Source organism: Amborella trichopoda, chromosome 2 (genome assembly GCF_054954075.1).
Source record: "Amborella trichopoda isolate Santa Cruz 75 chromosome 2, AtrichopodaSantaCruz75HAP2 v2.0, whole genome shotgun sequence".
Taxonomy (NCBI): domain Eukaryota; kingdom Viridiplantae; phylum Streptophyta; class Magnoliopsida; order Amborellales; family Amborellaceae; genus Amborella; species Amborella trichopoda.
This window is the reverse complement of record NC_142337.1, coordinates 68,968,926-69,041,014: the sequence shown is the minus strand read 5'-3', so window position 1 is coordinate 69,041,014 and position 72,089 is coordinate 68,968,926. Positions and strand designations below refer to the sequence as shown.

Sequence of the window (72,089 nt, the reverse complement as noted above, 5' to 3'; positions counted from 1 at the left end):
ATCATAAATCATTGAGGGGACATGAACAACCAAACAGACACACATGAGTTCATCATTATTCCTTTTTCGATGACTATTTAACTCATGATTATGATTAGGTGTAATGACATATCAAACAATAGATAATATCAAAGGTTGTAACATAAAGAACTGTCAAAACATACAAACATTTTAATCGAATTACATGAAAACAGATATTCTAACTGCTGTGTGTCTTTTTTGTTTTGGCGAGGTCCACAGTTGTGCATTATGAACATGGGCAACCCATCTTAAAAGGAGACTAAATTACACTCCAACTAAATATATATAAAACGTAACAGTTTAGATTCACTACTCATGAAGAATTGTGAGAATTTAATTGATCCAGACATTTACTGATCACATATTCGTCGTGCACTACTGATGATGAAACCATGATACATCCAACAAAAGATTCAAGTATATGGGAAGTTTCAAATTCAGAACAAAAACATCAGAAGAAAGCTCACAGAGTATATGAATCCAATTCTGCATTGATAGAGAGGAACTGAACTTTTAGCAATTCACAGTCAACATCATATATGGATCTAAAACAATTCTCGTTAAATGGGAAAACTCAAAGTGGGTGACAGAGTCCCTTCCATAGACTTTAGTGACCTTGCAAAACTCCCTAAAGGAAACCTTTGAGCATAAGTTAGCAATAAAATTTCAAATCCCAACCAAAACACACTAAAGAACATAAGAAACAAGACTCAACTCCCAAACTTCTTCTCAATGATAATTACAAAAGGGATAATTGTGAACAATCTCATATCAATGGCAGAAGCCCAGCAGAGACTACCGTAAATGCATTAAGCAGCAAACAAAACCAATAAAAAATGTATCCAACCTGGGACACTGACCTACAACTGTTAGATAATGGTATCCGACATGGACAAGAATGACAAATTAAACTGTGAATTTTTTGAATATGAACTATCAATCTGTTAGAGGCATGATCCAAGCAAAAGGGAGAAAACAAAAAATCACATACTAGTAGATGTTTTTAAAAAGTAACTATGACCTCAGGGGAGGGAATTTAAATGAAAACCATAATCAATATAAAAGGAAAGGCTAGCAACCATACTTATAAACTGCTTTACATACTTGAGGTCAACTCCCATAATTTGTGGATTTAATGGATTATAAACTGCTTTACATACTTGAGGTCAACTCCCATAATTTGTGGATTCAATGGATACCCAGTCACCTAAAACACACTAAAGAACATAAGAAACAAGACTCAACTCCGAAACTTCCTCTCAATGATAATTACAAAAGGGATAATTGTGAACAATCTCATATCAATGGCAGAAGCCCAGCAGGCACTACCGTAAATGCATTAAGCATCAAACAAAACCAATAAAAAATGTATCCAACATGGACAAGAATGACAAATTAAACTGTGAATTTTTTGAATATGAACTATCAAGCTGTTAGAGACATGATCCAAGCAAAAGGGAGAAAACAAAAAATCACATACTAGTTGATATTTTTAAAAAGTAACTATGACCTCAAAGGAGGGAATTTAAATGAAAACCATAACCAATATAAAAGGAAAGGCCAGCAACAAAACTTATAAACTGCTTTACATACTTGAGGTCAACTCCCATAATTTGTGGATTCAATGGATACCCAGTCACCTAAAACACACTAAAGAACATAAGAAACAAGACTCAACTCCCAAACTTCCTCTCAATGATAATTACAAAAGGGATAATTGTGAACAATCTCATATCAATGGCAGAAGCCCAGCAGACACTATCGTAAATGAGTTAAGCAGCAAACAAAACCAATAAAAAATGTATCCAACCTGGGACACTGACCTACAACTGTTAGATAATGGTACCCAACATGGACAAGAATGACAAATTCAACTGTGAATTTTTTAAATATGAACTATCAATCTGTTAGAGGCATGATCCAATCAAAAGGGAGAAAACAAAAAATCACATACTAGTTGATATTTGTAAAAAGTAACTATGACCTCAGGGGAGGGAATTTAAATGAAAACCATAATCAATATAGATGGAAAGGCCAGCAACCAAACTTATAAACTGCTTTACATACTTGAGGTCAACTCCCACAGTTTGCGGATTCAATGGATACCCAGTCACCTATAGAATGAATCAATGACAACATCAAAATCAAAATCAAAATTTTCTCTTTAACAAAAAATAACTAATAAGTAAAACTCAAGCAACAAAAGGACTGTTTCCATGTATGTAACTCCGAAACAGCAACCATCATTAACAAATCAAAGAATTTGGACAGAATATATATGGAACAGAGGCGAAGTTACTCCATCATATCAATCCAAGAATCCCAAACATAAATATTGATGATTATTCTGGTAGCTTACGTAAGGCCACCAGCCTGCAAATACAGACTGTTGACGGAGAGAGGTTAGGTTTTCGGGCTTACGTGACGGATCCATCTTGGTAGTGAAGGACTTGACGGAGAAAACAAGACCAAACATGAGCTTGTGAACCTGTTGTGGACTAAGGGTTTTGAGGGGACAAAGCCATTCCCTATAAAAGAGGCAAAGCCCATTCCGATTTTGATTTAGAAGGATACAAGAACATGCTAAAATACAAGAATTAAATTCTCGATAGTTTTAAATTTATATTTCAAATATATTGGACGAATTACCTTTCAACATCATCACAAAAAAAAAATCAACACCACACTTCATACATATTAAAAAAATGGGGAGCGTAGAGAGAGAAGCAAACACAATTATCAGACTAAGATCAAGCAGAGACTAATGACAATTAAGGATTATGTTTAAGTTTTCAAGTTTCTAAGAAAGTTGAGAAGATTGCTTCCCTGCTTGTGTTAGAGTGAGAATTGGGACCATCTTGCTCTCGATGAGCTCTTCTCCTGTAAAGGCCACCAAAATAGTTTCTCCTTTTTGGGTGGCTCTCGTTGTTGAGCTCGTCATCTTCGCTTGAAGTACCCTTCGCCATTTTCTTGATTGTAAAAGTAGAAGAAAAAGTTTAATGGATTTTTTATCAATGACTAATGAAGCCTTATGGTCAAAACTAGAGGAAGATATTTGAAAAGATTCATGCCGGCTGGCTCTGTGATCAAGAAATGCATTGAGAGAGATGGATCGGTTTCTGATCAAGGTACGCAGAGAGAGAAAAGAGAGTAGATCAGTAGATTATGGGAACGTGAATCAATGAAATATGGATTGGCCCTCACCGAGAACTTGAGTAAGGAGTAGTTTTGGGATTTATCTAGAGTAAAATTTGAGAGTGAGAACCCGTAACAGTATATATATAAGACTATGGCTACATATATATAATTATGTATGAATTAGATTATTTCAAATCAAAAATATCTATTTCTAAAAAATATCTATTTCTATTTCAATATTTGTATTTTATCACATATACATGTGTCTCTTCCATAATGTAAACCATCCTCATCTTAGTCATGTGTTTATTTTTCTCTCAATTTTTATGTGGTTTTCTCATTTTTGGGCTTTGGAACTAGCCGATTGTGAGCTCAGCTAGGCTTATTTTGGTTTGACTCGGCTTTTTTTTGCTATAATTAACTTGGCTCAACTTAGTCGGCTCAGCTCAGCTCCCATCCGATCGGTTCATAATAAATTCTCTTGAGATGAGCTGAGCCGATATAAGTTGAGCCTAACCAAAATAAGCCGAGCCGAGCTAGCCAACTCTAGCCAAAATCGAGACCGACCAAAAAAACCCAAGGAAAAACAGAAAAATTTTAAAAAATCAAATAAAAAAAAAACAATTTGTAAAATAAAATAAACAATATTAAATAAAAAATCAAATAAAAAAAACAACCAATCAGCCAATTTACCGGTCAGGAGTCAAACTGCTTCGGGGCCATGTCCAATTAACCATTCCGGAACACAAGAAAGAGGAACAGTCTATTTGAGAGAGTGAAATGAAGGGAAGAGAGATGACTCGTATCAGTTCACATTATAAAGCAAAGAATTGGGATATAGAAATCTTAATTAACTTCTAAAAATTTGAAGATTGTCTGTTTGTAATTTTTAGACAACCATTTGTAGCTGAAACGAAAAAAGATAGTTTAATTTGGGAATAAAAAATGATGTCTAAAATTTGCCTATGTTATAAAATTCCACAATTTTGCTATATTAAAATTTCACTGAATTTCGTTAAAATTTCACTGAAATTCTACAAATTTCAGTGAAATTTGTAATAGGTTTTTTTTTTTTTTTTTCATATTTTCACTATTTTATTTTTTCTCAATACCTAGGCTCGGCTTATATAGGCTTGGCTCGGCTGGTATCGGCTCGGCTCGACTTACATCGGTCATTCTTCTGTTGTCATTCGATACCTGAAGACTTTCCAATCCCCATATGTTTTCATTTATTATGTGTCAAATTGTGTCTAAGTGTTTAATTATTTCAGGTGGTACCTGATGATCAACACAAGGCTCTCTATCCAACTCATTCTTTCAAGATTCTATTATTCTGTTGTCATTCTATTTTATTCTTCTGTTGTAATTCTTCTGTTGTCAGGCTCAACAGAAGAATAAAATAATTCGAGCCTGGCAATAGAAGAATGACAACAGAAGAATATATTCACATAGAATGACAACAAAAGAATATATTCACATAGAATGATATATATTCACATAGAATGACATATATTCACATAGAATGACATATATTCACAATATATTCACATAGAAGAATGTATTCACAATATATTCTATGTGAATATATTCACATAGAATGACAACAGAAGAATATATTCACATAATGACAACAGAAGAATATATTCACATGTCTTAACTATTTTATTCTTTTGTTGTCATTCTTCAGCTGTCAGGTTCGACTTACAGGCTCAACAAAACCTGCTATGTTATTGCAGAAGAATATAGGCTGATTAAATTTTTCATCATGCACATAAAGCTACAAAAGGTGACACATCATAAATCATTGAGGGGACATGAACAACCAAACAGACACACATGAGTTCATCATTATTCCTTTTTCAATGACTATTTAACTCATGATTATGATTAGGTATAATGACATATCAAACAATAGATAATATCAAAGGTTGTAACATAAGGCATTATCAAAACATACAAACATTTTAATGGAATTACATGAAAACAGATATTCTAACTGCTGTGTGTCTTTTTTGTTTTGGCGAGGTCCACAGTTGTGCATTATGAACATGGGCAACCCATCTTAAAAGGAAACTGAGTTACACTCCAACTAAATATATATAAAACTTAACAGTTCAGATTCACTACTCATGAAGAATTGTGAGAATTTAATTGATCCAAACATTTACTGATCACATATTCGTCATGCACTACTGATGATGAAACCATGATCCATCCAAAAAAAGATTCAAGTATATAGGAAGTTGCATATCCAGAACAAGAACTTCAGAAGAAAGCTCACAGAGTATATGAATCCAATTCTGCATTGATAGAGAGGAACTGGACTTTTAGCAATTCACAGTCAACATCATATACGGATCTAAAACAATTCTCGTTAAATGGGAAAACTCAAAGTGGGTGACAGAGTCCCTTCCCCAGACTTTAGTGACCTTGCAAAATTCCCTAAAGGAAACCTTTGAGCATAAGTTAGCAATAACAATTCAAATCCCAACCAAAACACACTAAAGAACATAAGAAACAAGACTCAACTCCCGAACTTCCTTTCAATGATAATTACAAAAGGGATAATTGTGAACGATCTCATATCAATGGCAGAAGCCCAGACACTACCGTAAACGCATTAAGCAGCAAACAAAACCAATAAAAAATGTATCCAACCTGGGACACTGACCTACAACTGTTAGATAATGGTATCCAACATGGACAAGAATGACAAATTCAACTGTAAATTTTTTGAATATGAACTATCAATCTGTTAGAGGCATGATCCAAGCAAAAGGGGGAAAACAAAAAATCACATACTAGTTAATATTTTTAAAAAGTAACTATGACCTCAGGGGAAGGAATTTATATGAAAACCATAATGAATATAAAAGGAAAGGCCAGCAACCATACTTATAAACTGCTTTACATACTTGAGGTCAACTCCCATAATTTGTGGATTCAATGGATACCCAGTCACCTATAGAATGAATCAATGACAACATCAAAATCAAAATCAAAATTTTCTCTTTAACCAAATATAACTAATAAGTAAAACTCAAGCAACAAAAGGACTTTTTCCATGTATGTAACTCAAAAACAGCAACCATCATTAACAAATCACAGAATTTGGACAGAATATATACGGATCAGAGGAGAAGTTACTCCATCTTATCAATCCAAGAATCCCAAAAGTAAATATTGATGATTATTCTGGAAGCTTACGTAAGGCCACCAGCTTGCAAATGCAACTGTTGTGGCCACATAACCATGGCACCTGTTGGAACATCCATATGCATATAGAAATACAACTGTAACAATCAGAGGACCACAAAAGCTTTAACTTAGACAAAGCAAAATCCATCATGGGATGAATTGGGCTGCAACTTCGGGAGTCCACACAAAATGATTTATGATGCTCTGGCAAGAAGAAATACTCAATATGAAGTCCAAGAAAATATCACTTTTCTTCACAAGTATCTACTATCTTATACAGGGATCAATATTCCCATAGAATTTAGCAGCCAATATAAGATGAATTAATCTCCCTCAAAATATATTAGCGGCCAATATAAGATGAATTAATCTGCCTCAAAATATACAAGTCATCTAATGCTTAAGTGGCTCACCAAATATAAGTGTTCCCTTGCCATATGTTCCATCAATCCCTAAGTTGATCCCTTGCCATATGTTCCGTCAAGAAAAGGGGAATCAGTGCCATTGCGAGGGCACCAACTCTGGAGCTATGGAAAGTTTATGGGTAGAACTTTTACCAAGGGAAGTGATGAGGTCCATTATTTCACCTAGACAAAGTACATCCGTCAGCACAAGGGAGATTCTTGAAATTTGACTTCTCGCTAGTACCTATTTTCTAGGCATACATATAGTTGACCTGAAAACTTTTGCAAGTTAGACCCAGAGAATGCAGCCATCAAGTGGATTTTGCATGGCAAGACCATGAAGGATCAAAGTGGCGAAGATGGATTAGGTGTCCAAGTGTTTTGATGGCTGCTATTTCAAAAAATGGTGCATGGAACCCCCTAAACAAGCGCTCAATTAGCAAAAAAGAACAAAAAAATAGTTAAACAACTTCTCCAAATAACCTTCCCATTATAATGTGCAGAAATTTTGTGAAATAAGCTATAAAGCATAGAATTGTCATGATGGTAGATACCATGCCCTGATTTTTACCATATTTGCAGTATCATTTGACATTGTAGAGATGAAAAACTAAGGCAGTTATACTAGCAAAGTAGCAACAGGAGATTAATTTTTCTTTCCATCCCTCCTGCATCTCCGCACAAGAATATGATTTTCAAAAGCCAATGGATTTCAACATGAAGTTGTACCTTAGTGAGCAGTGAACTTAATTTCTGAATGACATCAATTATGTGATCGGACTTCACAGCCTAAAAAGAAGAAAAGGCACAAAAGAAATTTAGTGAATAACCTATAACCTAAAACCTAAACAATTCAAATCTTTTGAGCCTATGCCCAATCTACCTAAAAATCTGCAATTCACCAAATACAAAACAAAAAAGACAATACCCATGTCTGGTTCTTAACTCGATCAGAGACCGATGGATCCAATCCATGGAATCTAGCATTCTGAAACACCACGCATGCACATCAAATTAAAGTGCTATTCCATCCAGAAAATGCAACCAGATCAAAGCACGCACTAAATCACCCTCTATCTTTCAATTATAATACGAGTATGAAATAAACATCCCACTAAGGAATTGAACTTACCAGAGGAGAATTTCTATCTTCACCAATATAACCTGAAGATGATTAAAAGAATAATCAGAGATTGCTCATCAGCCACTCATAAATCACAGAAGTTAAATGACCGTATGCTTGAACATTTCACCTGTCAGAAAAACCAAAACCTAATGCAACAGAGATCCAGATGAGTACACTCCTTTTTGGGTGGCTCTCATTGTTGAGCTCGTCATCTTCGCTTGAAGTACCCTTCACCATTTTCTTGATTGCAAAAGAGGAAGAAGAAAAAGATTAATGGATTTCTGATCAATAACGAATGAAGCCTTATGGTTCAAACTGGAGGAAGAAATTTGACAAGATGCATGTTGGCTGGCTCTGTGATCAAGAAATGCAGAGAGAGATGGATCGGTTTTTGATCAAGATACAGAGAGAGAGAAGAGAGTAGATCAGTAGATTGTTAATGGGGACGTCTACTTAGAGAGAGAGTAACCTCTGAGTGAGAGAGAGAAAGAGTTGCAGCCAGGCCTTTGGTGTTTCACTTGAGCATGTCAAAGCAAAGGGAATGAATAGAGAGAAAGAGAGAGCCGTTGCCTCAGAGGGAGAGAGCCGTTGCCTTAGAGAGAGAAATAGCCCCTGCCATATAAAGAGAGAGAGCCGTTGCCTCGGAGAGAGAGAGCCGTTGCATTAGAGAGAGTTGCCTTATACAGAGAAAGAGTCGTTGCCATATATAGGGAAAATTGCATAAAACCCTTAAAAATAGACGGCATTTTACCCACGTTAATTTTTTTTAGCATATTTCTCCCAAAAATTAAATTTTAAAATAAATTTCTTTTTTTTCACAATTTTTATTTTAATAATTTATATATAATCTTATCGATTTTCTCATTTTTGGGATTTTAGGCAACCTTTTTATTGAACTCGCCTCGGCTTTTTTCGCGCTAAAATGTCCCAACTTGGCTCAGCTAACGCCGGCTCGATTTGGCTAACATCGGCTCGACTGGCTAATATCAACTCGTTGCGGCTAACATCGGCTCGGCTCGGCTCAGGTCAATGAAACTCAAAGTTAGATTTAGCTATTATGCAAATATTATAGTTGCTAAGTCTCCATTCAAAGCATGATTTTTTAAATGAATAATTGATTTTTTTAAATCTGTTAATAATCCTGAGTTTTTTAAAAGATCTTCAAAAAATTGTTATTTTAATAGTATTGATATAAATTCGTATTTTATCTTTTCTAAAAAATACTTATTCCTTATAACTTTATTATTTATTTATTTAATATTATTCAAAATTGGCTTAAAGAAAAGTAAAGTTACAATAGGAGTAAATTTAAAATCTTGATTTAACAAAAAATACCATTAAAAGTTCTCTATCTCTATTTAGTTTTTCTTTCTAAGATTTGTTTTCTGGTTTCTGGCTTTTTCAAACATTTGTTCCAATAATCTTTGGGTCGAAAGGGAGATATTGGAGAAAAACCAATTTATTCGTTGCCTCAGGATGTCGTCACACGCTAACTTACCCCGTAAACAAAATGGTTCAATCGCCTTTGTTTCTAAATGAAAAATTCCACTAGAGGGAATTTTTTTCTTTCTCTCCCCGCCCCCCGCCCCAAGTGGAACGCTTAGCTGTCAGAGACGATTTCGGATCTCAAATGCTTAAATTTTTAATTGATTATCTTGCTCATTTATGCTTTTAAGTGCTTATGATTAGCATTTTTTTTGTTTTGCAGGGAGGGACGCTATATCCTACAAAAGTCAGACTCAAGCTTATGGGAATTCAAAAGAGTTGAAAGGAGGAAGAAGAATCTCAAGACTTGCTACGATTTGAAACTCGAGATCTTGATGACCAAGGTGGATGCAAAAACTTTATATGCGTTTTTTTTTGCTTTCATTCTTTTATTAAAAATTTGGTTTTGGAAGATAAGTTCCTTTTGCTTGTAGTTGCCCTTTTTCTATCTAAGCTATCCTTTCGTTGCACTCTCTCTCTCTCTCATCACCAGTAAGATGCCCCTAATTACCCTTTTTCTTTCTAATCTATCATTTGTTTGCTCTCACTCTTTCTCTCTCTCTGAATCTTGTATTTTGTATGCTCTCAGCCTTATTTACCGAGATCGTAATAGTCTCTTTCTCTCTCTCAGAATACCCAATAGGCCATAACTTGTTTTGTTTATTCTCGTATCTTTTACGATCTGTTTCAGTCTTGCGCGCCCATATACAAAATGGATACATATATTTACAAATGTCAAAGCATGGTGTTGCTCCATTTAGATGGAAAGGTATGGGATTCTACTAACCTTTGTTAATCTATTTGTTGAAGCGATTTATTGGTGGTGATGAATCTTTTAGATTTTTTTTTTTTTGAGAGAGTGAGCGAGCGCTCAGCTTCAATCTCCACCTCGATCTCTCTCTGAGAGCTAGACTTCAATCTCTATTTCCATCTAGACTCCAACTATGATGAGCCCGAGAAAGTTCAATCTAAGGCTTGAACGAACCAAAGAGAGACAGAGATTGTTGTGAAGGGGAAATATATGATGGTTGAGCTAGAGACAAAACCAACAGTCATATATTTGTTGAGGCCCATTAGTTTGAATTTTGAAGTACTATTTTCCCCTTCTTCTCCTCCTCTTTGTTCTTCTCATCTCTTTGTGCTTTCTTTCTACTTCAAAACCCTAGGAGCAAGTTAGATTTCTCTCTCTCTCTCTCTCTCTCTCTCTCTCTACAAGATTCTTTCATTTGCTTTGTTTTCTGTTTTATCCTCCTGTTAAACGAAAGATTGAATCAATCAGTGTCTGTAAACTTTTGGAACCCATTTCCAAATTATAGTGTAAACGGACTTAGGGAGTTATTTTGATTTTACGGTGTTAGCATTTTAAACACTTGGTAAAATAAAAATCTGTATCACTATAAAAGCTATCCACCCTCATTTTTCTAATGTACTGGTTAGTTTTTTTTTGTTATAGAGAAAAACTCTTTACTGCAATTCTCTTGTTGTTCTACTCTTGCTTTGCAAACTAGTATTAGGCTTTCTTCTACACTAGTTTTCATAGTTTCATTTTGAAGGTTTATGCTACTGATTTGTTGCCATACGCTTGGATTTTGGAATTCAATGGTTTGGGGGTTTGTGGTGATTCATCTAGATAATTTAGGTTTATCTAAGCGGCTTTTTTTTTACTATTTATTGGTCTTGGGGTTTATTTGCCCACAATATACATTGGACTGGACAACTGGTCCAATATCTACAGAAGCGATTTTGAAGGTACTATAGATCTTGCTGTCTAGTATGAAAATGGCAGCCATTGTTGCATCAGCTACCATTTCCCTGAATCTGAGTACATTTTTCTTTTGAAGTAGCATTTTTCTTAGTATATAATTGGTAGTTGAATTTTTCTTAGTTTGAATGTTGATTATGATTTTTTTTTTTATCTTCTTAATTATTTTCTTTATAGTGGAAATTTACGGGTATTATGTTTAGGATGTAATTTGATTTTACATGTTGTTCCTATAAAATGATTTAATTTAGTCTATCTTTTCATGGATTTGGGTTTAGTCGTTACTCCTCTCACTTAAAGTAGAACATACGTAGCTTCATTAAAATTTAGTTATAGGTTCAGATCGTGCGTTTGGCGTAGACAATCTGGTGAGGATCACCAAGCATGTCATTTTTTGGTGTCAAACATCGAGGCATTTGCCTATTCACATCTCAAAGTTTCACACATGGATACCTATGATTTGACATTTTGCCTCCATAAGTTTTGACATGTGTCTAGAAGTTGAACAGCGATATTCATACATGGGATGCATGTATTTACTTTTTTATGTTAGTTTTTCTTATTTATCTATTACTTTAATTATGTATAGGTACTTTGGTAAAAGAATAATATTTATAATTTTAAAATTCATGTTTTATTAATTTAAGGTGTTTTAAGATATTAAGAACTTTTTGTGGTAATAGTACTAAACTGGAGAGTAATTTTTTGTATGTACCACCAATGATTGAGAGGAAAAATGTTGGTTTACCGTATTAAAGATAATTAAAAATACATAGAGAGGGTGATTCAAAGAACTTGGGTCCGTCTTGGAGTGCTTTCCCTCCTCTCCCTAGCCTGGGCCCCCCTCGACCACCACCTTCCTCCGCCCAAGCCCTGACTCGTACTCGACCGCCTCCTTCCTCGCCCAACCCTCTTCCTCTCTAGGCTCTTCCCTCCCCCCCTCCTTACCATAGCTACACCCACCTCATCCATAATGGAGCTCCCTCGCCCCTCTCACCATTCTAATTGGGGAGCCACACTCTTCCCATATTGTGAAGGCTTTGAGGTCCTTTTCGGTAGGTCTATACACCCCCTCAGGCACGACATCAAAGGTATAGAGAAATGGAAATGGGAAGTTTGGGCTTTCTCTGACCTAACCTGCTAGAGAATTTCTTTTCTCTTTCCCATCTGAAGTCAGTTGTAATAGTAACTAGCAAGGACACCATTCTCGGTTCAATGGGTCATCTCTCACCCTTTCTGTTTGGAATTAGCACCTGGGAGCCGTTTTGTAAACAATTTGGTTTCAGGCCACCAACATCCCCATGCAGGTGTGGCACATCGACACTTTCAAAAAAATTGGGGACTCTTGCGACGAGTTTAGCTTGGTCCATTAGAGGTCCTCAAGCACCCTTCCTCTTGGATCAATCCAACTTCTCATAGAATCGTCGGCCCCTTCCCTCATCCCACCCTCCATCTGGCTGAAGTTGATGGCCTCTTCTTGAACATTCCCATGGCATGGTCCTTCACCTCTCCCCTATCATCCCGCCATCTCAGAGACCACGATCCTCCTTGGTTTGGATCACGTTCCTTGATACACGAGGATGGATGGACCGAGGACGATCGAGAAATGACCATCAGCGTCCAAGTTTCGATTGTGCGGCTAACAGAGTTGGTACTAAGCAAACTGCTGCCCCAAGAGCTTTACCACCTCTCAAGCTTCCCATCATTAAGGCTGATGGGACGACAAGTGGCTTCATAAACCCCATTTCCCAAGGCAAGTCATCCTTGGCCTTAGAGCAGGCGGCTCTTTCTCCTCATCTGGAACAGCCACGTGGCTCTTTCTCGATTGTCTTGCCATTGATCCTCCCCTACTGTGCATCTCAACGATCTCTTGATCGTAATTTCCTCTTTTCAGGATATGCCACGTGGCTCCACATCCCTTGTCCTTCGTCGAACCCTCCTGGTGAGCATGTGATCGTTGCTTCCCTTTCCAATCCCGTGACACTAGGTGTCCTCCCTCCATGTCTCCCTCCGGTCTTAGGAAACTAGCAAGCAACTCTCCTCCCTTTCCCTCTTTTCACTCGTTGACCCTATTGTTTCCTCAGTTACCTTTTCTGAGCCCTTCCTCTACACGGATGGTGGACACTTGCCCTCTTTTGTCGTGCCCCTTTCCCCCCCCTTTTCACCCATCCAATCGTGTTTCACATGCAAACTGCTCCTTCATCTCGTTTTTCCCAAGCTCCTATACCCTCGCTTTCTTTTCCCTCTCTCTCTCCACCCTCTCTCAACTCCATCCCAAGCTTGCAACCCTTCCTCCTACACCCCCTCTTGATATGCCCTCCCCAAGCCTCATTATTTCACCTCAGCGTTTTCCTCCTAATTCATGTCCTGCTCTTCTCTTCCCCCAAATAACCAACATCATACGACGCTGTTTTTAGACATGAATTTTGTTTTGGTCATTTATGACCTGCATGTTAGATTTATTCATAAACTGATGAGCAATTGGTAAGATGCATAATAGCTTTATTTTAGTTGGAATTCTTATTTCCTCCTCCCAAATCTATCTTGATAAATATTGAATTTTCATTCGGCCCATTCGATCATTGGATCTAGAGGCATTCTGTTTTAGACATGTCGTGGTGCGTGGCTCTACCACTATATCCGATTAATATGTTGCTTTCGACATACCAGTAGACAATCTGATGAGCCTCACCAAGCATGTGTCATTTTTTGGTGTCAAACATGAAGGCATTTTCGTGTCCACATCTTGAAATTTCAGACATGGACACCTATGGTTTGAAATGTTTGCCCCCGTAAGTTTTGACATAGGTCTAGAATTTGAACAACCATATTCATGTATGGGATGCATGTATTTGATTTTATGTTAATTTTTCTTATTTACTTTTGACAATTTTTATTATTTATATTTCTTTTTATAGCTTTTGAATTTGTCTTCCATCTTATATCTCATCTGTGTGATTCATCACATAGGAATATTTGTTGAGGAGCATTTCCACATTCAACCAAATGCATATTTGAATTGGGTCCCCCACTTCACTAATAAGAATTAACATGTCACTTCATGTGAATTGTTGTTTTGCATAAACGAAATCTCAGTTTAAGATTAATTTTTTCTTGAGTCACCTTCCAAATAAACACTTAGCAGCATTTGTACTTGCATCAAATAAAACTCACATGACATGAAAATTCTGCTAGCTCCCCAAAACAAAGGAACACAGTAATTAGGTCCAAACTATTCCAGAATTCATGCAGGTTGAACTGGACAAGATATTGTCTCATTTTTGTCTAAGATGCCCTTTTGTAGGGATTGTAGTTTCTTCAAATTTAGTTATCTCGTGCATTATTTTTGAAATTCATTTATGTTTAGAGCTCTTAAACTTGTACCTATATTGAGGTCTGCTCTTCAAACTAGCATACTTTTTGGGAGAGGTGCAACTATGCAGTGGAAGACCCTAACAGCCTCACTATTCTTCAAGCTACTATCAAACCATTCCAGTTTTATGTTCTATGATGTGACTCAATGTTTCTAATGGGCAATCTCAATACGGATTGTGACATACATGACCAGATTGATTTCAAATTAATTAAATCCTGCTAATGCAAATTCCATAATATTGTCTTATAGCATGTTAATCATATTTCTATCTCGAACTCTAATTTACATGGGGAACATAATGCCTTTAGATTTAGGAAATGGGATGAAGGGGCTTTGTTCAAGTGTAAAGAGGAGGGTAGGTAGTTATAGTTGAGTTGACTGCTTGGTCGCTTGAAAACTTTCAAGCCTAGTTAGGGAGTGAGGTACTGCTTGCTTGGATCACCATGATTTGACTTTCATTCGGGGAAGTCTAAAATAGGTGGACGGATGATTTGTGGGAATGGAAAGATGCTTTTTTCATTTTGGTGGTGGAAGTTGGTGAAAGCGGAAGGGACAATAAGCTTGCAAGGCTAGTGAACCAAAAGGCTAGGTTGTGGATGGTAACGTTGGGGAATGCTGCAGGTTGGGTCAAAGGAAAGGCTAGGTTGTGGTTGGGGAGATTTTGGCAATTTTTATTATTTATATTTCTTTTTATAGCTTTTGAATTTGTCTTCCATCTTATGTCTTATCCATGTGCTTTATCACATAGGAATATTTGTTGAGGTCGGTTTCAACATTCAACCAAATGCATATGGGAATTGGTTCCCTCACTTCACTAATAAGATTGAACATGTCACTTCATGTGAATTGTTTTTTTACGTGAACTTAATCTCAGTTTAAGATGAATCTTCTCTTGAGTCACCTTCCAAATCATTGTTAGCACTTACAACCTTTGTACTTGCATCAAATAATACTCACATGACATGACAATTCTGCTAGCTCCCAAAACAAAAGAGCACAGTAATTACGTCCGAATTGTTCCAGCATTCATGCAGGTTGAACTGGACAATATATTGCGTCTCATTTTTGTCTAAGATGCCCTTTTGTAGGGATTGTAGTTTCTTCAAATTTAGTTATCTCGTGCATTATTTGTAAAATTCATTTATGTTTGGAGCTCAATTTTATCGAACTTGTACCTGAATTGAGGTTTGCTCTTCAAACTAGCAAACGTTTTGGGAAAGGTGCAACTATGCAGTGGAAGACCCTAAACAACCTCACTATTCTTCAAGCTATTATCAAACCATTCCAGTTTTATGTTCTATGATGTGACTCAATGTTTCTAATGGGCAATCTCAATACGGATTGTGACATACATGACTAGATTGATTTCAAGTTAATTAAACCCTGGTAATGCAAATTCCATAATATTGTCTTATAGCATGTTAATCATATTTCTATCCCGAACTCTAATTTACGTGGGGAACATAATGTCTTCTGGTTTAGTAAATGGGATTAGTAAATGGGATGAAAGGGATGTGGTCTAGTGTAAAGAGGAGGGTAGGTAGTGATAGTTTAGTTGACTGCATGGTTGCTTGAGAATTTTCGAGCCTGGTCATGGAGTGAGGTACTGCTTTCTTGGATCACCATGATTTGACATTGGTTTAAAATAGGTGGACGGACGATCTGTGGGAATAGAAAGATGCTTTTTTCTTTTTGGTGGTGGAAGTTGTTGGAAGAGGAAGGGACAGTGAGGCTTCAAGGGTAGTGAACCAAAAGGCTAGGTTGTGGATGGTAAGGTTGGGGAATGCTGCAGGTTAGGTGGGAGGAAAGGCTAGGTTGTGGTTGGGGAGATTTTACAATTTTTATTATTTATATTTCTTTTTATAGCTTTTGAATTTGTCTTCCATCTCATGTCTCATCTGTGTGATTCATCACATAGGAATATCTGTTGAGGCGTGTTTCAACATTCAACCAAATGCATATGGGAATGGGGTCCGTCACTTCACTAATAAAAATTAACATGTCACTTCATGTGAATTGTTGTTTTATGTATACTTAATCTCAGTTTAAGATGAATCTTCTCTTGAATCACTTTCCAAATCATTGTTAGCACTTAGCAGCCTTTGTACTAGCATCAAATAAAACTCACATGACATGAAAATTCGGCTAGCTCCCCAAAATAAAGGAACACAGTAATTAGGTCCAAATTGTTCCAGCATTCATGCAGGTTGAACAGGATAAGATATCGTCTCTTTTTTGTCTAAGATGCCCTTTTGTAGGGATTGTAGTTTCTTCAAATTTAGTTATCTCGTGCATTATTTGTAAAATTCACTTTTGTTTGGAGCTCTATTTTACTGAACTTGTACCTGAATTGAGGTCCGCTCTTCAAACTAGCAAACCTTTTGGGAGAGGTGCAACTATGTAGTAGAAGACCCTAAACAGCCTCACTATTCTTCAAGCTACTATCAAATCATTCCAGTTTTATGTTCTATGATGTGACTCGATATTTCTAATGGGCAATCTCAATATGGTTTGTGACATACATGCCCAGATTGATTCCAAGTTAATTAAACCCTGGTAATGCAAATTCCATAATATTGTCTTATAGCATGTAAATCATATTTCTATCTCGAACTCTAATTTATGAGGGGAACAAAATATCTTTTGATTTAGGAAATTGGACGAAGGGGCTTTGGTCAAGAGTAAAGAGGAGGGTAGTTAGTGATAGTGGAGTTGACTGCATGGTTGCTTGAGAACTTTCAAGCCTGGTCATGGAGTGAGGTACTGCTTGCTTGGATCACCATTGGCAGTTAGTCGAACCAGTGGCCCAGGAAATAACGTTGTGAGAGTCCCCTGCTATGGTGAGAGCTTGGCCCCAAGAGTTGTCAAATTGTTTGAGGCCCACAAGAAATGATCTAGCTTCTGCCGATTGGAAATTTGACCAATGGACTTCGTGAAAAAGGTCAAAGTGGACCCTTTGTGGTCTCTAAAAAGACCTATACTTGATAGCCTTGGGTTGCCTATGGAACAACCATCAAAGTTGAGCTTTACGCATTCCAACTCTGGAGGAAGCCACAATAAGGCTCGTGAGTTACTCACGTGGTGGTAAGAAAAGGAGATTGTACCAGTGCTGGTGGAAGCCTGAAGGGGGGAAGCCTTTGAACCGCTTGTGATTAGTAGCCTTGAAGATAACTGCTGCTTTGATTATATCAAACAAGGATTCAATAGTAGAGAACTGTCCTCAGAAGATATGATTGTTACGTTCTATCGAACGAGGGCTGCCATTGAAGCCTTCCACAATATGATACCTGAAGAGGCTCAGGGGTAGAGGTGGAGAGAGGAAAAGAGATTGGGAATATTTTTTGGGGTCATCCATTGCCATTTGAAGAGCTGAAGAGAAGCTCCCCACAAGGAATGGGCCAAGGGACAATATATAAAGAGGTGAGGGTTAGTTTCCTCGGCTTCACGACACATGATACATCAATTAGGTAAAGCCAAGCCTCTCTTTGCAGTTGGTCAATCTCTGAAAGAGAGCAATCCAGTTGATTGGCATGTGGGTGCGTGGACAATGAAGGTTTCACTGTGTGGGTGTGTGGTTTGGCGTGTATTTCTACTCGTTCATTCTAGCTTGGTCTTTCATCTGACTCTGAGATATGAGTTTGGCTGCATTGTTTTGGGCTATGAAGATTCCTATATGTATCATTATATATACACACACACACGCACATCCTGTTCCTGAATGGTAACTTTAGAAACCTATTTTCCAATATTTTAAAATACATGTGTCTTTTCCTTTCTATAAAACTAGTGGTGGGCATTAAATATAATTGTGCCTACTCCAAATTTTCAAATTTCGAGACTTTTAATTTTTTTTTACTTATCAAATCCACCTGAACGTTGGAGGGCGTGTGCGCTTAGATAGATGCAGCCTAAGAACACTATGAAAATAATTCAAATAGTGAAAATGATCAAAATAGACCTACAACTAATTTTTGACAATTTTTATTATTTAAATTTTTGAGCGATTTATGTATGGACACCCTTTGGGAGCTCTTATCTGGCAATGACAATGCCGGACAGGAGGGCCCAGTCTTTCCACAAAGCACTAGCTCTGTCTGGCGTTTGTATTACCAGACAACTAGCTTATGTTGTCCAATGTTCATAGTACTGGATAGTGCTCGAGAATGCCCCAAAACCCCGTTTGACCTTTCTTTCTGTCATTTCTACTTTTCTCTCTCACTCTCTCTCTCTCTCTCTGCCCAGAGCTCTTTCTCTCCACAAAGTTGCGGTCTGAAGCTCTACAACCACAGACATTTGGCCATCCTAATTAGGTAGGTCTAATGGTCGTGTATTAATCTGGAGAAAATTAGATTTATGGTGGATTAGGGTTTTGCAATTCAAAAAACCCTAATCCACAATGAATTAGAGAGAGAAACTCGATCCTGATTGCAATAGGAATCCCAAGTTGCTCTTGTAAATCCTGTTGACTTTGATGTTGCAATCAATTCGATTCTTATGTCAACTCACAATCACTTTGATTCATTCATTTTAATTGCAATCTCTTGAAAAGAATTATGCAATGCCAACATTGACACTCTGCAAATGAAATCACAATATCCATGAGTTGGCTGACTTGGTTAATGGGTTTTTTCATTTGTTATATTTTGTTGTTGTGCTTTACGTCAATAGAAAGTTTTAAGAGTATCACATTTATGGGTTTTTTTAGGGTTTAGGTGGGCTTATTATGGAAATTTTTTATCTTTGTTTTGGGGTTCGAATGGTGTAATTATAGCAGTGGTAGTTCCCTTTCGGATTGTTGTCTTTCTTATTGGTACTCTCATGTGTGGGCCATGTTTTTATCTTATTTCAACCGGCTATCTTCACTAATCTTTCTTATTAACCACTAATTCTAGATAAAATATCAAAGTGTATATTTTCAGAGCTGCAAAAGCACCTACAATTATAAATGGCTATCTTGGTTCTTTTTGGAAATCTAACAAATATTGAGATTTGTCAATTGTACAAATTTCTCCATAGCGCTTCTAATTTCATGCTGATGTCATATCCTCATGGAGACCTATTTGTCATTACTTCTTTTGGTGGTATTGTGTTATAACATATTATTCATTTATTTAAAGTGTTATATATTGTTATGGCTTAAGTTTGATTTAAGTCACGTCTTTTTTTGCTCACATGTGCCATTTTTTGTCATGTGTGAAGTCATGGGATTTTGATAATTAATTTAATTTATATTATTATACACATATGATTTTGTGACATGTGGGTATACTATATGTGACACCACCTTATGGGCTTGACCCATGTGAAACTTTAGTGTTGTTGAAATCCATTAGTGGTGTCATAAGATATTTTATTCACATGTGTGGATGTCTCATATTATCTTTATGTTCATTTCCTTATCTTTTATTGACTCTCACACATTATTTAAAAATCATGGGCATAAGTGTAAACATGAATTTAGATTTAATGGGAAATAAAATGTGGAGCTAAGGGTTTTGAGGTAAAATGGCTATAACCTAGCTTTTAAGGAGTGAAAGGTGTCAAAAGCTCATCCAAGGCATCAAGGCTCAAGATCAAATCCATCTTTATGATCTAAGTACAAAAGTAACTTTTGGAATCATTTCAGAACCCTAACTTGAGTATTCTCTTCAAAAAGAGAGAGTCATAGCCCCCTTGACAAAAGCGTGGCTTCCATGGACTAGTCCCTCATGTGTGTGATCAAGCCCATCCTATTGCTTCACTAAGGTATTAATTTTTCTTCTTATATTTCAATTCTTACCTCATTTCCATTATCAAAGGTTGCAGTAATTTTTAATTTACGGTAGCTCTTTGCCTCTTTTCGTTATGAATACTTGGTTTTTGTAGAGTCTCCAAGCAATAGTATAGTCCTCGCACGTAGCATGTGTAGATTAACTTGTTTACTCCATAGTTTTGAATAGTTTCACTTTGAGTTTCTTGATCCAAATTTTTTGGAATTTTTATTGAGAATATACATTCGATCAAAGGTTTATGTTATTATATTTGAGCATATGAGATAATATCTTGACCCTCTTTTTGTATAATGAAAAGTTCGTTCCTTATTTTGTGTAGTATCTCTCTCAACCTTTCGAAGACTATTTTGATATATGTCTCTCTCATGATTTGATCCCCATTAAGTGAAATAAAAGTGATTATTTGCTTCACATTGGATTGATCTCCTTGAGTTATTATTATCACCTGGGCTTTAGACATTGGGATAAAATTAAGTCCTCAAAAGGCCCGTTCATGACCCGGGCACAAGGAGTTGGAATCCTGCCTTCCTCCATGTATGTTTGCATGTTAATTTGATATATTCACAATTATTTCAGGTTTGGTTGATAAAACAGAATATAAATATTATAATATTTAAAATTTTGAATAAAGTCATTGCCTTGCGTCTCATATATTCAGATTTTATATTATCGTAATATGTGTTTTTCCAAGTCTTTGATTATCACGGTCCATGAGTATGCATCTCCGATGAGCATGGCGTCGAAGAGAGAGAATGCCTCTCTGATATAGCCATGATGTATGTATGCTGATAACATGGCATTCCATGATATGATATTGCGTGATGGCATGAGATTGAGAAGGTGTGATTGTGTGGTCATTCATTAATAATGCGATTGCATCCTTAGCTTGCCGGCTATGGCATATTTGGTGATCTTGAGGATTTGAGAGAGGAGGAAACTCCCCACACCTGCTGCCACTCTGAGCATGAGGGGTTATTTTTCTGTTTAGGCTAGAACTTTGACTTTCTCTCTCTTAATTGGGCCTTCCCCAGGCACACAGGCAGCAGCTTTGGCTCATTGGTTTCTCTCTTTGTTCTTTACTATATCACTAAAATACTAAATATTAAGACTTCTTATTGTTTCTCTAATCCAGAGGAACCCAAATGACAACCTAAACTCCTAAATAACAAAGAGAGAGATAGAGAGAGAAGAGAGGTCATTTGCACTGCTCAGATGAGCAGAAGGTCAAATTGGGAACCTTTATGTTGGAAGGGGAGGCCGAACACTGGTGGAGTTCGGTAAAACAGTCCTGGATGGAGACAGGGACTGAGGCCACCTGGGAGAATTTACTAGTGGCATTTGAAAAATAACATTTTCGCGATTCTGTCCGGGAGAGGAAAGAAGTTGAATTTATTGAGCTGCAATAAGGGAGGCTGACAGTAGAACAATATGCAGCCAAGTTCGCAGAACTCTCTCGATACGCGCCTCACATCATCAATACAGAGGCGCACAAGGCAAGCAAGTTTGAAAGGGCCTCCGGCCAGATATCAGAGGAAGAGTAATATCAGCCAACCTTAAGTAGACCTCGCTATGAAGATTGAAAAAGATTGCGAGGAATTTCAGTTGAGGAAAGAAGGGAGAGTAAGGTCCGCATCGTCCAGGAATTTTGGGAGGAAGACTCGGCTGCCTCCGAGGAGAGATGTCAGGGGAAGGCCTAGTCAGGGGAACATGAAAGCTCAAAAGACCTTTTCGAGCGATGTGAGGGAGAATCGGTGCTCGGCCTGCTCATATTGTGGAGGGGGCAACCACTTTGCGGCAGAGTGCTTTAAGAAACAAAAAACATGTCTTAGGTGTGGAAAGCCTGACCACTAGATCAAGGACTGCCCCATGGTAAAGCCGGAGAGCCGACCGAAGACTCAAGGTCAGGTATTTGCACTTACGAAGCAAGAGGCCAAGGCGTCTACCTCGGTGATCAGAGGTACACTCTTTGTTTCTGGTAGGAAGCTAAAATCTTGATTAACCCTGGTTCCTCTCACTCTTTTGACGCACCTCATTCTGCATGTCATCTAAATATTGAACCTTCATGTCTTGAATATACTTTAGTAGTGTGCACACCTATGGGGGATTCTATGGAAACTGATAGGGTATACAAATAGTGTGAAGTTTTACTTGAGAAGTGTGACTTGCCCATAAACCTAATACGTTTAGATATTCAGGATTTTGATGTTATTCTGGGCATGGATTGGTTGTCCACACACTGTGCTACTGTTAACTGTTATGATAAGACTATGACCTTTAAATGCCCTAACTAGCCTGAACTGCACTTGTGGGTATCAGAGACGCTCCCCCTCTATGCTTAATTTCTGCCCTTCGGGCTTCCTGTCTTCTGACCAAAAGATGCGTTGGATACTTAGCTTATATAGTAGAGAATCGGGACGTCCAGTCCAAATTAGAAGAGATACTTGTAGTAAGAGAGTACCCAGAAGTTTTTCTTGAGGAATTGACCACTTTGCCTCTAGTCAGGGAGATAGAATTGACCTCATTTTCAAGAGAGGAAAAGAATGTGGGACCGTGATCTAGGGTAAGTGAATGCCACTCAGGTGGGAGTGCGCTCAACGCCTTAGAAAAACGGTAAACAAAGCAAACCACGAAAGAAAACAAAACGTTTACATCACACACACATAAACCAAGAGTTCTTAGTTAATTAACTGTACAAGAGTTCTGGTTTTACACTTGTTATAAGTAATCCAAAAGAGTAAATAAACAAAAAAAAGAAGTCTTTGCTTTCCTTGTGGATCTTGCATAATATCAACAGTTGACTTTATCATTTGTCTGTTGTTCATGAAAATGGGAAAGGATTTTGAAATAATATTAATTTCTGGAAGTATATCTTAGGTTTTGTAAAGAAATATTGATTTTACTTCTGGAAATAATCACGGAAAAAAAGAAGCAGAGCAAAGCCTTTTAACATAGTTTGGAAGTAAAAAGATGCATTTTATCAGTTAGCAAAATGACTCGAACTCCATGAATATTTTGATGCCCTCATTTCTATTAGACAAGCATTACAATAATTAGTTTATGTATTTCCTCTATCGGTGGATGGAGGCCAGAATCTATGCAGTGATTATCTATGTGGCTAATAATTTCGAAAATATGTATATATTTTTTTTCAAAACAGCTTTTCCTAGATATATTTGACACTCAAGTTATCCTTGATTCCGTTGTAAGTATCTATACTATCAAGACTCTTGTAGCTACTTTGTTAGCTGTTCAACTTCATATACCTCCTTATGAAGAGTATTTTTCGTTCGCTACATTTTGATATACCACAACATTTGTGTTGTTTTCTTGACTTTCGAATTATTTTTATTTGAAAATGATATTCTTCATGAGCAATGTATGCTAGAATCATGTCATGTTCATATTTTGTCTCTTTCTTTTCTGCAACCTTAATCAAAGTCCTTATGGTGTATCTGCAATGTCCTATTCAGGACCCTTTTTCGGCAATTTTCAGGGGAGTGAAAAGGCAAAAGGATTTAGGAATGAAGAATTATTTAGAGATGTGCTAGTTGGAGTGTACTCCAGGCACTGGTCCAGTGAAAGCATCCGCTAATGGTAAGTGTGATATTTTATGTTGTTAAGCATTGTTAAATTAGTAGAGCTGCATATTTCTTTTTTTTTAATTCTATTTTGTTAAAAATAATTGTGGATGTCATGGTGAAGACTCTCTCTCTCATGATTTTGGCCTCTGGGCATTTGGCCATTTGCTATGGTACTCATTTTGAAAGTCTTTTATATTGTGAAATACACATTTGCTAACTTGCAAAAAAAATGTAATCTGTATATGGTACCTAAAATTTTCCATTTTCTCTTCATTAATGGACGTTCGTGTCCTAAAAAATCTGATCTCATGTTGTAATGTGTAGTCATGTGAAATGGATTTCTTGGGCAATGTAGCTGAAATGCATGATATAGTTTTTCAGTTGGATTTCTTAGCTTGAATGCTCCTATTCCACCTGGTGCTAGCTTTGGTTATCATCCTAGAGGTTGGGGTAAGATTTATGTTGATGAAGTAAGCTGCCTATGATTCTTGCATTCATGCTGTCATAGTGTTTATAATACATTGTATGGATTCTTCTTTTGTGCGATTGCTTATTCTTTTGTGACCCCTTCTATGAAATTTTTATTCTGTAGTTCGAACGCCCACTCTAGTGACGTTTTTGGTGTCCAACAACAAGAACAACCTAATTATGAGGTATGGAGATGTGCATTTGAGATAGCTTTCTATGTAACCCCATCCACATATATAATATATGTGACCCCTAATCTCAGCCGTCAGATTTGAGTAGATGCCTTGAGCCACAATGTCACAAGTTGGCTCTTAACCTTCAGATCTTGATCAGACAACTCATAGTTTTATATTATTTCGAAGAAAAATTTGGGGCATACATAGATCTGATAGGGGCGCACGTGATAAAAATAATAATAAAATATTTTCGATGATGAAAAGTTACCATAATATTTCTGGTGACGGAATATTTGATTTTTATTTTATTTAGGTTCGCCCTAGTTTATGATGGGATGCTCAAAATTTCATCCAAAAATATTTTGTATAAAAAATGAAAAATAAAACAGCTTTTGGCGTGACGTTGTGGCATAAGCAATCGTAGCCATCAATTTTGAACCAAACAGCTAAACAATGGGGTCACGTATAACTTCTATGTTGTTTGGGTCACAGAGAAAGCTTTCCCTATCCATTTTCACTTAGTTTATTGAATTAATAGAATAAATCCTTTGTGTTATTATAATAAACTTCATGCGCGGGCAATTAAATCTTCCTTTGTTGGAAAATGACTTTCCATGTTACTATGACTTTCTTAGTTTTCTTAATGATGGTGATATCATTATTGTCTCATTATGCATTTTCCTTTGATTGCAAGAGGAACTTGTTGATAGGAGTAAGTATTGGGATGACTTGGAGGAAGGGGAGGAATAGATGGAAGAAGAGGAATTGGAGGTTGGTATTCAATCAGTTGCCAGCGTCTCCAGGTCTCTCTCTCTCTCTCTCTCTCTCTCTCTCTCTCTCTCTCTCTCTCTCTCTCTCTCTCTCTCTCTCTCTCTCTCTCTCTCTCTCTCTCTCTCTCTCTCTCTCTCTCTCTCTCTCTCTCTCTCTCTCTCTCTCTGTATTAATAAATTGAGTTTTTTAAGTTTCCCGTAGTACGCCAACTGGTGTGAAGGCACTTGACGTCATTGATCTTCGAAAACAATAAAGGAAAGAGCCAAGGAAGCCTCTTGACCAAATGAGTACATTGAAAGATTTTGGTCACAATCTTCTAGTGAGCTACATTATTAGTCACCTTTTGATTGCCATTTTATTCTCATGGAGTCCAATACTCTATTTCTCTTGTTCCAAATAACGTACTCGAAGGGAAGGAAGAAAGGATTGCACCAGGAACCTTACTTGGAACAACGCACTTGTATGTCTACACCTAACTAGCTGCTTATCTGACCATCATTTTCATGAATTGTAGGACTTCTTTTGTGAATTTTCTTATTTCTCATTGTATGAGTTTTTTTTTTTTTTTCCTTTTTGAGAGAGGGTTTAACACAGGGAGACTCTTGATTAGCATTTAAGATTTTTTTTCTTTGGTATGTGCTTGGGGCAATGGATAAAACTGGTGCTAAAAGGGTAAACACATTTATTCTTCTGTATGTTAGTGTTACTCCACAAGCACTTAATGATTTGTTGGCTAGATTTATATATGAAATTCTTTCGACCTCTTTTCAATTATCCTCCGCATTTTGTCATACTGATTCCACGTGATCCTTACCCAGGTTGAGCTACTAAGTGGATGTCACTCTTTGGTCGGAAGAATTAGAGGCTTTGGATGATGTTACTTTGGCAGCAACGTAAGGTATTTTTCTTTTTTTATAATAGGAGCCCAGATTCTTTATGTGTTGTTTGATGCATGCATGCAAAGTTTTATGCGTTTTATGGGAGTGAGTTATTCATTATTGGGTGACGTGCTTCATGTATGAGGAAGCAAGGGAAGAGGAGAAGCTATGAAATCAATGCAAAGGACTGCAGTGACATTGTGGCAGAGGTTTGTTCTGAGTGCATTCTAGAGTAGGTTGGAATTTTTGTTCGTGTTGTTCTATGGGTTTTCACTTTTTTTAAAAAAAAAAATTGAACTCTATGCAGGCTAAGAAAAAGAGGAATCACAAGATGTAGAAAAACGGAAGGGAAGGCAAATAAGAAGGTTTTCGAGTTTTAGGCACAAATCTATGCATCAAATTTGCATGCTCCCTCTCCCCCATTGGATATATTCTGTTTGGGGAATATACTATGAACTCTGAAATTTGAAATATCTGACACATTGAAAGTTCTTATTGATATATAAAATGTGAAGTTCTTTGGTTGATCTTGGGCTCATCTTGGTTCGATTAGTAAATGGATAGGGCAGCTAGCTACTATTGAGGTAGGAGTGATGTTTAAAGGGAATTTGATTAGTGAATCCATTATGAGATCGTCAATGAATCTTAACTGTGCCCGAAGTTGGTGGAAAGTTAGAAGTGGTTTTATTTTATTTAGAAGTTATTTTCACCGTTTAAAGGAGCTTTAGAAGTTATTTTCACCGTCTAAAGGAGCATTATTATCAGCATAAAGGAGCATTATTACCAGCATAAGATATATCCATTGTTGTCATGAAATAATGGGTAGCAAGCCAGGGAATAATAAAATATCAGCAGATCAAAATATCGGTAAGAAATTGATTTTATTTCAAGAGGTCGGAGTAAAAAAATCAGTTAAAAAATATGGATCACCAAAAAAAAACGGTAAGTTAAGAAGCATGAATACTTTGGATTTGGTTAAAAAAAAATAGTAAAAAAACCAGATATGCAAACATCATAGTTGCTAAGTCTCCGTTCAAAACATGATTTTTTAAAATAAATATCTGATTTTTTAAATCCGTTAAGAATCCTGTGCTTTTTAAAAGATCTTCAAAAAATTGCTTTTTTAATAGTCTTGATATAAATTTATATTTTATCTTTTCTAAAAAATACTTATTCCTCATAACTTTATTTATTTATTTATTTAATATTATGAAAATTGGTTTAAAGAAAAGTAAAGTTACAATAGGAGTAAATTTAAAATCTTGATTTAACAAAAAATACCATTAAAAGTTTTACCAATGAGTTCCCTAAAAAAATGTACAAATAAATGTAATATATTCCCAGAAAAAAGTGACTAAAACAATCATATATCTCAAAATAGTAGGTAGAACTCATATTTTTCCTTTCGTACATGTTTAAATAAATTTCTTATTTTTCACAATTTTTATTTTAATAATTTATTGATAATTTTATCGATTTTTTCATTTTTGGGATTTTAGGCCAGCTATTTATTGAACTTGGCTCAGCTTGTTTGTCTCAGCTTGGCTCAGATTATCTCGGCTTGGCTCAGGTAACGTCAGCTCGACTTGGCTAATATCGGCTCGGCTCGGCTCGATTCGGCTCAGGTCCATGAAATATTAAGATTTGGATATTTTTAGCTGAGTCGAGTTGAACCGAGCCCATTAAGCGAAACCGACCCGATATAAGCTGAGCCAAGCCGATATAAGCTGAGCCGAGCCGACTTAAGCTGAGCTGAGCCGTTTTAAGCCGAGCCAAGCTACTAGCCGAACTTTTATCAGCGCAAACCTAATATCCACGAAAAGAGGAAAATTTTAGCTAGAAAACGTGCTTCCATGGGCTTCTTTTGGTTTTCTGGGTTTTCAAATTGAGGGGAAGAATTGGAGAAGAGAGGGATGCCATGCATCCGTCGACTGCGAATCCTCATCTTCTTTCGGAAAGTGTGCCTGAGTCTCTTGCTACCCTAGTTTTACCCCATTCCATTATCACCCAAGACCCCTTTGCCATCCTTCACTCGTTGCCCCAATTCACGGCTCTGGTTTTGCTCGGGTACTCATATGTTGGTAAACGTCTAGCAAAATGCAGCGCAGACAGCTTCCCCAAGCTTCAAATTCTACTCCGAAGATGGAGGATTGGGGTCAGTTTTCGTCTCCTTGCTTTCCCCAAGCTTCAAATTCTACTCCGAAGATGGAGGATTGGGGGTCAGTTTTCATCTCCTTGCTTTCCCTGTGAACGAAGATGAACTGCAGTTGCAGTTAATATTAATGTTTGGACTGAATTGATAGTTTGCATGCTTCAATATTATAATGCACTAACCATGGTATTGTTGGACCAAACCATGTGAATTATGAACGTTTGTTGCCATTGGATGTGTAAGATTATGTGTGTGCTCATGAGTGTTCCATGCTGATAGACATCAATATTGTGTTAGAAGGCTTATCATCTTGAAATAGGGGGTTTAGAGTAAAAATAGTCTGTCCTTGGGAAGAAGATGAAACATAAAACTAGGTGATGAATGAAACTTTTCTCAATAATGCATATTTACCTTCGAAAATATTCCTTTCTATAAGTCTTTTGTGGCATGCAATGAGAAACAGAGCATCAACATATGAACTTATGCAAAAATAGGGCTCACTGGTTCTATGTGGATATGTTATTTGTTGATATGGGAGATGGAACCTTTATTCTTCCTTGTTGCTTCTCCAAATCAGACTTCATAAGGGTGATATCTATCAACTTTAGAGTAGTATTTGTTTAAGTCTCTAGGACTGACAACATCTCTGTTAATTTTCAGTGGTTGTACCTTTTAAAATTCACAAGCCTCTGCCATTTATTGGTCTTTCTTTTAATAGAGATACTAGACTATAATGAATGTTTGTCCATGGAGAAAAAAGGACTATGAACTATGGCTTCATAGAGCTATGAGCTATCCTTGGATGCGTTTGGTTCTGAGTTAGCCAACTCATCTGCCACTGCATTTACCTTCTGAAAAATGTATTTAACAAGCTATTGAGAACTGGTTTTAGTTCTGCTAGTACTTTAGAAACTACTGATGGCTTTCCAAATTTTCTAGATCACAGTGGTAGTATCGAACTTTATAAAACTGATAGCTCATCTGCAGTTACCCCTATCTTACCACTGTTTTTGTTGGGTTTTGTGTGTGTGTGTGCGTGAGTGTGTAGAGAGAGAGAGGATCTTGGTAAGGGCAATTGTTGAGAAAAGGGGAGAGAGAGAGAGAGGTACTCTATGAAGTAGAATGGGAGAGAATTTATGTATAACTATGTTTTCATAGGAGTTTGTCAAAAACAATGCTATCTTTAGAGAGAGAATCTTGGTAATAGCATAGATAAACTTGTGAGATGAGAGGTTCTTCTTTTGGAGTGAGGTTTAGGAAAGGGGAGATAGAATCAATGTCTAAGAGATAGAATATAGAAGAGAGTAGGTGAGACTTAGGTTGAAGCCGATTTCTAAAGGACTTTAATTATATTTAGAGATGAGAGCGAGAGAGAGAGAGAGAGGGAGAGGGAGGAAAGAGACAAATTCAAAGGACGAGCCCTTGGGATGTAAAATGGAGAGATTTTAGGGAAAGGGAGAAGTGATGGGTGCAATACATTTGTTGGTTAGGAACTAAAGTCGAGTGCGGTAAATAAGAAATTTTAGTTTACATTGGTCATCTTTTGGGAGATTTAATTTGAATCAGAATACACACGCATTTCCAAGTTAATTAGTATCTAAGAAAAATGTATTATCTATTTATTTTTTATCAAAACTCCTCTAATAGTAACACTCGTCAAACTGCAAAAGGCCTTGCAACAGACGAATTCACAAATTAAAGAGGCTTAGTACATAGTACTTGTTTTTAAAATTGGCTTAGATTTATTGCCTTTTCAGTTTTTCTGGTTGATGATCAGTTATTCTTTCTTTTGTTTGTGACTAAGTAGATAGGAAAATGTGGATCATAAAGGATGGGAATTTTATTTTTTTCCATGGTTTCTAAGGAAATGAATGTAAAACCCTTGAGAGCCTCAAGTTTAGCAACTGGTTTAGGCAATAATGTACTTATGTCTTGGTTTAAACACATGCCCGTTCTTTAGATATATTTGATTGTGAAGGTTCTGGCATATTTTCTTTATTTCAACTAAAACCTTGACATTTTGGGTGTTGAAAATGGTTTTTCTTATCTCTTTTGAAGAGTGATGTGTATGACTTTTAAACTAAAAGCTACTAGGATTGATTTTCTAATACTTATGGGTAACTGTTAAGACTTACGAACTTTTTATTGTAGTAATCACATTGACAAAGTTGGTGAAATTTTTTGTGGGATTGCCATCTAGCTGGACTCTAAAAGTTGCACGAGTGCCTGAATTCTCATTCTAGAGGTAATTATTGAACTGGAGAAAATATCGTGTCTCATTTTTGTCTTAGATGCCCTTTTGTAGGGATTGTACTTTCTATTCAAATTTAGTTATCTCTTGCATTATTTGTGAAATTCATTTATGTTTGGAGCTCAATTTTACTGAACTTGTACCTGAATTGACATTTGATATTCAAACCAGCAATATTTTCGGGAGAGGTGCAACTATGTAGTGGAAGACCCTAAACCACTATTCTTCAAGCTACTATCAAACCATTTCAGGTCAGTTATGTCACTTTTTCTGTTCTATGATGTGACTTAATATTTCTAATGGGCAATCTCAATACTGATTGTGACATACATGACCAGATTGATTTCAAGTTAATTAAACCTTGGTAATGCACATTCCATAATATTGCTTTATAGCATGTTAATCATATTTCTCTCGCGAACTCTAATTTACATGGGGAACAAAATGTCTTCTAAACTAGGGAATGTGAGGAAGGGGCTGTAGTCAAGATAAAGAGGAGGGTAGGTAGTGATAGTGATGTTGATTGCATGGTTGCGTGAGAAATTTCAAGCCTGGTCATGGAGCGAGGTATTGCTTGCTTGGATCACCATGATTTGACATTCATTTGGTGAGGTCTAAAATGCATGGACAGACGGTTTGTGGGAATAGAAAGATGCTTTTTTCTTTTTGGTGGTGGAGGAGGAATGGACAATGACGCTGTAAGGGTAGCGAACCAAAAGGCTAGGTTGTGGATGGTAAGGTTAGGGAATGCTGCAGGTTGGGTGGGAGGAAAGGTTAGGTTGTGGTTGGGGAGCTTTTGAAACGCTTGCAATGGCCTTATTAATCATTTGATAAAAAATGAATGACAAAAACCAGTCCAATTATTAATTTTTCTGTTATTTATCAATATCCTCATATACATATTTTGATAGAACCAAATGAGTTGGTCAATCATTATATCTAGCTGTTGTCAACAAGCATATATGTTGGTAACAAATATTCACCAATTTGTATCAATGTATACTTGGAGCTTGTTTTTCAATAATGGTTTTTGTGTTTTATGATTCTAGTTTTTTCTTCGGCCTCTAGGATGGTGTTATAACTTACTGATAAGAAAATATACATTGTTTACAATCTTGTTCGCTCTATTGTTTTGTGTAAGCAATTAACTGTAATGAAGCTAGACTTGGACATTGTTTACAATCTTATTTGCTCTATTGTTTGCTCTACATTTTTTTTTTTTAAAATATAGCACTTCTATTTTTTTTGTTGCTTTATCATTTCGGAATTTGAGGTGGTCTTTAGATTTGTTTTTGAATCCTTCTATTGATTTGGTAATTTAACATCGGGTTTTGGAGAGGGTGCTTAAAATTGTTTTTGTACGCTCTCAATAGAATTCCAACATTTCCATGACAGCTTCTATTCCAAATTATGTAGGAAAGAATAATAAGAAAAACATGGCTACCCACACTGTAACAAGTGTCCGCTTCAGATCTGTTCCTAAAATGTTGGACAGTCTACGTTTGTTTTTTTTTTAAAGTATTCCAAATGTATAAAAATATAAAAACAATGCTTTGAAAGGATGGGATTTGTAATAATGGGGGCAAAAATGTGAATAGAAATGATTGAAACCTGGGATATTTGATATAAGATAAAAGATAAATGAAACTAGGACTTAGGATATCGCATTGGTACCCACAAATAACTAACCACTTTGCTAAGCCAAATCTGTTTTTGTGTGTGTGACAGAGAGAGAGACAGAGAGGACACCCTTGCATGGGAACCTAAAAGGTGGATATAATTCGAATAAAAAATATCTTCCATGGAAAATTTAATTGTTAACTAACTATAAATGCAACTAAAGCTAAATAAACATTTAAGGAAGGTCCGAATGGGTAGACTGTTTAGTAGGCTTTGCAACAAGTGATTCTCAGGCAATATTTATAAGGGGCATATTTTACTCCACATAAGCCTCCCAATATCCATGATATCTTTACACATGAACCCTAACTTTGCTCTCTCTCTACAGGTTTCATATTTGTCACAATCTTTCAACTCCTTGCTGTCGGCCATCATCACTGCCAAATTAAACAAAGAACAAGAGAAGAGATATATAAATCATTATCAAGAATAATGTAAACACCAACATTCTAAATAAATGATGGGCTACAAGACTTGAATGAACGTCCAAGGTTTTGGGCTTGTATAGACACTAAGAATGTGACACACATGTCTAACACTATAGAAACTAAGATACTTTAATCGCTTAAAATTCCGCCTCCCGACCCCTCCAATATATATATGAATGTGTTGTATCTAGAACGGGCTAAGTTGCGTTTCTGACATGTATATTGGTGTATGGCACTGACACTCGTACCCATATTCTTGTAACATAGATTATGGAGCTTTCTTATTTCTTAAAACAAATGAAAGAGAACCTTGATTTTTTACAAGAAACAGACATATTTGTTGCAGGAAAGTAATTTATTTGGAAGAAAGTATAGACTATTGGGCATCTTACAAATGGTTTTGTGAAGATCTCATTGCTTAAAATAAGAACTATAGGCGCTTCATGAAACATAGAGAAGCAACACTCTTGCAATGATGTTCTTCAGAATCCACAGTTAACATGTTAGCCAAGTGCTATTATTTGAATTATACAAAACAAGATTGAAAATCTAGGAGTGTAGCAGTGCTAGTATTAGGTATCCTACTCTAACAGGAAATTGTGACTATTGTATTTCAAAAAAAATGCAACAACTAATTTTCAAAGCAGGAACCAGTGTTTTAAAATGCGGCTGCATCGCCGCATATGTGGCCGCATCATGCGGGATGCGCTTGCATCCGCATCGCGAACTGGCGCATATGCGCTTTTGGCAGATGCGGCCGCATCATGGCTGCATCCCGCATCGCACCGCATCAGACCGCATCGCGCCGCATCTGTTACTGCAGAAATGTTTTTCAATTTTGCCCCTCGGGGAAGGGCAAAATGGTTTTTGTGTAGTTCCAAAGTTTAGGGAAACTGTTTGGGGGGTTATTATACCCCCTAAACGAAGATTTCCATCCACTTTTGTGGCTTTTTTTGCATCAAATCGAAGGAAAAAAAAAGTTTGGCGAAACTTTTTTTTTCATCCAAATCTTAGATTTGGCGGTTGTTTGATACTCAGATGTTCATTCGATGCCTTTGATTGTTGATTTGGAGATGTTAAGGTGAATTTGTGATAAGAAATTTGGGCTTTCAGAGGCCGTGAAGAAATCGAGCACTACTTCACAGAGTCGGTAATTTTTTATTCCTTCTTGTACGATAATACTGTTATACTTATTTTTGGGGCAATGTCTTCTTCCCAATCTTCTAGTAACAAGGATCCGGCTTAGAAATATGCTAAACTAAAAAATCCGAAAGATAGAAATTGTGTGATATGCTTGCTCTGTGGAAATACTTATATGGGTGATATTTTTCGATAAAAAGACCATTTAGCCGGAATTTCTGGGAATGTAAGAGCATGCCCACAAGCTACAGATGATATAAAAAAGGAGATTAGAGAATATTTGGATAGATTGAAAAAAGATAAAGAGAAAAAAAAAAAAAAAAGAAAGGAATTACTTGATGATATGCAATTATTTGATGATGTTGATGATGATGATGATGATGATACGTCTGAAGTTGCTATAAGGCAAAGGGGTACTCATACTCCAACCTCAAGAGAGAGGGTTGTAAATATTAGTGGTAATGTTGAGAGAAGAACACCTCTCTCTAAGGGGCCAATGGATTCTTTTTTCACCCCTAGCCCCGAAATTGTGGTTCAAGAGAGAGAAAAAAATAAAACAAACCACAATTGACAATAAATATAAGAAAGAACAAAGGAAGTCAGTATGTAAGTGGATTGCAAAGTGGATTTACATGGCCGACATTCCTTTTAATACTATAATTTTGGATAGTTTTGCATGTATGGTCTAGGCAATTGAGCAATATGGCCCAGGACTTATTCCTCCTTCACCACATGAGGTTAGGGAGCTCTTGTTGAAGGATGTTGTATTTGATGTGAATAAAATTTTGATTTCTCAGAGAAAAGGGTGGGAGAAATATGGGGCCACTATTATGTGTGATGGTTAGTTAGATGGAAAATCAAGGGCATTCATTAATTTTTTGGTTAACTGCCCAATAGGTACTCTTTTTTTAAGTCTATTGATGTATCAGACAAGTCACATGATGGTACATACTTATTTGGCTTGATGGATGAGATTGTCGATTTTGTTGGGGAGCAAAATGTGGTACAAATTATTACTGCCAATGGTGCCAACTATACTGCAGCTGGGCATTTCTTGACTTTGAAAAGGAAGCATATTTTTTGGATTCTTTGTGCAGCTCACTGTGTTAATCTTATGCTTAAGGAAATAGGTATAACATTTTTATTTAGTGGGGTGATTTCAAGAGCAATGTTTGTTGTTGGATTTATTTACAATCACACCATAGTCCTAAGCATGATGAGGTCTTTTACAAAGAAGAGAGAATTAGTGAGACCGGGTATGACTAGATTTGCCACGTCATTTCTCACTCTTCGAAGCCTAGCCAAGCAAAAAAGTGCCTTGAGGACCATGTTTGCTTCAGAGCAATGGAGTCAAAGCAAATGGTCAAAGCATAAGGATGGGAGAAAGGCTGAAAAAGTTATTCTGAATACATCTTTTTGGAGTCAAATAATTATTGCATTGGAGGTGGCTCGCCTTTTAGTGAGAGTGCTTCAACTGGTTGATGGTGATGCGAAGCCCGCCATGGGCTACATACATGAGGCAATGATTAGGGCAACAACTGAAATAAAAGATGTTTTAAAGGATGATGAAAATATGCGCAAGGCTATACTTGAAATTATTGATAGGAGATGGGATACACAGCTTCACAGGCACCTCCATTCAGCCGGTTATTTTCTAAACCCATCTCTTCACTACAAGCACCCATCCATTGAGTCATATCATGTAATAAATGGTGGGTTCTTAGATGTGCTGGAGAGGTTGGTGCCAGACAAAGATATCCAGGATGAGATCCAGAGCCATGAATTGATTAAGTTCAAGTTAGCCTTGGGAAACTTTGGGAGAGATATTGCCACTCGAAATAGGGACACTACAGATCCAGGTAAAGGCCAAAAGCCCAAAAATAATCTTACTTGTCTCTTACTTTATGTATAGTTCCATTATTTATTTTATACCCTTAATTTTTAACTATATTCTAAATTATAAAATATTATACAGCTGCATCGTGGGCATTATATGGAAGCGACACACCAAATCTACAACGTCTCGCTATTCGAGTGTTGAATCTCACATGTAGCTCATTTGGTTGTGAGCCCAATTGGAGTGCATTTGAGCATGTAAGTCCTTTACTCCTTATTCCTTAATCCTTATTTATTGAATTTCAATTTTCTAATCTAAAATCTAAATTATCTTATTTCAAATTTCTACGACAGCTCCATACAAAAAAAAGAAATAGGTTGGAGCAGAAAAAGTTGAATGATTTGGTTTATGTGCGGTATAACGAGCGGCTTAGGGAGAGGTTTGAAAATCGTACGAAGCTCAACCCTATTCAATTATATGAAGCTGATGGTGATTCTATAAGTGAGTGGACCATGGATTCAAGACAAGAGCGTGTATTTGAGGGTGAGGATCTTACATGGCTTGATGTCGAGCTAGCAACAGGGGCTAATGAAGAAAGCAGTAGAGGAGCTGCTGGGTGTAGTCGCACTCGCACATTAGCTTCAGAGGTCGAGGAGGAAGCTGACTCAGAGGAGACCGATGAAGAAGAATACATGAAGGCTGTCGAGGATGATATTGATGATGCGCATGACGACTTTCAAGATGACTTGTCAGAATGATATTTGAAAAAATGAAGTTCAAATTTCAAAATTGACTCTCAAAATGGATGATTGTATTAAGTTATTATTTATTAACTATTAACTCTTCATGAGCTTGACTTTTGATTTGTATTTTGTAATATCATTATTTTGTGCTTATGGTTGTATTTATGGTTGTTGATGGTTGTGTTTAATTATAGTTGTGCTTGTGATGCAAATTTGTGTTGATGGTTGATGGTTGTTGATTGTTGAATGCTTTATGAAGCTGGTTTCAAGTTTCTAGTTTTTATCAGGGGATAGTGGATAACTGGATACAGAATCTCCGATATCTAATAGTTTTGAAGTTAATCATTAAACTAAAATACCTACTATCACATATATCACCTTCATATTTTTTTCTATGCATTAACTTATTTTTTTTAGATTTTTTGGAATTTTTTTCCATTTATTGACCGCATCATCGCGATGCGCCTGCATCCAGGCCGCATCGAGCCCCATCGCCGCATCGGCCCCCCACCGCATCAGGGTCGCATCCCGCATTTTAAAACATTGGCAGGAACTATGCTCTCACAAGATATTTAGCTGTTTCCAAACCATCCTAAGAAAGCAGGGCACCTAGTCATTTTCTAAAACTACAAGTGCGAACCAAGAGTTTTTCGATAATATAAAGCAGCAAATTGGAAATTCAAACTTATTTTCACGAAGAAAGAGTAATAAATTACCATGCTTTTACAAGTAATCTCTGATCAATTGCTTCTGAGATATCAAATTGGTGGTCTGCATCTACTGCCTAGCTGGTGAACCATGTAATTGCATAGAAATCTTCTTTGGATATCCCCATATTGTATAAAAATCCTGCATCTACATCAGAACAATGAAGAAAGTAACACTTTGAAGAAGCTTCTTCCAAAAACTGGTCATGATTCTTATTTGATGGTCACTAATTTTCTCTTAAAGCAAATAGGTACAACTAGCAGCTGGACGAAGATTGACTCCCAAAACACATATCCTTTTTCTTATATATTCCAGCCAATTGCCCAAAAGAACAGGGTTCCTAAATGAACTATCTTGACAAAATAATGCAACAAATAAATGAATCTATAAAAAAAATTAAAAAAAAAGGAGGAAAAACCAGCCATGAAATGAACCAACTCATTCCTACAGAGAACTTAAAATTCTGGATCATTTCACGTGAACTATGATCTATGCCTATTTGAAGGTGGACCAATGCAGCCCATGGAAAAAGCATTATGCCATTACTTACCTGGTTATAGTATAAAACTCGACAATCCTCTTAACTTGATCGTGAAGCCTTTCAACATATGGCTATGAAAGGTAAGGGACCATAGCTAATGGATTATGGATGATTGCAATACTTCATGAACCCACATCTTAAAAGGGAGCCATGCCTTAGCCGTTGGAGCTCATTGCAAAAGAAATTCTTTCTAAATGATATTCCATCATTTCACAGAGACAATCAGGTATGTTGTCTTTTGATGAGTTCTTTGTGCTTTGAATGGATACAAGTTGTATCATAGAATACTGCCTAAACTTTTCAAGATGAATATTATAGTTTCTATTGTTCCAAGATGAGTTGAATATGGAAGCTGAGAGAAACCATTATATTCTAACTAAATGTATCTCATTTTGTTTTGTGCTTCTTATACACTTGGAATATTGGATTTATGTTCATTTCCTATATTTTAATGGAACCCGCCTAGCGCCCAGCCCTAGGTGGCCACTGAGGGCTTGCCCCCCGCCTAGAGGTGGACATGTTTTTTTTAAAAGATACAAAAGGTTAGAAGGAGCGGATTTAGGTTCATTTGAAACCTAACCCACAAGAACCCCTTTTAGAGAGAAAAAAACCTCCAAAAAACTACATTTCATTGGATCGAAGTGTCTCAAAGTTTAGAGTTCGAGCAATCAAAGTAAGTACAAAATTTTATTTTTTAGATTGATTGTTTTATTTTGAGATGTCTTCTTCAAGAGTTAGCCGGAGTAGAGATCCGGGTTGGAAATATGGATACAATCCGAATCCAAAAGATAAAAATTGCGTTAGATGCAATTTTTGTGAAAAAGATACAAAAGGAAGCATAAACCGGTTTAAGGAACATTTTGTCAATATTAAGGGGGTTGCTAGCCCTTGTAAAAATGTTTCTGAAGCTATCAGAGAGGAGATTAAGCAATATATGAGTAATGGAAAACAAAAACAGGAACAAAATCTTTGTCATCGATTTATTTTTGCTACTTCTAGAAGAAGTGATCCGGGTTGGAAGTATGGGTACAACCCAAAACCAAATGATAAAAATTGTATAAGGTGTAATTTTTGTGAAAAAGATACCAATAGGGGTATTAGCCGATTCAAAAAACACCTTGTTGGTGTTAGAGGTAATGTTGCTTCTTGTACAAAGGTTCTTGAAGCAGTTCGAGATGAGATTAGATATCTTCTGAATTTAGAAGACTAGAAAAGGTTGAAAATAAGCCTTGTTCTATTGAAGTATCTTCTCTAGGTTCTAGTCGGAGTGGTGATCCGGGAAAGTATGGTTATAACTCGAATCCAAGTGATAAAAATCGTATTAAATATAATTATTGTGGAAAGGATACTAATGGGGGCATTTACCTGTTTAAAAAACACCTTGTCGGTATTAAGGGGGTAAAAATGTTCCTAAGGCCACCAGAGAGGAAATTATACAATATTTGAGTTCAGAGAAGTACAAAGAAAAGGGTAGAGCAGCCAAGACTCCTAAGGCCTCATCTGCACAGACTGCATATACTAGTAAGAGGAAGGTAGAAGAAGATGAGGAAGAAAAGGCAGATTCAGAAGAAACAGAGGAAGACGAGCGTTGAAGAGGAAGATGACTCTGATGATGATGGCCTCGACTCTAATGCATATGATTAGACTGTATATTTTCTAAATTTCTGTATATTTCTGTTGTATTGAGTGTTGACTTTTATATCCTACACTTGTATGGTTTTACAGTTTACTGTTTTAACAATAAGGATTATCAAAATTCTCTTCTCGGCATGTATCTTTTTTTGTTTCAACTTGGAATATGGTATTTGGTAATTTGGTATTTTTTTTCAACTGGCCGCCTAGGCACTGCGCGACCTGGACCCCCCAGGCCGCCTAGGACCCGCTTAGCGTTTTTTGATATGCTGGCACTAACCATGGTATTGCTGGACCAAACCATGTGAAGTTATGAACATTTGTTGCCATGGGATGTGTAGGGTTATATGCATTGTCATGAGTGTGGCTTGCTGCTGGACGTCAATATGTGTTAGAAGGCTTATCATCTTAAACAAGGAAGTCTAAAGTGAAAATAGTCAAGTCTTTTGGAAGAAGATGAAACATAAAACTAGGAGATGCATGAAGCTTTTCTCAGTAATGCATATTTACCTTAGGATGTATTCTCTTTTTATAATTCTTTTCTGGCATGGAATGAGAAATGGAGCATCAACATGTGAACTTTTGCAAATAAGGGCTCACTGGTATTAAGAGGATATGTTATTTTTTGAGATGGGAAATAGAACCTTTATTCTTCCTTGTTTTTTATCCAAGTCAGATGTAATTGTCATTCAGAATTGGGTTGGTTTGGAAACGTAAGGGTGGTGTCTATCAATTTCAGAGTAGTATTTGTTATGTTTCTAGACTAACAACATATCTGTGAACTTTTAGGGATTGTACCTTTTATAATTGACAAGCCTCTGCCATTTAGTGGTTTTTTATTTTTTTTTTTATTTTATTATTTTTTGTTAATAAAGATACTTGACTATAAGGAATGTTTCTTCATGGAGAAAAAAGGACTACGAACTATGGTTTCATATAGCTGTGACTTATTCCTAGATGCTCCGATTCCCAGTTAGCCAACTCATCTACCACTATATTTACCTTTTGAAAAATGTATTTAACAAGTTATTGAGAACTGGTCTTGGTTCTATTAGTTCTTTTTAGTTCTTTTAAAACTATTGATGGCTTTCCAAATTTTCTAGATCACAGTGGCAGTACCAAACTTTTTAAAACTGATGGCTCATCGGCAGTTACTCGTATCTTACCACTGTTTTCTTGATTACTTAAAAAATGTTCTTCTTTGTTCTACCAAAGAGCCCTCAATACCAAAAATATTGCATGGATCGTTTAATTGTCTCCTTGTTTGTTTCATGTGATATCCCAAAAACATGTAACTCTAGTGCTTCTCTTTGCAACTCCAACAAAAATTCAGCTTGATCATTTCATTATTTTCACCGTGGTTGGTGGTGAATTCGATCTCTCTTGAGGCTTGGGTCTCAAACCTTGAAGATCTGCGACTGTTTTTGGGTCAAGGGTTTAACTAGTTTTTCACAAGCTTTGGTCCTTTGATTTTTCATTCATTCTTTTTTTTTTTTGGGTCAAGGTTTGACTAGTTCTTCATGAGGTCTTGATACAGCGTGGATTTTTTTCACCATTTCGATTCTTCCAAAGACTCCATATTGTCACTAAGAAAGTGCAGCACAACTGTTTTTGCCCTCGCTTGTTCTATCACATTCATCTCCATCGATGCGACTTAATGGAATTGCATGTACTAGTTGTAATTAAAAAAAAAACTAGACTGACATTTTTTATCAAATTGTGCAGCTGTACATGCTAACAACAACATGAGACTCCCACCTCTTCTTCCTCTATGATATTAAAGGCTAGGGTTTACCATCTTTGTAAGACTTAATCTTGACCTTTGATCTTGGAAATATGTGGGGTGAAGAGATCTCATTCTATCCCTCTGTTTCCATAACTCCATTCCCATCAAATATTGTGTAGAGAAAGTAATAAATCAATCCCAATTAATTTCTTTATATCTTCTTATTTTGAAATCAATCAAAATTAATTTTTTAGACCTCCCTATTTTGAAATCAATCAAACTCTCTGCACACAAGGTTTCCTAAAATATCAAGTCAACATATTGCATAATTGTTGTCTTTCAATTTAGGAAAGTTTGGAAGAGGTGGGGCGCACCACCCATAGGGTGGCCATGTGGGTCCTACGTCCCATAATATGGTGGGCCCAATGTACCCCAATAGGCCCCAAATATTTTAAGCATAATTTTAAATAATAAAATAATTTTATAAAATCTCAAAATATTTTATTTCTCTCTCTGATTAAAATAAATCCATAAAATTGATTTTTTTTTAGTTAAAAATCATTTCTCATAAAATAAGATACCTAGAGAGGTCTAAAAATTTATTTTAATTATCTAAAAAATAATTAACATATCTAAGAAGAATTGATGTGAAGGATCCATAGAGTTAGGATTACGACAAATATACTGAGGACTCATCCTCTCTAGAGACCGTATCTCACTGCAACTTCTCAAATAAACCCAATAGTTGCCATGACCCACAACCTCTCACATGGGTTCATAATTGGACTATCAAATTCAGCTAACAAAGTGATTATGGCTTCCAAGCGTGGCTTTCCTTGGGCCTATTGTTTCCAAAGATGGGATAACAGTTGATCCTTGCAAGATTGAGGTTGTGCTTAAATGGGAGAGACCAATGAATGTATCTGAAGTTTGCAGATCCCTAGTGGAGGGATTCTTGAAGATAACACTTCCCTTAACCCGCCTAACCCAAAAGGAAATCAAGTTTGCGTGGTTTGATAACTGCAAGAGAAGTTTTCAAGATATCCCGCTAGGCTTGCAGGACCTCACCTTGTTTCGCAGCTGCTCAAGTGATTTTGAAACTTTTGATTCATGAAATAATGTAACAAATTTTACGGTGATGATGGAGGATTGGGGTAAGTTCTTGTCTCCTTGCGTTCCCTGTGAAATGAAGATGAGTTGCAGTTAATATTTAGTGTTTAAACTGAATGGATACCTTGTATGCTTCAATATTCTAATGCACTAACCCTGGTATTGCTGGACCAAATCATGTGAGGTTATGAACATTTGTTGCCGTGGGATGTGTAGGGTTATATGCATGCTCATGAGTGTGGCTTACTGCTGGACGTCAATATGTGTTAGAAGGCTTATCATCTTAGACAAGGGAGTCTAAAGTGAAAATAGTCAAGTCTTTTGGAAGAAGATGAAACATAAAACTAGGAGATGCATGAAGCTTTCTCAGTAATGCATATTTACCTTAGGATATATTCTCTTTTAATATTACTTTTCTGGCATGCAATGAGAAATGGAGCATCAACATGTGAACTTGTGCAAATATAGGGCTCACTGTTATTAAGAGGATATATAATTTTCTGAGATGGGAGATGGAACCTTTATTCTTCCTTGTTTTCTATCTAAATCAAATGCAATCGTCATTCAGAATTTGGTTGGTTTGGAAACATAAGGGTGGTATCTATCAATTTCAGGGTAGTATTTGTTAAGTTTCTAGTCTGGCTACATATCTGTGAACTTTCAGGAATTGTACCTTTTACAATTGACAAGCCTCTGCCATTTAGTGGTTTTTTATTTTTATTTTTTATTTTTTGTTAATTAAGATAGTTGACTATAAGGAATGTTTCTTCATTGAGAAAAAAGGACTACGAACGATTGTTTCATATAGCTGGGACTTATTCCTATATGCATCCGATTCTGAGTTGGCCAACTCATCTGCCACTGTATTTACCTTCTGAAAAATGTATTTAACAAGTTATGGAGAACTGGTCTTGGTTTTGTTAGTTCTTTTTAGTTCTTTTAAAACTATTGATGGCTTTCCAATTTTTCTAGATGATAGTGGCAGTATCGAACTTTATAAAACTGATGGCTCATTTGCAGTTACTCCTATCTTACCACTGTTTTCTTGGTTTTTAAATACTTAAAAAATGTTCTTGGTTTTTTTTTTGTTTTAATAGACACATCATTAAAAGGGATGGGTAACTGTGGTTACCTATAATCCCTTTGCCGGAGCCCTACATGCCCACATTTTAGTCAATTTGTTATTGTTTTTCCTTTCCAGGATGGTTGTAAATATTCAATAAATACATATTGAACAATGAGTCTGTACTTCTACTAAATAAACCAATGTATTCCAATATGATCTAGAGATTGCCCTCTAAGCCAACAAATCACATTTAGTTAATCACTTTAGATAATAACAATCATCAAAGTTCTATTTAGGCTTCTCAATCCATACAAGGCTATATTATTTCTACTAAAGAGCCCTCAATACCAAAAGTATTGCCTAGATCTTTTAATTGTCTCCTTGTTTGTTTCATGTGATATCCCAAAAACCTGCAAGTCTACTGCTTCTCTTTGCAGCTCCAACAAAAATTCAGCTTGATCATTTCATTATTTTCTCCGTGGTTGGTGGTGAATCCAATCTCTCTTGAGGCTTGGGTCTCAAACGTTGAAGATCTGCGATTGTTTTAGAGTCAAGGGTTTAACTAGTTCTTCACGAGCTTTGGTCCTTTGATTTTTCATTATTTTTTTTTGGGTCAAGGGTTTGACTAGTTCTTCACGAGGTCTTGATCCAGCTTGGATTTCTTTTCACCATTTCGATTCTTTGAAACACTCCATACTGTCACTAAGAAAGTGCAGCACAACGTTTTTTGCCCTCGCTTGCTCTATCACATTCATCTCCATCCATGTGACGTAATGGAAATGCATGTACAAGTTGTAATTCAAAAAACAGAAAAAAAAAACTAGACTGACATTTTTTTATCATATTGTGCAGTTGTACATGCTAACAACAACATGAGACACCCACCTCTTCTTCCTCTACGATATTACATTTGTTTACCAAGAAACCCCTATGTTGGACATGATCCATAGTTATTTGGACTTAGCTGGTCACCAGCCCAAGCCTTGATGGAGCAGTGGTACTTTGGCACATCCCTCTTGAAAGGTGGACAATGTGACCGGGCAAGTCACTACCTATTAAAATTTTTCTATTTTTTCTTTTTGTATTGCCACCGGAATCACTCACAAGTCTCTGAATACAATATGAACCAAATAAAATTGCCAAGTACTCTCACTTGCTTGCCATTAATATTAAAATATATTCGAAATACAGATCTGGAAATAAAAATGCAATAGAATCGAAAGAACATAAACTAAGAGAATACCTTATACGTTGCTTCAGGTTACCCCCAAGGACTTAGTACACCCCACACCGGGTCTCCTCCACCAATGACACACGGGATCTAAGTCCAAGAACTTGTCTCACAAATTTGGGAAGCCTAGGCAAAAACCAGAAGAGCGCATAACATAATATATGCTTGACCAAGGCTCAACACCTAGACATAAGGCCAGTTTTTGAATCTCTCAGTCTTGCCCAATTCGATATTTTTTCTCCCACATGCAATAACAAGATTGTCTGATCGCCCTCTCCATCAGGTTTATTCACAGTTGCTTCATTTTACTGAAGCTTATAGTCCCTGCCTTCTCCTCCCCTCTCAGCCTTTCCCTCTGTGGCCACCATGGCTTGGTGCTCCTTGCCCTCAAAATCCAGCTTTTTACTTGGATAGCATGCTATGAAAGGGCTTTGACTCTCAATCAACTACAGCAAAGGGGTATACAGTTTCCTAACAGGTGCACCATGTGCCTAAATGCTGAAGAAACCAATCAACATCTATTTCTAAATTGTGAGGTTGCCTTGGCCCTTTGAACCGACCTTCTTCTTCTATTCAAGTGGCCGTGGGTCATTCCCCAATTGATCCCTCACCTCTTCTCCTTATGCTTTAGAACTCCTTGGAAAACTTCAGGAAATCTTCTATGGAGAGCTTCCATCTCAGCCACTCTTTGGACCATTTGAATTGAGAAGAACAATAGGATCTTTAGTGAGGAGAGAGCCTCTACCTCAGCTCTTATTGAAAAAAGGAGGTCACTGGTCACATTCTGGGCCCTAAACCTCCCAAGCTTCTCCATCTTCTCCTTTTCGGATCTTCACCAAAATTGTCAAGCATTGCTGCACCTAAGTACCCACAGGATTCCTCAAGCTTCTTTATGAAGGACACCGGAACTTGGGGCCATTTGATAGCTGCTCTCTAGGCAACCAGCGCTCCTCAGGCATTGGATACCCGTTTAGGAATTTTGAAGCCCTGATCCTCATGCCTATCAGAGTCAAGGACTCCACATTCGCTGAGGCCAAGTCTCTACTCAGAGGACTCATAAGATTTAATCATCTTTGGAGCAGAAAGGTGTAGGTAGAGGGTATTCCAGCAACACTTTCGCTAGGGATTCTGGCAATGCCCTCTGCCCTTGGAGACTAGATAACATTTTTGTTGAATTGGCCACATTTGCTGCGGTATCCAAGTCTCTTGGAGATACACTCATAGGAATTGTAACGCTGCGGCAGATGCACTAACAAGGGAGGGAGCAAGTCTCAACTATGATCAATAATAGAGCATCCAGGAGGAGGAGATTGAAACTGAGGGTTTTAGAGAGAGAAACTACGTGAGAGCCAAGAAAAGAGTTAAAAAATTGAGCTTCTAAAAAAAATTATTTTTTATGATATCTAAATTGTTTTCTATATTTTTATTGATAGCTTTTCTGATGCTAAATATTAATATATTTTTTCTTCTAATTTTTACAGAATTTTTATCCACTCGGTTCAGCCATTGATGATGAATATCGGCTCGGCTCAGCTAAATTCGGCTAAAATCAGCTCGGCTCGACTAGATTCAGCTCGGTTCAGCTATATTAGGCTTAGCTCGGCCAGATTCAGCTCCGCTCAGCCGACTTCGCGTAATAAATTTGTAATGAAGCTGAGCTGAGCCAAATAATATAGGCAGAGCCGAGTCGATACCAGCTGAGCCGAGCTGATATCAGCCGAGCCGAGCCGAGCTGATATCAGCCGAGCCGAGCCGATATCAGCTGAACCGCGCCAACCAAGCCAGCCAGTTCATCCACAACCTCTGTTTTTATTTTTTTTAAAAAAAAGGGCGGGGGGGCGGAACCAATCACGTTCACCTTTTCTTCCGCTCTGTGTACCTGTGTAAAGTGGGAGATTAGTTTGAGGATTGGGATTTTGAGAAACTTCTTCACTGCTTTAGGTTTTGTGTCATGAGAAAATGATTGTGGTCTGTTGCTTGACCACTATGATAATAAATACATGGAATGGCAGCTGCTTCAATTTTTGAGAGAAAGAGAAGTACATTTGTACCAGTTAGAGAGAGAAAGATTTGCATCTTTCAGAGAGACGGAGAACATAAAGAGATTGTAAAAAAACACATGGAAGAAGGAACAAGTGGAAAAGGAAAAGATGCGGTAGTTCTCTTTCTAATTGATCGTCAATTAAGAGGATAAGGGGTTTGCTTTCGTTTGCCTACATCTGTGTAACTCTGATATTCAAGAGAGAGAGCGAAAATGCCTGGCCAGAAAAGAAAGGAGCAAAAGGGCATATGCTAGCATCCTGACCTCCACCACTTCCTTGGGCTCACTCTTTAATAAAGGTGTATCTGATGCGGGAGGAATTTGAGTTGCTTGACCTCCTGTTTTCATTTCTTTTAGGCTCTTAGTAAAGTTTTTGCTTTTAGATAAATACAACCACAAGAATTAGAATGAAAGTAATCCATCACAAAATTGCTTTTAGATAAATACAACCACAATAATGAGAATGAAAGAAATCCATCACAAAATTACATAAGTAGAGCACACAATGCAGTGGACAACAAAAGCAACCCTAGAAAAAACCAAACTAAAGTTTCGTAATTTGGATAAAATTTATGAAGAAACTGTTGATGCCCCAAGTAGTTTAGCTGGAAATATGCAGTATATCACATTGCAAATAGAGGGGGGAAACCAAAGATTGCCACTTCCTGAGTCGTTTGGCAACTGTCGATGCCACTGAGAGTATAGATGTTGCCAGAAGTGGCCATTTCTTTAGCTATGTCTGCATTATGCTTGAAAATCCAACTTCACCAATTTTACATGTTCCTTTGGTTTGGAAATTACATGCACTGTCCATGGTTTTCCTCAAAAGAAATGACATTCTTGAAGAGAAGCAAACCAGAGACACTTTCAAAACTTTACAGGACATGTATGGGGCAACGTCTGGACAAACTGAGACAAAGAAAACCTGAAGTCGTTCCTAAAAATGAAAAATCCTCTGGTGTATATAGCAGAGAAATCCTTTACTTCGTAAAAGAGGTCCATGAAAGTTATGGCTTATTTATTGAGATCCCCATTGAGCAATTCAGTGCTGTATCCTATGGTGATGTACCCTTTGGCCAGCAATTAGGTATATATCTCCACCGTACAGTAGAAAGTGCCAGTCAGACTTACTGCATAGAAAGCACTATCCAATGCCCATATTTTGGACCGTTTGCCCCCTATAAATGATTGCATTGCCGGGATTGAAGGATATATGATCTCCTTTGAGGTACTGGATTGGACTTCTGTTTGCTTCCATGCTCCGACTTTTCTTCATACTGACTTATGTTGTGCACTGTTTTTTAGTGAGAGAAAGAGAAATACATTTGTAAATAGTTAGAGAGATAAAGATTTGCATTCTTTCAGTGAGAGAGAGAGAAAATAAAGAGACTGTAACAGAAATACAAATGGAAGAAGGAACAAGTGGAAAGGAAAAGGTGCAGTGGTTCTCTCTCTAACTGATCATCAATCAAGAGGATAAGGGGCATATCTGTGCAAAGTTTGAATGTACATCTGTGTAACTCTGATAAGGGCACTGTTTAATTTCTAAAGAATCATCGATGCGCTTCAATTTTCAGCCTTTCTGCTGCCTGACGTATGTCCTTACTCATGCTGCTCGATGTAGCCACCCTTCAGCTTACTGTCATCTCCCAAATAAGAAAAATAAAATTGAAAATATGTCTCTAGGTATCTTTGTGGAGGCAGAGGGAGACCAGCTGGTCTTCAAGATGATGATTTCTGGCTCAGGGGCAACTCTTGACCCATGTCATCTGCTTTTGTATTTTTGTGTTCTTTGATCCTTTTTATACATAGAAATTTTGTTATCTATCAAAAAAGGTACAAAGTATTTTAATGGAGCTCCTTAATGTGGTTGAAAGGCTTGTGTTATGCTAGAGTTAGTTCAATTGCGCATTTGAATCATGAGTTTGTTTTCCCCCTTAGCATGTACATGTTCTTGAAATATGTTATATATATATATATATATATATATATATATATATATATATATATATATATATATATATATATATATATATATATATATATATATATATATATATATATATATATATATATATATATATATATATATATATATATATATATATATATATATATATATATATATATATATTTTTTCATCCATGTGATGATGCTGTTAGGATGGGTGGGTGTCTTGCTTATATGTTTAGAGTTAGAAACATTGGGAGCGGAAGACGATGTTGATAGCAGAGTTATTGCGCTAGATAACCTAACCTATCCACATCATGCAGCCATTGAAAAGGCAGAGCTCAGGTAACCACCACAGCCATTTTCCTCTGGATATCTGTTAAGAATTTGATTGAGAGAGGAAAGGAGAAGCGAAGTAGACGAGTTGTTGCGCTGGATAACTGAACCTCTCCACTTCATGTAGCTATTGAAAAGGCTCAAGCAGTGCTCAGGTAACCACCACCACCATTTTCTCTAGATATCTATCCATCTTTGGATACTTTCTTTTCTTTTCTTTTAGTATCAAAGCAATACCATGATTGAGCTACTCACAGGCTGGAATTTGATGCGAAATGGGAAAGGAGAATTGAACTGAAGTTTCTTGAAAAGGTAAGAACCTGTTTGTTGTTGTCTCCCTTTACCATTCTCCTCGATGCATTTGATGCGAATGCAATCCCATTTAATAAGGAAGAATTTCCATTCTGGTGTTGTTGGGAGGCAATCCCTATTCTTCCTATTCCTCAAAATCTTCTTCACCGGCCTTCGTGGACTCTAGCTTTGCGAACACAATCAACCAAGCCCAAGGCAATCCTCACGAGATCCTTTAGGTGATGGGCATCCTGTTCAACGGCCCACATGAAGCCCTTGAAGTCTTCATCAATGCTGATAACGAATCTAGATGCCAGTATAAGTCGAAGAATGTCAAAGGTAAGGCTCCTGCAACCAATTTAAGAGCATCCCGAGAGCTATCCAACTCTCTTTCAAAGTAAGGTACGAGAAAGGAGAACCCTCAGCTAAGGTCCTCCCTTCTCGCCGCTCGACCCTGAGTGTCATACGCCCCTTATCGTTGCTATGAAGGTTTTTATATAAGGGTTTGGACCACCTAGGAAAATGACAAAATATGCGTCAATTTGTTTCACAGTATTCTTCCTCTCTTCTTGGTTTGGTGGAAACCAAGATTCCTTCCCCCACTCTCCCAAATTCGAAATATTTGGGGTTTGCCCCTACCAGTGGTTAGTTCTGAATGCAATCGGACCTTCTGAAGGTATCTGGGTGCTCTGAGACCCATCTCAACATGCCTTAGTTGCCACTCACATTGGCAAGTTCTCTGTCATAGTGACCCTAGCTAGGATCACTGATTTCCTCCATTGGAAGTGCATTGTGGTCTATGGACCACAAGAAGACAATGAGAAATTGGTCGTTTTGAGAGAGTTACAGTCTTTGATGACCCTCCCTTTTTCTTGGTGGTGCGTAGGAGGTGATTTTAATATCACCAGATGGTCTCACAAAGTAATTCCCACCGCAAAACTACCCCTTCAATGGTACAGTTATCTGATTTCTTAGCTCATAACAGTCTTCTAGACATCCTGTTGGAAGGAGCGGAGTTCAGTTGGTCTAATCATTAGGCTAATCCAAGCCTCTCAAAATTAGATAGATTTCTAACCCCTCTCAAGTGGGATCATGAGTTCCCTGGCACCTGCTCTCTGGTACTTCCCAAGCACGCCTCAAATCATAGACCTATCCTACTGGATACTCAGTCCCTTCCTCGAGGGCCTAAGCCTTTTCGCTTTGAGCTTGGCTCTAAGAGCCCGGCTTCCCCTCTCCTATCTGTAACCATTGGGAGTCCTTCTCCCCCCTTGTGAATGGGTTGGCCGGTTTTATCTTGTAGAAAAAGCTTCAAATGCTCGAAGTTTTCCTGAAATCATGGACCTCACAGCTCCCAGGAAACTTATGATACCAAAAAGACTCCAATTTGAGGTCTATTCAACACTAAGACTTCATTGAAGAACTTAGACATCTCTCCCCTTTTGAGCTGGATTCTTGATCCATCCACAAACATGATTACCAATGCCTCCTAAAGAAAGAAGAAATTTATTGGGCTCAACGGGCCAAAGTCAAATGGCTCAAGCTTGGCAACCAAAATACAACTTACTTCCACAAGATAGCCAACTGTTGAAGAAGGGAGAACTCTATTACCCACTTCAAGGTGGGGGACCAGATTGTTGACTATCCCAATCTCATTGAGGCAGCAGATGTCGAATATTTTTCCAAACTTTTCTCTTTCCCTTCTGGTCCTAGTCCAGTAATTGCGGACCTCTCCATCTCTTCTATTTCTCCATTATCTACAGCCTCTTTAGAAAGCTCTTTTTAAGAGGACAAGGTACTCCAGACCATTAAAGATCTCAATGGAGACCGGGCCCCCAGCCCTGACCGCTTCCCCATAGCCCTCTTTGAAGTCTGTTAGGATACCCTTAGGACTGATATCATGGCTTTTTTTTTTTGAATTTCGAGCCACTATCAATAAGGCGATGAATGTCACTTTTATTGCCAAGATCCTCAAGAATGCGCAGAAGAGCTTAAAGACTTTAGACCCATTAGTCTGATTAATACTTCCTACAAAATTCTCTTGAGGGCTTGGCTTCCTACCTTAAACGTGTCCTTGGTCAGGTGATCTTATCATCCCAAGGGACCTTTGTGAAGGAACGCCAGATTCTCGATGTGGCTCTAATAGCACACGAATGCATACATTCCCGTTGTAGTGCAAAAATCCCAGGCTTGGTAATCAAAAATCTTGTGATCATGTGGACTAGGAAATTCTTGATGAGACTTTGTCCAAAATGCCATTTGGTGGAGATGGATCCAAGGGTGTATTTTAAAACCCTAATTTTCAGACCTTATTAATGGCACATGTAAGGGTTACTTTCATGCTTCGAGAGGGCTCCGCCAGGAGGACCCCCTTTCACCCTTACTATTTACCGTAGTGGCTGAGGTGTTCAGTGCCTCACTATCTTATGTGTAATGCACACGCATTTCGGGTTTCCAAGTGGCTACGTCGGGTCTCTCGATATTCCATCTCCATTATGTCGATGATACCCTCTTCTTTTGCGATGCATTGTTTAAAGAAGTTAGGTATTTATTGCTCTTCCTCCAATGCTTCAAGTTGGCTATGGGCCTTAGGGTGAACCTAGAAAAAACTAAGATGACAAGAATCTGCCTTGACAAAGCCAGAGTCAAATGCTTCGCTGACTCATGGGGATGTGCTATAGAGCCAATGCCCTCATCTTGTCTTAGCCTTCCATTTTGCAATGGCCTTTCGAGAATCCAGTTAAGGGAGAGTCCTTTCACCAAGCTGCAGAGTGACCTTATCAAGGCCACAATTTCCAGCATTTCCCTTTTCTTTATTTCCTTTTTCTTTATGCCAACGGTCGCAGTCGCCAGACCGGAAAAACTCATGAGGGCTCTAAGGCTGCTTAATGCATTGAAGGGGTAAGTGAAAGAAGTCAAGCCCCAAGCACGAGAGCTTGTGGAAGTGTCTATCAATAGAAAACCTATTAAAGCTATGATAGAAACTAGAGCTACACACAACTTTGTGGCAGATCAAGAGGCACGTCGGCTGAACCTTAGGGAAGGTACTGGATGGTCTCTCACTAAAATCAAGTACTTGTGGGCGTCGTTCAGCCTCCTTTCAAAGGAAAGGAGGCCTGAACTTGCTGTGCTCCCTCCCTCACTTGCCCCTGACAACGAAGCGAGAATTGAATCAATTACTTGTTTCAGTCAGCTTGCTCTCAAACTAGCCATACACGAACCGACCTCATAGACATGATGAAACTTGATTCCTTGTTCACCTACTCCCCACTCGCTTTCCTACTCCCTTGCTAGTTTCTTTTGTCTGGCCCGTACCCTTTTTCTTCAGGGGCAGACAACATTACTGGTGCACCTAATGCGAGATCTTGGAACCCAAATTTCAGGAGACTCTTAGTTGACCACAAGATTCACCACTTTTTTAATCTCTCGATCTTGGTCGATTCGATATTTTTTCTCCCACAGGCAATGACAAGATTGCCTGATCCCCCTACCCTTCAGGTTCATTCATAGTTGCTTCATTTTATTGAAGCTTATACTCCTTGCCTTCTCCTCCCCTCTCAGCCTTTCCCTCTATAGCCACCAACGCTTGGTGCCCTTTATGCTCCAAAAATCCAGCTTTTTACTGAGATAGCACTCCACGAAAGGGCTTTGACACTCGATCTACTATAGCGAAGGGGTATGCCTTTGCCTAACAGATTCACCATGTGCCTCAAAGCTGAAGAAACCAATCAACATCTATTTCTAAATTGCAAGGTTGTTATGGCCCTTTGGACCGATTTTCTTCTTCTATTCAAGTGGTTGTGGGTCATTCCCTAGTAGATCCCTCACCTCTTCTCCTTATGCCTTAGAACTTCTTGGAAAACTTTAGGAAATCTTCTATGGAGAGCTTCCATCTCAACGACTCTTTGAACCATTTCGATTGAGAGGAATAATAGGATCTTTAGTGGGGAGAGAGCCTCTGCCTCAGCTCTTATCAAAAAAAGAAGGTCACCAGTCACATTCTGAGCCCTAACCCTCCTAAGCTTCTCCATCTTCTCCTTTTCAGATCTTCACGAAAATTGGCAAGCATTGCTGCACCTAAGTACCCACAGGATTCCACAAGCTTCTCCATCTTCTCCTTTTCTGATCTTCACCAAAATTTGCAAGCATTGCTGCACCTAAGTTCCTCAAGCTTCTTTATGGAGGACACCGGAACCTGGGGCCATCTGTTCTGGTGTCATCTGATGGCTGCTCTCTAGGCAACTTGGGCCCCTCAAGTAATGGACGCCTGTTTAGGGATTATGAATGCCTGATCCTCCTTTCTTATGCTCTGCCTATCGCAGTTGAGGATTCCACATTCGCAGAGGCCAAGTCTCTACTCAAAGGACTCAAAAGATTTAATCATCTTTTGAGCACAAAGGTGTAGGTTGAGGGTATTCCAGCAACACTATCGCTTGGGCTTCTTGCAATGCCCCTTGCCCTTGGACTCTAGATAACATTTTTGTCGAAATTGGCCACATCTGTAGCAGTATCCAAGTCTCTTGGAGACACACTCGTAGGAATTGTAACGTTGCGGCAGATGCACTAGCAAGGGAGGGAGCTAGCCTAAACTATCCCCAGCGGAATTTGGACCCCCCTTAGCGCTCACCTCATTTTTGTAGGTACCACCAATGATTGAGAGGAAGAAGGTTGGTTGACTGCTGAATAATTTTTTTTATGTATCACCAGTTATTGAGGAAGAACGTTGGTTGACCATATTAGAGATAATTAAAAATACATAGAGAGAGTTATTCAATGAACTTGGGTACGTCTGAGAGTGCTTTCCCTCTTCTCCCTCGCCTGGGCCCTCCTCGTCCACCGCCTTCCTCCGCCCAATCCCTGACACCTACTCGACCACCGCCTTCCTTAGCCCAACCCTCTTCCTCTATAACCACTCCCCCCCTCCTTATCATAGTGACACCAACCTCATCCATAATGGAGCGCCCTCGCCCCATTCGCCATTTCAATTGGGGGGCCACACGCTTCCCATATTGTGAAGGCTTTGAGGTCCTCTTCGGTAGGTCAATACACCACCGCTAGGCACGACATCAAAGGTATTGAGAAATGGAATAGGGAAGTTTGGGTTGTCTCAGACCTAACCTACTTGAACAACTTCTTTTCTCTTTCCCATCCGAAGTCAGCTGTAATTGTGCCCTAAAAGGACACCATTCTCTGTTCGATGAGGCATCTCTTGCCCTTTCTGCCTGGAATTAGAACCTGGGAGCCGTTCTGCAAACAATTTGGTTCTAGGCCACCAACATCCCCATGCTAGTGTGGCACATCGGCACCTTCAAAAAAATTGGGGACTCTTGCGGTGCATTTAGCTTGGCCTACTAGCTGTCATCAGGCACCCTTCCTCTTGGATCAATCCAACTTCTCATGGAATCGTTGGCCCCTTCCCTCATCCCACCCTCCATTTGGTTGAAGTTGATGGCCTCTTCTTCAACACTCCCCTGGCTTGGTCCTCCACCTCTCCCCCATCGTCCCGCCTTCTTAAAGACCTCAACCTCCTTTGTTTGGATCACGTTCCTCGGTACACGAGGATGGATGGACCAAAGTCTCGCATAGAGGGCAGTCGAGAAATGGCCATCAGCATCCAAGTTTCGATCAAGCGGCTCACAAAGTTGGCACTAAGCAAACTGGTACCCCAAGAGCTTCACTACCTATCAAGCTTCCCATCATTAAGGTCGATGGGACGATTGGTGGCTTCATAAACCCCATTTCCCAAGACAAGTCATCCCTGGCCTTAAAGCAGGTGGCTCTATCTATCCATCTAGAAAAACCATGTGGCTCTTTCTCGATTGTCCTCCCATCGATCCTCCCCTAGTGTGCATCTCAACGATCTCTTGATCTTAGTTTCCTCTTTTCAGGAGATGCCACATAGCTCCTCGTCCCTTGTCCTTCATCTAACCCTCCTTGTGAGGATGTGATCGCCGCTTCTCTTTCCAATTCCGTGACACTAGGTGTCCTCCCTTTAGGTCTCCCTCCGGTCTTAGGAAGTAGCAAGCAACTGTCCAGCGCACATCCCTTTCCTTCTTTCCACTTGCTGACCATACTATTTCCTCAGTTACCTTTTCTCAGCCCCTCCTCTACACGGATGGTGGACGCATGCCCTCTCCTGTCGTGCCCCTTTCCCCTCATTTTCGCCCATCCAATCATGTTGGTGCGAGTGTTCACATGCAAACTGCTCCTTCATCTCGTTCTTCCTAAGCTCCTATACTCTCTCTACCCTCGATTTCTTTGCCCTCTCTCTCTCCACCCTCTCTCAATGCCATCCCAGGCTGGCAACCCCTCCCTCGTGCACCCCCGCTCGATATGCCCTCCCCTAGCCTCATTATTCCACCTCACCATTTTCCTCCAAATTCATCTCCTCCTCTTCTCTCTTCCCATCTCGTAACCGTGGTGACACTATTGCCTTGCCTAATCAAGCGTTGATGTTGAACTCTACCCAGCTTGTTCACCAGATGGTTTCATGCAAAAGCCCTCTGTCAAGCCCATCCTTAGGCATCTTTTACCCCCTCAGGAGGTTATACAGGAAGCACGGAAGAAAATGAAGGAAAATTGGGCAATCTTATGACGTCACCTCCCCCAGGAGGTATTACCGGAGGCACGGAAAAGGCATGGAGCACGAGATTCAGATACCCTAGGGGATTCACAAGACAATATGTTGGTGGGTCAAGCCCGATCAGAATGCGCCTCAGAAGAGCCTCCTAAGAGTGACTTTAAAATAAAAGTAGAGTGATGAGGGGTGAAGAAAGAATAAGAGGAGAAAGCAAAGGCACTCCGGGGCGAGTCAAAGGTGATAGACCTCATGGGAGAGATTTAACCATGAGCACAGCCCCTTCGAAGGAGTGAGACGAGATAAGAAGAGAAGAAGAGGAAAAGCAAAAGGGGAAGGCAAGATAATTTAATAACCTCTCTGCGTCACCTTCCCACATTCTAAAATTTGTGCGTGCCATATGTCGAAACGTGCATCTCGATGAATTTAACCACATTCTAAAATTTGGTCTCGATTGGGTTCAAGATGAAGAAGTTATGCCACTTGGAAGAAATTCCATTTTTGAAAAACACAATTTCCATTAATGGAAACTGGTTCTTTAAGCCTCTCATGAATAGTGTAAGGCCTACCTATTTTGGGAAAGTCGGTCTTTAGTGGGTTCGAATGAGCCGAAACTTGATATTCTAAGGTTTTTGAGCCTTCTGAGTTCAAATGTCATTGTCTGACAACCACCTGAGGCCTCAGTAGTATAGCTCCAATTATGCAGTATTTTGGGCGTGTAAGAGAGCAACATTGCATATGAAATATCGTTCTGATCTACTTTATCATTGTCGAATCGAGACAAAACTTAATGGGCATGTTTGTGACATCAAATGCTACCTTCTCATGCTTTTTGAGGTCGAGATGACACCTTTTCAAATTCTTCCGAAATTAGGCTTATTTGGTCAGGGGCTCTCATAGTCCCTGGGCGTTTTTGGTACCTGCGGGTCTAGGTTTCTACTGGCTCCTCCTATATTCATATCGGGGATGCAAGTGTGTCAAAAATTCCCTAGAACAGGGTCTGTATGGGAGTGCTTTCCCTCCTCTCCCTTGCCTGAGCCCTCCTCGACTACCGCCTTCCTCCACTTAAGCCCTGCCCCTACTCGACCACCGTCTTCTTTCGCCCAACCCATCTTTCTCTCTAGCCACTCCCCTCCCCCCTTTACCATAGCTACTCTCATCTCATCCATAATAGAGCTCCCTCACCCCTTTCGTCGTACCAATTGGGGGGCCACATTCTTCCTATATTGTGAAGGCCCTGAGGTCCTCTTTGGTGGGTCGATTCACCTTGCCCCCCCCCCCCCCCCCCCCCCCCCCCTTCACCCCCACGACATCAATGGTTTAGAAAAATGGAATAAGGAATTTTGGGCCGTCTCAATCCTTACCTGCCTAGGGAATTTCTTCTCTTTCCCATGTGTAGTCAGCCGTAATAGTGCCCTGCAGGGACACCATTCTCGGTTCAATAGGGCATCTCTCGCCCTTGGGACCCATTTTTTTGTAAACAATTTGGCTCCAGGCCACCAACATCCCCATGCAAGAGTGGCACATTGACACTTTCAAAAAAATTGGGAACTCTTGCTGCATGTTTAGCTCGATCCATTGGTGGTCCCTTCCTTTATCCCACCCTTCATTTGGCTGAAGTTAATGGCCTCTTCTTCCACATTCCCCTGGCCTGGGTCCTTCGCCTCTCCCCATCGTCTATCCTCCTTTGTTTGGATCATGTTCCTCGGTACACCAGGATGGATGGACTAAGGTCTCACATAGAGGGCAGCAGAGAAATCACCATCACCGCCCAAGTTTCGATTGTGCGGCAAACTTTGCCCCTGGACCATCACCACCTCTCGAGCTTCCTATCATTAAGGTCGATGGAACGATAGGTGGCTCCACAATACCCCATTTCCCAAGGCCGATAGAACAGTCACGTGGCTCCTTCTCTATTGTGCCCCATCAATCCTCCCTTGGCATGCATCTCAGCAATCTCTCGATCGCAGTTTCCTATTTTCAGGAGCTGCCACATGGCTCCTTATCCCTTGTCCTTCGTTGCACCCCTCTTGGTGAGCATGTGATCGCTGCTTCCGTTCCCAATCCCGTGATACCAGGTCTCCTCCGTCCGAGTCTCCCTCTTTTTCACTTGTTGACAATGTTGTTCTTCAGTTACCTTTTCTCAACCCCTCTGTGACATAGAAGGTGTACACGTGCCCTCTCATCTTGTGCCCCTTTCCCCCCGTTTTCACCCATCCAATCGTGTTCACATGCAGAATGCTCCTTTATCTCGTTCTGCCCAAGCTCTTATACCCTCTATACCCTTGCTCTCTTACCCCTCTCTCTCTCCACCCTTTCTCTATGCAATCCTAGGCTTGCAACCCCTTCCTCCTGCACCCCCTCTTTGTATACCCTCCCCTAACCTCATTAGTCCACCTCACCATTTTCCCCTAATTCATCTCCTCCTCTTCTCTCCCCCCATGTCCCAACCTTGTTGCCACCATTGCCTCACCTAATTAAGCTTTGATATCGAGGCCTACCCAACCTGTTCACCAGATGCCTTCATGCACAAGCCCTCATTCAAGCCATTCCTTAGCCATCTATTCCACCTCTCAGCCTTCCTCTTCACCCTTAATTCCACCTCAACCTCCTACTCCCCCTGGCTGCCATTCTTTTCACATTTCCCCTTTTGAAGGTCCCCTCCATCCTTTGCTACCGTACAATCTCAGTGAAGAGTATCCTTCTCCCCGACCCATACATCTTTCCCTCCCCTTTGATAACCCCTCTTCTTCCTATTCCTCAAACTCTTCGCCACCGGCCTTTGTGGACTCTAGCTTAATGAACGAAATCGACCAAGCCCAAGGCAATCCTCACAAGAACCTTTCAATGATGGGCTTCCTGTTCAACGGCCCACATGAAGCCCTTGAAGCCTTCATCAATGCTGATAGCGAATCTAGACACCAATCTAAGTCGAAGAATGTTAAAGGTAAGGCTCCCTCTACAATTTTAGAGCATCCCAAGAGCTATACAACTCTCTGTCACAGTAAGGTATGAGAAAGGAGAACCCTCAGCTAAGGTCCTCCCCACTCCCTTGGCTCCTTAGCATTCTCGCCGCTCGACCATGAGTGCCATTCGCCCCTTATCTTTGCAATGAAGATCTTTATTTGGAATATAACGGTTTGGGCCACGCAGGAAAATGGAAAAATATTCGTCAACTTGTTTCACAGTATTCTCCCTCTCTTCTTGGCCTGGTGGAAACCAAACTTCTTTCCCACACCCTCTCCCGAATTCGGAATATTTGGGGCTTTCCCCTACCAGTGGTTAGCTCTGGATGCAATAGGACCTTTTGGCCGTATCTGAGTCCTTTGGGACCCTTCTCAACACACCTTAGTTGCCTCTCACATTGGCAAGTTCTCTGTCATAGTGACCTTAGCTAGGATCACTGATTCCCTCCATTGGAAATGCAATGTGGTCTATGGACCACAAGAAGACAACGCGAAATTGGCCGTTTTGAGAGAGTTACAGTCTTTGATGACCCTCCCTTTTTCTAAGTGGTGTGTAGGAGGTGATTTTAATCTCACCAGATGGTCTCATAACATTCTTCTAGACATCCTATTGGAAGGAGCAGAGTTCAGTTGGTCTAGTCATTCGGCTAATCCAAACCTCTCAAATTTAGATAGATTTCTAATCCTTCTCAAGTGGGATCATGAGTTCCCTAGCACCCACTCTTTGGTGCTTCCCAAGCCCACCTCAAATCATAGATCTATCTTGCTAGATACCCAGTCCCTTCCTCGAGGGCCTAAGCCTTTTCTCTTTGAGTTGTCTTGGCTCTAAGAGCCCAACTTCCCCTCCCATGTCCTTAACCATTGGGAGTCCTTCTCCCCACTCGTGAATGGGTGGGCCGGTTATATCTTGTAAAAAAAGCTTCAAATGCTCAAAGTTTTCCTAAAATCATAGAGTGCACAGCTCCTTGGAAACTTCTGATACCAAAAAGACTCCCTTTTGAGGTCTATTCAACACTGAGACTCCATTGAAGAACTTAGAACTCCCTCCCCTTCAGTTGGATTCTCGATCCATCCATAAACGGGATTACCAGTTCCTCCTAAAGAAAGAAGAAATTTATTGGTCTCATCAGGCCAAAGTCAGATGGCTCAAGCTTGACAACCAAAATACAACTTACTTCCACAAGATAGCCAACTGTCAAAGAAGGGAGAACTGTATTACCCACTTCAAGGTGAGGGACCTGATTGTTGACCATCCCAATCTCATTGAGGCAGCGGTTGTCGAATATTTTTTCAAGTTTTTCTCTTCCCCTTCTAGTCCTAGGCCAGTAATGGTGGACCACTCCTTCGCTTCTAATTCTCCCGAATCTGTAACCTCTTGGAAAGCCCTTTTTAGGAGGACAAATTATTCCAAGCCATTAAAGACCTCAATGGACTTCCCCATAGCCCTCTTCAAAGTCTTTTGGGATACCCTTAGGACTGATATCTTGGCTTTCTTTTTTGAATTTCACTCCCGTGCTACTATCCATTAGGCGATGAATGCCACTTTCATTGCCAAGATCCCCAAGAAGGAGGGAGCAACAGAGCTTAAAGACTTCAAACCCATTAGTCAGATTCATACTTCCTACAAAATTCTCTTAAAGGCCTGGCTTCCCGCCTTAAACGTATCCTTGGTCAGGGGATCTTATCGTCCCAAGGGACCTTCGTGAAGGAACGTCTGATTCTCGATGGGGCTCTAATAGCACACGAGTGCATCCATTCCCGCTGTGGTGCAAAAATCCCAAGCTTGGTAATGAAAAGCTTACGATGATGAGACTTTGTTCAGAATGCCATTTGGCTCTCTATGGTTGAGATGGATACAAGGGTGTATCTCAAAACCGCAATTTTTGGACCCTATTAATGACACATCTAAGGGTTACATTCACGCTTCGAGAGGGCTCTTCCAAGGGGACACCCTTTCACCCTTCCTACTTGCCATTGTGGCTGAGGTGTTCAGTGCCTAACTATCTCGTGTGTACAACTCGGGACGCATTTAGGGTTTCCAAGTGGGTAGGTGGGGTCTCTCTATATTCCACCTCCAATATGTCAATGATACCCTCCTTTTTTGTGATGCAATTTTAAAAAAAGTTAGTTGTTTATTGCTCTTCCTCCAATGCTTCAAGTTGGCTACGGGCTTTAGGGTGAACCTAGAAAAACTAAGATGACAGGAATCTACCTTGACCAAGCCGTAGTGAAATGCTTCGCTAACTCATGGGGATGTTCTGTAGAACCAATGCCCTCATCCTATCTTAGCCTTCCATCTTGCATTGGCCTTCCTCGAATCCAGTTATGGAGCCTGGTTATAGACAAAGTCGAGTGGCACCTGGCTCCATGGAAAGGGGGAGTCCTTTCACTAGGCTGCAGAGCAACCCTTATCAAGGCCACAATTTCCCCTTTTCTTTATGTCCTTTTTCTTTATGGTCGTAGTCGTTAGACTGGAAAAACTCATGAGGGCTCTAAGGCTGCTCATTAAAGGGGCAAGTGAAGAAAGTCAAGCCCCAAGCATGAGAGCTTATGTATGTAGAAGTGTCTATCAATTGAAAACCTACTGAGGCTATGATTGACACTGGGGCTACACACAACTTTATGGCAGATCAAGAGGCTCACCGATTGAACCTCAATGAAGGTACTGGATGGTCTCTCTCTAAAGTCAAATACTTGTAGGTGTCGTTCAGCCTCCTTTCAAGGGAAGAGAGGCTAGAACTTGCCTCGCTCCCTCCCTCACTCACCGCTGACAATGAGGCGAGAATTGAATCAATTACTTGTTTCAGTCAGCTTGCTCTCAGACTAGCCGTACTCGAACCGACCTCATAGACACGATGAAACTCGATTCCTTGTTCACCTCCTCCCCACCCGCTTTACTACTCCCTTGCTAGTTTCTTTTGTCTAACCCGTAACCCTTCCTCTTCGATGGCAGAAAGCATTACTGGTCCACCTAATGCGATATCATGGAACCACAATTTCAAGAGACTCTTACTTGACCACAAGCTTCACCAGTTTTTGAATCTCTCGGTCTTGCCCGATTCGATATTTTTTCTCCCACATGCAATAACAAGATTGTCTGATCGCCCTCTCCATCAGGTTTATTCACAGTTGCTTCATTTTACTGAAGCTTATAGTCCTTGCCTTCTCCTCCCCTCTCAGCCTTTCCCTCTATAGCCACCATGGCTTCGTGCTTCTTGCCCTCAAAATCCAGCTTTTTACTTGGATAGCACTCTATGAAATGGCTTTGACACTCGATCAACTACAGCAAAGGGGTATACATTTTCCTAACAGGTGCACCATGTGCCTCAATGTTGAAGAAACCAATCAACATCTATTTCTAAATTGTGAGGCTGCTTTGGCCCTTTGAACTGACCTTCTTCTTCTATTCAAGTGGTTGTGGGTCATTCCCCAATTGATCCCTCACCTCTTCTCCTTATGCCTTAGAACTCCTTGGAAAAATTCAGGAAATCTTCTATGGAGAGCTTCCATCTCAGCCACTCTTTGGACCATTTGAATTGAGAAGAATAATAGGATCTTTAGCGAGGAGAGAGCCTCTACCTCAGCTCTTATTGAAAAAAGGATGTCACTTGTCACATTCTGGGCCCTAAACCTCCCAAGCTTCTCCGTCTTCTCCTTTTCGGATCTTCCCCAAAATTGGCAAGCATTGCTGCACCTAAGTACCCACAGGATTCCTCGAGCTTCTTTATGAAGGACACATGAAACCTGGGGCCATTTGATAGCTGCTCTCTAGGCAACCAGGGCTCCTCAGGCATTGGATGCCGTTTTAGGAATTTTGAAGCCCTGATCCTCCATTCTTATGCCTCGCCTATCAGAGTCAAGGACTCGACATTCGCTGAGGCCAAGTCTCTACTCAGAGGACTCAGAAGATTTAATCATCTTTGGAGCAGAAAGGTGTAGGTAGAGGGTATTCCAGCAACACTATCGCTTGGGCTTCTGGCAATGCCCTCTGCCCTTCGAGACTAGATAATATTTTTGTCGAAGTTGGCCACATTTGCAGCAGTATCCAAGTCTCTTGGAGACACACTCATAGGAATTGTAACGCTGCGGCAGATGCACTAGCAAGGGAGGGAGCAAGTCTCAACTATCCCTAGGGGAGTTTGGACCCCCCTTAGTGCTCACCTCATTTTTGGATCTATTGCAAAGATTCTCGGACCCTCAAGGTTTCCTGTATAGGGTACCCTGCTTTGAGGATTGCCTAATTTTTGTTTGTAATTCTCTATACAATCAATACAAAAGTCAACTTCCTCCAGTAAAAAAAGAAGGTTGGTTGACTAATGGAGAACAAGTTGATTTATTGCATTTGGGATTTATTAGAAGGTTCAGAACTTTTTAATACTAGATCTTTCTATTTGGTTTCTGTTCACCTTGAATTTGGTTAGATGTTCATATTTCTGCCTCTTTTTGTCAGTTTTTTATTTCTTGTGTGTTTGTTTATTTCATATTGATATTTGTTTGTTCAGCACTTTTTAATACTAGATCTTTCTTTTTGTTTGTTTTTTATTTCTTGTGTCTTTGTAAGAGACAGAGAGAGAGAGAGAGAGAGAGAGAGAGAGAGAGATTCACAGATGATATGAATTGCATCTCAAGACAATATTTTAGTTGACTTAGGATTTGATTTCTGCCCATAATATGATGGCAAACTGCTAATAGAACATTGGTGAGTATGAAACTTTTGGATTAGTCATTATTTTGAACAGGGACCACAAAAGTATAAATAGCCATTGAATATGGAAAATGAGACTTTATGTACAGTTTGTTTGTCTTTTGCTAGCTGCATTATAGATATTTGTTGTTTGTTTTTTTACACAAGGTCGTTTCTCAGTTATCTCTTTTATTAAATCAATGTAATTTTTTGTAGGTGGTGGAGCTGGGATTTACCCTAGCAGCACTTGCTCATGTTTGGCACAATGCCATGCTCATGTTTGGCACAATGCCATGATGGATGAAAAGAACAGCAAGTTATGCCAGCAATGGAGGTCTGGCTGTTCAAGCATTTCAAGCATATTTTCAGCTTAGCAGCCTTTGCTACATGAGGCTTGGTTGCTTGCTGTACAGGTACTATTTAATATTGTTATTCTATGTTGTTGGTCCCCTTAGGCTGAAGGAATATCTAAATAACTGATTAAAGCTCATATCGTGAAATTGGGGAATTCTGCGTATTGTAGTCTCTGGTGGTATTTGCCATTATAAGTAATCTTGTAACCATTTATCACCATTTCCTCGTATTCTTTCCATCCTACTATGTATGTGATTAAAGCACCTATTCATTATACATTCTCTCATATCTATATTTTTTTCAACACTTTTATACCAACCATATCCACATTCCTAATATTACTTTGTAATTGTGCAAGCCTCTGTCTCTCTCTCCCTTACTCGCCGACACACACGTGCACCTGCACATTTGCACAAACAAAATGAAAAATAACTATTGCTACCCCTGAAAGAAGTATTAAGCACATTTACATGTAGAACATTTGCTTCTTGGTTTTTTAGTTAAGCATATATAAAACAATAAAAAAGTATACAAAGAGACCGTTTACTTTTTGTACAAGGAGGTCACAATCATTCATGTCCCTTAAATTTCAAATTGGGTGGTTGTAGGAGTGTCATTAGATAAACTCAAAGTTTGAAACTTTGTGACCCACCCTAAGGCAACACATTTGACATCCAATGAGTAGAAATAATTGTGACCCCTTATACAAAAAGTAGATGGTCTCTTTGTATACAATCCCGAGAACATTTGCTCCTTGCATGATCAATAAGGTCTGTTGATATCAATTTACAATTTGACTTGGGCATAGGTGTCCCCTATTTTGTCCAAATATGCATGGGAATTTTCAAATTTTGAATACTCCTTACTCTCATGGTTGAGTGAACAATTTATATGATTATATTACCTAATTTTGAGTTCTTTTTTTTTCCATGTACCCCTAGCAAAATAACTAATCTTGAATTTTATGCATCAGGAACATGCATGTTTTGGCATTTCACGCCCTTCATCATCATGGAGGGCATATCACTTTTATCGAAGTCCATCCTGAAGTATACTATAGAGGTGAACGCAATTGTAGAGTTAAAAGTTCCTGAACTCTGAGTGATCTGGGCTAACCTGTTTGCTGATTGGCATGCATGGGAAGAAGTGGAGGACATGTCCATCTTTGATGACATAAAACAAGTTGCTCATTTGCATGGAAGATGCCAAATAAAGGGAGTAACTATCCCCACCTGCACCTCCTATTTCCTAGCGTTCAATAATTGAAGGCATCGATACATTTATCAGCGAGTCATGGAAGGATCCTCTACTGCAACATGGAGAGCTTGCTCTTGTGCACATGTTTTGCTCAATTTGCCAAGGTTCTCATTTGAAACTGAAGGAATTAAACATGAATTAGCAATTGCTTTATAAAAAGCCACATTTTAATGTTCTCTTGACATTCGAAGCAAGCCAGTGGCTTTGTGGAAGCCTCTTTTTCTGTTTATTACATCTTGAATATATTTTGCCTCGATTATATAAATAAGGTTTTGGAGAAGGATGAGGATGAAGGTTTCACTATATGGGTGTGTTGATTGGCATGTATTTCTGCTCGTTCGTTCCAGCCTGGTCTTTCCTCTGACTTTGAGCTATGAGTTTGGTTGCTTTGCTTTAGTATCAAATGGGCCATGAATATTCATGTACGTATCTTTACACACACACATCTTATTTCTGATTGGTGATTTTAGAAACCTATAATCCAAAATTTTGGACAACCTTTTGCCCTTATATTAATTAAAATACATGTCTTTTACTTTCTATAAAACCAATAGAGAGCACTGAATATAATTGTGCATGCTCCAAATTATCTCGAAATGACACAATGAGATTCTCATGTACTTAACTAAGGTGGCGTTGAAAGTGGCACACTTAGACCAATTACTTTCCCATTTGATATTCTATCCTTTTGTTCAAGAACAAGAAGGGAGAGAGAGACTCTAGTTTTTGTAAAGAGAAAGAAGCTTGAGCGCAATTTCACATCTAGGAAGTAACCAATAAAATTAGTGCCATCATTAAAATAACTTCATGAGTGGAAAAACCTATGCCATCGAGAATAGAGAAAGAAGATTGGTCTCATGGCAAACATAGCATTTTACAAGATGAGAGAGACTTTATAGAAAGGAAGGACTTGAAAGAAGCCATACTCTATGCCTCTATTGCAAGAGATCATATTACCGTAGTGTTTTTCATAAAAAAATGAAGTTCATATATATATTGTTTTTGTTAAAAAATCTGATTTTTTTGAAGATCTATTGAAAAAACTAAGAGTTCTTAAAGGATTTCAAAACTCAGAGATTTCTTAAAAACTTGTGTTTTAAACGACGACTTGCTCGCTTGGGGATTCAAGTTCTGGCATTGTAGGTACGGGGTTAAGGAAATTGGGGTTTTAATTTTTTATGACCAAATAATATAGCATCCTAGAGGAGGAGATTGAAACTGAGGGTTTTAGAGAGAGAAACTGCGTGAGAGCCAAACAAAGAGTTAAAAAATTGAGCTTATTTAAGAAAATTTATTTTTTATGATATCTAAATAGTTTTCTATATTTTTATTGATAGCTTTTCTTATGCTAAATATTAATATATTTTTTTTTCTAATTTTTACCGAATTTTTAAAAATATTTTTTTGGTTTTTATAGGGCAAATTTGGGCTTAAATGTAGTGGGGTTAGCTTTAATCAGCTCGGTTCAGCCAACGATGATGAATATCGGCTCGGCTAAATTCGGCTAAAATCAGTTCGGCTTGGCTAGTTTTGGGTCAGCTCGGCTATATTAGGCTCATCTTGGCTCAGCTCGGCTAGATTCGGCTCGGCTCAGCTGACTTCACATAAATTTGTAATAGAGCTGAGTTAAGCAGAATATTATAAACCGAGCCGAGCCGAGTAGATATCAGTCGAGCCGAACCGATATCAGCCGAGCCGCGCCGACCAAGCCAGCCAGTTCGCCCACAACCTCCGTTTTTATTTTAAAAAAAAAGGTGGGGTGGGGGGCAAAACCAATTTCGTTCACCTTTTTTTCAACTCTATGTCCCAGTGTAAAGTGGGAGATTAGTTTGAGGGTTGGGATTTTGTGAAACTTCTTGACTGCTTGAGGTTTTATGTGTCATGTATGAGAATAAATAAATGGAATGGCGGCTGCTTCAATTGTTGAGAGAAAGAGAAGTACATTTGTACCAGTTAAAGAGAGAAAGATTTGCATTCTTTCAAAGAGAGAGAACATAAAGAGATTGTGGAAAAACACAGAAGAAGGAACAAGTGGAAAAGAAAAAGATGCGGTAGTCCTCTTTCTAACTGATCATCAATCAATTAAGAGGATAAGGGGTTTGCTTTGCTTTGCCTACATATCTGTGCAAAGTTTGAATGTGCATCTGTGTAACTCTGATATGCAAGAGAGAGTGGGAAAATGCCTGGCCAGAAAAGAAAGGAGCAAAAAGGCATATGCTAGCATCCTGACCTCCACCACTTCCTTGGGCTCACTCTTTAATAAAGGTGTATCTGATGCGAGAGGAATTTGAGTTGCTTGACTTCTTGTTTTCATTTCTTTCAGTTTCTTAGCAAAGTTTTTGCTTTTAGATAAATACAACCGCAAGAACTAGAATGAAAGAAATCCATCACAAAATTACATAAATAGAGCACACAATGCAGTAGACAACAAAAGTAACCCTTGACAAAACCAAACTGAAGTTTGGTAATTTGGATACAATTTATGAAGAAACTGTTGATGCCCCAAGTAGTTTAGCTGGAAATATGCAGTATATCACATTGCAAATAGAGGGGCAAACCAGAGATTACCACTTCCTGTGCATTGGTTCCTGAGTCCTTTGGCAACTCTCGATGCCGCTGAGAGTATAGATGTTGCCAGGAGTGGGCATTTCTTTCTGTTGGGTGTTGAAGCTATGTCTGCATTATGCTCTGAAAATCCAAGTTCACCAATTTTACATGTTCCTTTGGTTTGGAAATTACATGCACTGTCCATGGTTTTCCTCAAAAGAAATGACATTCTTGAAGAGAAGCAAACCAGAGATACTTTCAAAACTTCACAGGACATGTATGGGCAACGTCTGGACAAACTGAGACAAAGAAAACCTGAAGTCGTTCCTGAAAATGAAAAATCCTCTGGTGTATATAGCAGAGAAATCCTTTACTTCGTAAAAGAGGTCCATGAAAGTTATGGCTCATTTATTGAGATCCCCTTTGAGCAATTCAGTGCTGTATCCTATTTGGCCAGCAATTAGGTGTATATCTCTACCGTACGGTAGAAGTGCCAGTCAGACTTGCGGCATAGAAAGCACTATCCAATGCCAATATTTTTGAACTTTTTCCGCCTATAAATGATTGCATTGCTGAGATTGAAGGATATCTGATCCCTTTTGAGGTACTGGATTGGACTTCTATTTGCTTCCATGCCCCTTTACTTCATACTGGCATCCTTTGACAAAGCTCTGTCTCTGACTTATGTTGTGCACTGTTTTTTAGTGAGAGAAAGAGAAGTACATTTGTAAATAGTTAGAGAGATAAAGGTTTGTATTCTTTCAGTGAGAGAGAGAGAGAACATAAAGAGATGGTAACAGAAATACAAATAGAAGAAGGAACAAGTGGAAAAGGAAAAGGTGCAGTGGTTCTCTCTCTCTCTAACTGATCATCAATCAGGAGGATAAGGGGCAAATGTGTTCAAAGTTTGAATGTGCATCTGTGTAACTCTGAAAAGGCCACTGTTTAATTTCTAGAGAATCATCGATGCACTTCAATTTTCAGCTTTTCTGCTGCCTCCTGACTTATGTCCTTACTCATGTTGCTCGATGTAGCCACCCTTCAGCTTACAGTTATCTCCCAAATAAGAAAAATAAAATTGAAAATCTGTCTTTAGGTATCTTTGTGGAGGCAGAGGGAGACCAGCTGGTCTTCGAGATGATGATTTCTGGCTCAGAACAACTCTTGACCCATGTCATTCGCTTTAGTATTTTTGTGTTCTTTGATCCTTTTTATATATAGAAATTTTGTTATCTATCAAAAAAGGTACAAAGTATTTAGATGCAGCACCTTAACGTGGTTGAAAGACTTGTATTATGCTAGCATTAGTTCAATTGTGCATCTGAATCATGAGTTTGTTTTCCCCACAGCATGTACATGTTCTTGAAATATGTTATATATATATATATATATATATATATATATATATATATATATTCATCCATGTGGTGGTGCTGGTAGGATGGGTGGGTGTCTTACTTAAATGTTAGAGTTAGAAGCATTAGGAGCAGAAGAAGATGTCGATCGCCGAGTTATTGCGCTGGATAACCGAACCTCTCCACATCATGCAGCCATTGAAAAGGCAGAGCTCAGGTAACCACCATTGCCATTTTCCTCTGGATATCTATCCATCATTGGATGCCCTTTTTTTTTTTTTTTTTAAATATCAAAGCAGTTGAGAATTTGATTGAGAAAAGAAGAGAAGCGAATTAGACGAGTTGTTGCGCTGGATAACTGAACCTCTCCACTTCATGCAGCCATTGAAAAGGCTCAAGCAGTGCTCAGGTAACCACCACCGCCATTTTCTCTGGATATCTATCCATCTTTGGATACTCTTCTTTTCTTTCTTTTAATATCAAAGCAATACTAAGATTGAGCTACTCGCAGGCTGGAATTTGATGCGAGATAGGACAGGAGAACTGAACTAGAGTTTCTTGAGAAGGTAAGAACCTATTTGTTGTTGTCTCACTTTACCATTCGCCTTGATACATTTGATGCGGTTGCAATCCCATTTACTAAAGAAGAATTTCCATTCTGGAGTTGTAGGGAGGCAATCCCCCTTTTTCCTATTCCTCAAAATCTTCTTCACCAGCCTTTATGGACTCTAGCTTTGCGAATGCAATCAACCAAGCCCAAGGCAATCCTCACGAGATAAGTGATGGGCTTCCTATTCAACGGCCGACATGAAGTCCTTGAAGCCTTTATCAATGCTGATAGCGAATCTAGATGCAAAAATAAGTCGAAGAATGTCAAAGGTAAGGCTCCCGCCACCAATTTAAGAGCATCCCGAGAGCTATCCAACTCTCTTTCAAAGTAAGGTACGAGAAAGGAGAACTCTCAGCTAAGGTCCTCCCCACTCCCTCGGCTCCTCAGCATTCTCGCCGCTCAACCATGAGTGTCATTCACCCCTTATCTTTGCTATGAAGATCTTTATTTGGAATATAAGGGTTTGGACCACCCAGGAAAACGGAAAAATATTCATCAATTTGTTTCACAGTATTCTTCCTCTCTTCTTGGTTTGGTGGAAACCAAGTTTCCTTCCCCCACTCTGCCAAATTCGAAATATTTGGGGTTTTCCCCTACTAGTGGTTAGCTCTGAATGCAATCAGACCTTCTGGCGATATCTAGGTCCTCTGGGACCCATCTCAACACGCCTTAGTTGCCTCTCACATTGGCAACTTCTCTGTCATAGTGACCCAAGCTAGGATCACTGATTTCCTCCATTGGAAGTGCATTGTGGTCTATGGGCCACAAGAAGACAATGAGAAATTGGTCGTTTTGAGAGAGTTACAGTCTTTGATGACCCTCCCTTTTTCTTGGTGGTGCGTAGGAGGTGATTTTAATATCACCAGATGGTCTCACGAAGCAATTCCCACCGCAAAACTACCCCTTCAATGGTACAGTTCTCTTATTTCTTAGCTCGTAACAGTCTTCTAAACATCCAGTTGGAAGGAACAGAGTTCAGTTGGTCTAGTCATTAGGCTAATCCAAGCCTCTCAAAATTAGATAGATTTCTAACCCCTCTCAAGTGGGATCATGAGTTCCTTGGCACCTGCTCTCTGGTACTTCCCAAGCACTCCTAAAATCATAGACCTATCCTGCTGGATACCCAGTCCCTTCCTCGAGGGCCTAAGCCTTTTCGCTTTGAGCTTGGCTCAAAGAGCCCGGTTTCCCCTCTCCTGTCTGTAACCATTGGGAGTCCTTCTCCCCCCTTGTGAATGGGTAGGCCGGTTTTATCTTGTAGAAAAAGCTTCAAATGCTCGAAGTTTTCCTGAAATCATGGAGCTCACAGCTCCCTGGAAACTTATGATACCAAAAAGACTCCCTTTTGAGGTCTATTCAACACTAAGCCTTCATTGAAGAACTTAGACATCTCTCCCCTTCTGAGATGGATTCTTGATCCATCCACAAACATGATTACCAATGCCTCCTAAAGAAAGAAAAAATTTATTGGACTCAGCGGGTCAAAGTCAAATGGCTCATGCTTGGCAACCAAAATACAACTTACTTCCACAAGATAGCCATTTGTGTAAGAAGGGAGAACTCTATTACCCACTTCAAGGTGGGGGACCAGATTGTTGACTATCCCAATCTCATTGAGGCAGCGGCTGTTGAATATTTTTTCAAGCTTTTCTCTTCCCCTTATGGTCCTAGTCCAGTAATTGCAGACCTCTCCTTCTCTTTTATTTCTCCATTATCTGCAGCCTCTTTGGAAAGCACTTTTTAAGAGGACAAAATACTCCAAGCCATTAAAGATCCCAATGGAGACCTGGCCCCCAGCCCTAACCGCTTCCCCATAGCCCTCTTCGAAGTCTGTTGGGATACCCTTAGGACTGATATCATGGCTTTGTTTTTCGAATTTCACTCTCAAGCCACTATCCATAAGGTGATGAATGTCACTTTCATTGCCAAGATCCCCAAGAAAGAGGGAGAAGGAGAGCTTAAAGACTTCAGACCCATTAGTCTGATTAATACTTCCTACAAAATTCTCTTGAGGGCCTGGCTTCCCGCCTCAAACGTGTCCTTAGTCAGATGATCTTATCATCCTAAGGGACCTTTGTGAAGGAACGCCAGATTCTCTAACAGCACACGAATGCATACATTCCCGCTGTAGTGCAAAAATCCCAAGCTTGGTTCAAAAATCTTATGATCATGTGGACTCGGAAATTCTTGATGAGACTTTTTCCAAAATACCATTTGGTGGAGATGGATCCAAGGGTGTATTTCAAAACCCTAATTTTCGGACTTTATTAATGGCACATCTAGGGGTTACTTTCATGCTTCGAGAGGTCTCCGCCAAGGGGATCCCCTTTCACCCTTACTATTTACCATAGTGGTTGAGGTGTTCAGTGCCTCACTATCTCGTGGGTACAGTACAAGACGCATTTCGGGTTTCCAAGTGGCTAGGTCGGGTCTCTCGATATTCCACCTCCAATATGTCGATGATACCCTCCTCTTTTGCGATGCATTGTTTAAAAAAGTTAGTTGTTTATTGCTCTTCCTCCAATGCTTCAAGTTGGCTATGGGCCTTAGGGTGAACCTAGAAAAAACTAAGATGACAAGAATCTGCCTTGACAAAGTCAGAGTCAAATGCTTCGCTGACTCATGGGGATGTGCTGTAGAGTTAATGCCCTCATCTTATCTTAGCCTTCCATTTTGCATTGGCCTTCCTCGAATAAGGGAGAGTCCTTTCACCAAGCTGCAGAGTGA

The 72,089-nt window shown here is 38.9% G+C and overlaps 1 protein-coding gene and 2 long non-coding RNA genes across 46 annotated transcripts; 1 reads left to right on the top strand and 2 right to left on the bottom strand.

Annotated features, from left to right (window-relative positions):
• Window positions 1-3,842: 3,842 nt before the first annotated feature.
• Window positions 3,843-6,123, bottom strand: LOC148783457 (uncharacterized). The gene is made up of 3 exons (XR_016050405.1): window positions 6,075-6,123; window positions 4,272-4,363; window positions 3,843-3,922 (listed from the first exon to the last, which is right to left on the bottom strand). It is a non-coding gene; the product is annotated as an uncharacterized LOC148783457 (long non-coding RNA).
• A 1,365-nt stretch (window positions 6,124-7,488) lies between these two features.
• On the bottom strand, window positions 7,489-7,928 carry LOC148783456 (uncharacterized). The gene is made up of 3 exons (XR_016050404.1): window positions 7,894-7,928; window positions 7,690-7,749; window positions 7,489-7,550 (listed from the first exon to the last, which is right to left on the bottom strand). It is a non-coding gene; the product is annotated as an uncharacterized LOC148783456 (long non-coding RNA).
• A 10,595-nt stretch (window positions 7,929-18,523) lies between these two features.
• Window positions 18,524-65,133, top strand: LOC110007167 (uncharacterized). Of its 44 annotated transcripts, none has more exons than XR_016050693.1 (13): window positions 18,552-18,820; window positions 20,137-20,255; window positions 23,752-23,875; window positions 24,244-24,312; window positions 24,455-24,515; window positions 25,201-25,277; window positions 25,469-25,596; window positions 25,689-25,737; window positions 26,096-26,175; window positions 30,459-30,552; window positions 30,730-30,809; window positions 63,468-63,655; window positions 64,570-65,133. XR_016050693.1 is itself a non-coding variant. In XM_088860182.1 (3 exons), exons 1-3 carry the CDS (start codon window positions 34,771-34,773, stop codon window positions 36,399-36,401), a joined length of 1,419 nt encoding a protein of 472 aa, XP_088716308.1. In that variant the 5' UTR covers window positions 34,066-34,770; the 3' UTR covers window positions 36,402-36,572. The 44 variants fall into 44 exon arrangements, 1 of the variants encoding a protein (XP_088716308.1); XR_016050692.1 differs by having other exon boundaries at window positions 24,236-24,312; XR_016050696.1 differs by having other exon boundaries at window positions 18,576-18,820; window positions 20,167-20,255.
• The last annotated feature ends 6,956 nt before the right edge of the window (window positions 65,134-72,089 follow it).

Bases quoted from the DNA above. Each gene is read 5' to 3' on its own strand.
- LOC110007167 (XM_088860182.1), top strand. From the start codon at position 34,771: ATGGATGAGATTGTCGATTTTGTTGGGGAGCAAAATGTGGTACAAATT. The intron at 35,666-35,781 runs GTAAAGGCCAAA...AATATTATACAG, and splicing joins TAGGGACACTACAGATCCAG to CTGCATCGTGGGCATTATAT. The intron at 35,901-35,996 runs GTAAGTCCTTTA...TTTCTACGACAG, and splicing joins ATTGGAGTGCATTTGAGCAT to CTCCATACAAAAAAAAGAAA.